Source organism: Acipenser ruthenus, chromosome 14, assembly GCF_902713425.1.
Source record: "Acipenser ruthenus chromosome 14, fAciRut3.2 maternal haplotype, whole genome shotgun sequence".
Classification (NCBI taxonomy): domain Eukaryota; kingdom Metazoa; phylum Chordata; class Actinopteri; order Acipenseriformes; family Acipenseridae; genus Acipenser; species Acipenser ruthenus.
In genome coordinates, this window is record NC_081202.1 from 26099972 (window position 1) to 26172060 (window position 72089).

Sequence of the window (72089 nt, forward strand, 5' to 3'; positions counted from 1 at the left end):
AAAGTGAGCGCCAAAAACATTGACAGCGCCATGTTGTTTGGAACGAGATAGCAACCATCTCTAAGGAAGCGAGTGTCAGTAACGAGTGAACTAAAGAGCCGTATTGGACGACACCTCTGATGTATTCTGGGAGACTGAGGCTAGACTTTTTTTTTTTTTTTTTACAATACATTTTAATTCTTTTTTTGTTAAAATGTTAACAGAAAGATAGTAGTTAAATATTTTATAAAAACCTTCTGTGATGTGTTTGTATTTATTGGAAGTTATAAATGTAGTATATTAGTAGTAATAGATGTATTTATTTTTATAAAATTATAACGCTTTTATTTGGAACATGATCAGAAACAGTAAAAGGTTCTCTCTCATACAGTAGGAGGCTGGTTTGTTCAGTGGAGTATTTTCTCTCTCAGTACTCCTCTCCCTCCATAGAGTCAACTCCCACCTCTTCTTAACCCTTCGTAGTAGTTGTAGTACACATAGACTTAAAACAGATCTAGATAATGGCTATGATGAGAAGGTAAAGTAGCCTATGCCAAATAGTATACGTGTACCTGTAAGGATATCTGTATTTATTTTAATGGATTACCAACTGAAGGACAGCCTTATCCCTTATGTGTTCACTCCCAAGCTTAACAGTTCTGTTTGCAGTTTCACCTGCCTTTCTTTTAACAACCTGTTGTTGTTTCAACCCAGACATCTTATTTGGATTTACCCGTAAACAAAACTGTGTTCCTTTCTGCTTGTTACAGTCCTGTCTTCTTTATATATTACTTTTTGCAGCAGTTTGTTGATATACCTCTGTTACTTTCATTGGGGAAGCAAAACATCAGTACTGTATGAACCATCTCTAAAGCACCCAGACTTAGTAAGGCTGTGAGTGTACATATCATCTAAAGACATGGGTTAGGGCTACTTTATTGATGGCTTTTTTTTTTTTACCACTCAAAGTTGTTGTTTATGAAACCAAGACCCCAATGAAATAAAAAATAAACAAACAAACTACTTTCAGATGTGTACAATATAGAAAACTCTTCTATCTTGCTCTGTAGGAGTCTCATCTAGAACTGTAGACTGAGTATGAGGGAATGTGTTGAAATTAAGGAGAAATGGCATTGCTGTGGCATGTTACAAGGTAATAACAGCACAGAGACATAAATGAGAGAGTTCCATTATCACTATTATACTACTACTTTTTGAAGTAATGTATTTATTTGCTTTTTGTATGAAATAATCATTCCAGTCCATTGAAAGAGTTAACGTTTTGAGAGCAGGGCTCAAGCAATCATTTCATCAGTAAGCAGTGGTTTTAGAACAGGCGTCATTAATTACTGCCATTATTTGCCATTCCGTTACTGAGTAATAACATAACGGCTGACCATAGAAAACAATGGGAGAGCAGTGTCTTGTTGTATAATTGAGAATAAAGCACAGTGTAAATTCACTACGGTATAGTTGATGGCATAAATTGAGGGTCTTTGTTCTTTGTGTTGTAGTATAGAGCAGGTGAAACGTGCGTGCCGATTGGCTGAAATATCCTCAGACAAGAAGCATGAAGACATTGTTAAAAACTACTTGTTGAATGAGTTGGCTACTTTTCATATTTCCTTAAATTCCAGAACTTCCATATAGTATAAAACACGAAAATATGCGATTAGGGTGGCAATATTCAAATACAAAATGACATATTACAAAAAAATCATCCTAATAACAATCAAGCACTCGTATATAAATCAGCTTATATTTAATAAGAATACTCCCCCAATGAAGACAGCAGTCAACAAACAGTATTACATGCAGTATTAAATGCAGTAAAGCAGCTATTAAACTTACAAAGCTGTATATGCGTGTTTATCCTAGATGAAACGACCATGCAAGAATAATCAAATACATTACAAAATACTTGGGTCACATAGGTGTGCTTCCTTAACTAGTTTGAGTACTGTACTTAGCTTGGTACTGACATGAGAACACGTTTAGAAGATTATAGTGCAAGTATGCAGTATCAGTGAATACTAGTATAACTTCCATAACACTTTTGGATATGGAATTTTTTTTTTTTTTTAAAACAGCTTCTTCAAAAGACAACCCAATACATTTTAAAAAATATTTTATATGCTGTATATACATAAAACTAAATAGCTACTCTATTGTTAGTTTCATAATTTACACTTGATATTTCTCCAAAATAAAAATAAAATAAAACAGAACAAGGACATAGTTTTTTTTCCCCCCTGCCAAAGAAATATATATTTGTGATTTGAATTATTGATTATCATACAGTTGTGTTAGACAGGAAGGAGACATGGTTATTTGACATAACCATTATCATACATTGTACAATTGATTTGAATCACAACTATTTCAAATAGCAAGAAAGTAATGCAATCACTTACAGAAGACAGAGATATATTATAAATTAACATGTCTTCAATTTATATCTAAAATTCAATAAGCACACCTTCCCTCTGCCAGTTTATTTGTTCATGAATTCTTTTTTGATATATACAAAAGAGAAATACATATTTTGTGTCATTTGTTTGCTATCTATACTTTAAAAATCGGGTTGTAATATTTGCAAAACAGGTTATCATAACAAAGTCAAGATCGATAAGGGGTTTCTAGTGTTAATATTAATAAAAACTGTAATTCCAATCCACCCGCTTCAAGATATATATGTTTTTGAAACAGCTTAAAATATGAATCTCAAATACACACAGCTATGTGCTTGATATTTCCACCACAAATTAAAAGTAACAGATGACCACGGTCACAAAAAAAAAAAATCCATACTTTATAGCAAGCATAAGGCTGCAATGTCAACATGCATTGCAAACATTTACAACCAACCTCTGTAATGTACACATACACCCACTGCTGTACAGAATAAAATAGAAATAATATTGTAATGCTAAAAGATGAAAGCAATACAAAAATCTCTAAGAAATTCTGAGTTGAGGTGTAACAGTTAAAAAAAGGTCACTTAAAATAATTTTGAAAACAAAAGTAAAATTACCATCCCAAATGCTAAAAGGCATGTTTTTTATAACACTCTACGTTTAAAATAAAATGAAAACATTTAAAAAGTGTAAGGTACAGTTAATATTCTACCTATATAAATCATATGTACAAGGCCTACAAAATATATAAAATCAATTCAAATATCAGACTCCAGACAACTGTCACAATACGGACCTGCAACTTCTGGACTGCAGGCTAGGTTAATTACTGAACAATGCATCGCCTTTTTATTATGATGATGATGATGATGATGATTATTACAATTTAACAATATTTTCAAATCAGCATTGTACTAATGAATTAATACATTTTAATACCTAGCCTTGATCAGTATTCCTGTCCAAGCTCTTCTCAAATATGATCAAAGATCACATGTTGGAAATGACCGTTAAGTATGTACTTTATCATCTGAATCTTTGGAAGATTTACAGGAACCAACTAATGCAGCATATTCTTACAAATTATTCTTTTATTACTGGATTTCTTCCACGTAGTTCGCTGGGTACAAGCCAATTTGGCCACTACTCAGCCGTCCTTTGCACCAGCCTTGTTCATCCTCATTTCCCATTTTGGTTAGACTATCACCTTAAAAGAATGAAGGAAGAGAAATAGAAAGTGACTCAATGTCTTATCTGTCAGATACAATAGCCACAACCTTAACCTTACCCATACAGAAACACTACAGATACTGTCCAAAAAAAATAGAGCAAGCTTCAACTGCAACTGAAATATACTGCTCTGAATATAATATTTAAATGCTTTAAAAAGGAGTAATCATTTTACATACGTGTAATAACAAACTGCAAAATTGCGTTGTGGTTTCTGGTGTTAACTAACATAAACTGGGGTCTAACCCCCCGCCCCCCCCACGACAAGAGTTCGGGAATAAAAGAAGAGCACCAACAAAAGTTACCTGCTTTGAAACTTAGCTCATCCTGCTCCTGTCCCTCGTAGTCATACAGCGCCCGCACCGACACCTCTATCCCCGGGGACGGCTCCTCATCAAAGGGGTTGCTGTTGCCGTTAGTATCGGTAGAGAAAGGGTTGGTAGTCTCCTCGTCAGACGAGTCTTTGTTTTTTTCACAGCTGCTAACATTGCAGAAAAGAAGAGAGAGAGATCCTTAGAAAGAAAACTGCAACACCATTCCACCAACTGCCGTTCAGCAAAGGAGTGTGATTGCAGCCTTGCTTATAACAACCCAGAGAAACAAAAACCACAGTACAATTAATGTTATAATTTGACAAAAAATGTGTTATTCAATTGAACGTACTGTATACAGCCCTTAAGACATGTTGGTAATTTTTTTTTATGAATACAAGGTATTTTGTTATGTTTTAGTATGGTGTACTTCAACAAAACGCATGGAGACATTTATTGGAGTATAAATAATTTAAAAAGTTATGTTTAAAAGCTAAAATGTTTTTTTTTGTAAACATGAAGCTGAATCCCATTCCATTTCCCCCCAGCAATTGTTAAAATCTAATAAAAGTGTGTGTGGCACAGTTGCTAAGAAAATGTATTCTAGAATTATAAATCATGTTTTATTCATGGACCATTTCTACTGTGGCATTGAATAAACTTAATAAACTAGCTAATCACTAGTTTTGTTCTTCAAAGCACTGCTTGAGTCGCAGGGCCACAGATCTAACAACATAAATCATAATTTTTATTGGGGCCTCTATGATAGAGGATATTCACAATATAAAATGACTTGAGTTTATTCCACCCAGACCTACCCCCACAGGAACCGAACGTTTAACAACAGTTGCAATGTATGGGTAAATGATTTCACCCGGTAGAACGGGATCATTGTCAGTATAAATATCTTGAACTGAGAGATGTGTTAATGAGCCCTACAACCACAAGAGAGCACCATGCTGCCAAAAACACTACAATAATATCATTCAGACACGGTTTTTGCAGACAGCCACTTAGAGATTGCACTCACAGATCAGACAAGGGACCCAACATGAACTAAAGCTGCATATACAATCAAACCTGAATAACATTTCTTTAGTATGCATATATCCTATGTTAAATCACCTGTAGAAAAAGACCACCCACCTCGAAAGACAACTTTGACAGTCTTTTTTTTTTTTTTTTTTTTTTATCAGGTTTGACTGTATATAAGCAGAAGACAAAAGTATTGAAAAAAAATCAAGGCAGGTTTATCAGTCAAAGTAAGTCCCATAATCAGAAAGACACGTTATTGTTCAGAAAAGTGTAAAGAAAGTAGTCCATATCCAGTGTCCATGCATTAGCAAACACAGCAACCTGAAACGCTCAAAGAGAATGTAAGAAGGGAAAAAAGACAGAATTAAAACAAATTAAAATATTCTTTCACCAACTTTTTGGTTTTAATTTCCTCCTTTTTTTCACTGACAGGACTGCTGTTTTTTTCTTCTTCCACTACTGCTTCTTCTTCAGCTTCATCTTCAAACGGGTTATAACTGGATTGTACCGAGCTATTCGGCACACTAAGGTAGCTATTTAGGAGATAGAAAGCATTATAACCAGAGCACCCTTGATTCCAACCATCATTAAGCAGACATGCAAAAAATATAAATTCATTTATTTTCCCTCCTTTTCTTTATGTTTCTTGTTTTCTCAGATAGCACCAATATAGGCGGTATTTCCATGCAGTTTAGAAGCTCAGTTCTCTCTATTATCGTGATAATGTGACACACACACACATATCAAGCACATTCGTCACGCTGTAGGCAGTGCTTGGCCAAAACATTGTACGACTTAAAAGGCTAGGTAACTCGCCTTCTCATGCTAAAAAGCAGCACGAATTTACCACATAGGAAAAAATAAGCATACAGTATGAGGGGTTTAGAGACCTCTTCATTCAGTGTTAAAAAAATAACATTTATGAGACGCACCATTTATTCAACGTTTCAAATTATTGCCATTTGACTCAAAATGATAATGCTTTATAGTTTAGTTGTTTTATAAGCAAGCTTAAAAAAATACAAATTAAAAAATGCCGCCACTTACAATAAATAAATAAATAAATAAATAAATAAACAAACAAAGCCCTTTGCAAAGCACAGAAAGATATTTTTTAATCCTTTACACTTGTGATCTTTGTGTGTGGTCAATGGATAGCTGATTGCTTTAAGCATAGACTTTTCGATTCCTTGGCAATAAGATGCAATTCATTGTACACTAGCATTAAGTAAAATTTATCATGTGTATCTACCAAGGCTGTGTGGGCCAGTGGTTAAAGAAACGGGCTTGTAACCAGGAGGTTCCCGGTTCAGCCACTGACTCATTGTGTGACCGTGAACAAGTCACTTAACCTCCTTGTGTTCTGTTTTTCACGTGAGACTGAATGAATTGTTAATGAATCTGCAGCTGATGCATAGTTCATACACAATAATAATAACAAATTAGCATAGCTGGGAATTCGTGGCAGTGGTTTCCTGTATTATTGCTGCAGGCTACTGACAGCACCATACTTGAGCGACCACCTATAGAGTTGAGTAAAATCCCTTAAACCTAATTCATTGAGCAAGATTTGTTTTAGTAGAAAACATGGGGGGGGGGGGGAATTGGTTCAAAAAGACAAATACAGGAATTAACATCAGCTGCAAGATCTACAGAAGTTCCAGAAAGTTACATAATGCCCAGCTGGATTAGCATGAGAAGTTTGCTGGAACTCGTATGGACTACCGGTATACTGGATCTCCAATAGCAAACAACAAAATATTTAAATATAACATTATATTGACGAGAGCCTTGCACTTTCCCTGCAGAATTTGGATTCAGGTATTTTTTATTATTATTATTATTATTATTATTATTATTATTATTATTATTATGTAGTGGGAAATGTGGGAGAGTAGGGTAGCCTATTGTAGATTTACTACCAGTATTTTGAAAATATATTTTGCACGAAACATTTTGACTAGATCATTTTTATAATATTACGCTTCTCTGTTCGTAGACTACCATAAGGATCAGAATTGCGTTATGGTTCTGTAGGAAAAATGTATATTATATACAGTATGTATATGTATAATAGGTTTATAATAAATATATATGCAGTCAAATATTCAGCAAATAGTACATGGATAGTACACAACGGTTTCTTACAGAATGTTTTTTTTGCAGAATATTATGTCTGTGTTTTTGTTTGGTTTCCCTTGCTTTTTTTATTATATTGTTTTGGTGGCCAAATGAGGCGAGCTGCACTTGCGGTTCTTCAACACAACCTAAAAACTTTGTGGAAACCCAGCTAAAGAAAGCTGTATGATATCAGTAGTTGTGAATGCAAAACTGGAACACAGACAGAAACATTTAAATATACCCTCCCTTATTTTAATATTAATGAGGTTGTTTGCATTTGGAAGGAGAATTTCTCTCCTTAAAATAAATCTACATGGAAATCAAAATTACCTGAAAGGTACTACCAAAATAGCGTGCAAAAAAGGCGAGACTTATTTTTATTTTTCCATGGAATCCCCTGCCATACATGATTTGTGATTTGTGTTGTTATACTGAACAACCCAAGAGAAATGTCCAGGCATTTGATTGCAGTTGTGACAAATACATACACAGTGCAGGTGGTTATTTTACCTTGCAGACATTGTGTACTAACATAATTAAAAAAAATTGTAATATACTGCAAGAGGTCTACAAGGCATTTAATAGTTATTTTTAAACTATCCAAGAATGCTGATATACACAATGAGTACTTTTCCAAGGCTTTTAGATTACCAGCCTCCTCTACTCACTCATACTGCATGTATTTGCATATCTGTCCACACAGCTCACATTACCTTCCTTATCTCACCACTGTTATCACTGCACAACTCAGTGGAGCACTGATGAATTTATTTTAAAAAGTTCAAACTAACCTTTACTGATTGTGGTCATTTCTAATCCAGTTGAAAAAAAACAGTTTGAAAGCAGTGTGTGCATTCAGATATTGTATAACGTATGTATCATTGCACTTAATGGCTAGAGCTGCAAAAGATCAGATCAAATACCATTATAGTTTGTGGCTGCATGTTAAATAGTTTAAACTCAACTTTTGCCAAATGTTACTTTCAAAGCACATATTTTTGCATTTATTTGTATTTTTCTCATTGTACATGCCCCTTACATTGGTTCCTGGCTGCTCTGATAAGGTGCCAATGTTTGGGGGGGCATTATTTTTGTCAATAAAAACACTTATTTGACTTACAGAACAAATGCAAATATTTTTTAGGAACTGTCAGTTTCTAACATGCTGTTTGTTTGCCTTACTTTACCTGCTGCTATGCTTGGTAACCTGGGCTGCCTGCTCGGAGGTCTGGTTCATCCCAGTCAGAGTTATACCATCTGTGTGCTTTTTCTTCTCTCTTTTACTGAGTGAACGGTTCAGATCTATAGACCAGTCCTAAAAAAATACAAATTAAAAAAAGCGAAAAACAAACAAATACATCATAATTTGTCCATAAAACTTAAAAATAGTGAAACTACATATGCATTTCAAATCGAAGCACAAGCACTCCTCCATACATTGACACAACCCACAGTGTGTTTAAGTTTTGAATTTTCAAAACTATTTCCTGCACTATTTCTGGGAAAGAGGGAAGGATGAAAGGTGCAGATCATATGTCTCATATGATCTATGTTGATTTCTGGTTCCTATTTGGTGGTTCTTATACTATTTTTAATGCCTGTACTTTGCTCTCCAGTGCCAATGATGTTCAGTTCCAGAGTTTACAAATGTCTGGTATCACAGAGCCTGATTAGCACTGATCATGGACCACCTTACCTTTGGTAACACTAGGTAGTCCAAGATTGGAGCTAATCAAAGGTCAGTGAAACAAGCCGACTTATACATTTAAAGATCAGTATATGGAGGAAACTGTTCAGAACAGATGCATCAGTTTTTCTAGTGCAAAACACTTGGCATCACACTTTTTCACATTTCGCAAATTTCTGTTAAGACTGGTGCTCATGACATCTGCTGAGTTGTTAAGACTGGAGTCCTCTCCATTTCGCCACAAAGCATGGATTGAATAGAACAAGAGCTGGCATCACACACAACAACTTATTTGTGCAAGAAATTCAAAGTTAATAATCTACCAGTGATATGTTACATAAATGGGGTGCAAAGCATCAATGCTGCCAGCATCTCAAGAACAAGCACCAACCATGGCTTCTGAGATACCAGTAAACACCACCATGGACTCTTTTCACTGACTGCCTTGGTGTGCATTTTGGCAAAATCATTCATGTTACTGCTGTGTATGGGAAATGTCACTAGAACTAGAGTAGAGTAAACAGGTTTATAGACTTACTGTAGAACAATCTACATATGGAAAATTCACTGCATTATCATACCGTCACAGCTGATACCTCTAGACTGCAAATGGAATTGCTCAAAGTTTATAAAAGGAAACACTGCATATCAAGATAGTTTTCGGTGGTTTCCCGTTTAAATCTCCAAAGTGCGGACTAGCCATGTGCTTTTGGTACATTTTCATGAACGTTTAAACGCTTTGCAGTGTCAGCGTTTAAACCATATCTACACACACACACTCTTTATATTACATTCTGATACTGACAGCCCTGGTTAGTATTTTCTACGCAAATAAATTAGCAAATAACGTTTTAACATCGCAAAGACATAACTACAAAGTAAAAAAAAACACAGAGACATAAAAGTATATATTTAAATGTTTATATGTATGGTTGTAATTAAAGTTGCTAGTGGAGATATAACTATATACATATTGAACACATTTTTGGATAGTATAATGTTCTTAGAATAGTGTTTTTCTTAAAGGTTCATTTAACAACAAACAGGAACTTATTCCGTTTTTTTGTTGTAGTTTTTTTTTTATAAGTAACTTTGCCCAAAATTATATGGTTTTAAAAAGAAAATAAAAAATTTTTAAAAAAAGAGACTAACATCACCCCACTGTACAGCGCTAATGCAAAATGGCTACAGGAAAGCAAAAAAAAAGAGAGTTGTGCTTACAATTGAAAAAAAGTTGGAAACACTTTCACTTCTGGAAAAGGTAATTACCAGGGATAAAATAGCACAATATTTTGGAATTGTAAAGAGCACTGTGACATATTAAAAAGTTTGCCTCAGAGATTTAAAAGTTTGCGGTCTTTGATAGTAAGGGTGGGATTTTTTAGATCTATTGTTGCTCGAGACTTGAGCATTACAATTTCCGAGTACTCGAATCAAACGCCACTCTCCTCTACATAAACCTCCCAAACATTACCACAAGTCCTGTTTTAAATGCCAAACTAACATACAATCAAGTAACATATTAAGTAATTAATATAATGTTTGCCTTCTTGTGCAGTTAATTGTATTGCAGGTAGCAGTACCTAACTATTTGTGGTTTGTGTAACCAATTGTGAGGACAGGGAATGTGTGATGTAAACTAACTCCACAACATTACTCCGGCAAGGAACCTTACAGTATGCATAAACTAATCAAACTATTTGTTGTTGTTACGCCTATGTTTGATGTCTATATGTGTACTTGTGTTTGTGTTATTGTGTTTTTTATTTTATGTTTCCAAACAAATAAAAAAAAATGTTCACAAAAAAAACAAAGCTATTTGTTGTAGTTAAGCATGCTGCAAGTTTTTCTTCCAATACATTGCTACATCTTGCCATCCTGTCTACTGGACAAATTATCAAACTGGGTACAATGTTGTGAAATTTTTTTTTTTTTTTTAATTAACACAGAAAATGATTGAAACAAACAATGGGTGTAATGAAAACAAAAGTATTCACTTACATATTTAGGTTTTGTATATGTTCTCAAAAATTAAGCAATCTGTGCATTCTCACCTCAAACTGTGGCCAGTTCATAGCCATTCCTGGCCCATTGTTAGATCGCCACCATTTCAGGTCCTCTTCAGCATCAGCCATTTGAATAGTCTGTTCCAGGTCATGATAAATACCAACATAGCTGAAAAGAAACACTAGACATCTTGAGTGGCCCAACATGAATGATGAATTAATAAAATATTACAAAAAAAAAAAAAAAAAAAAAGAAACTATCAAATCATCTGAAACTTGTGACTTGACCATCAGCCAACCAAATCCTATTTGCATAGCACGAGCATGGGAGTGGGGGTGGGGTGGTGTGTGTATCCAGACATGCTGTAGCTTATGTAGCTGACACAGAGTGGTGAATGTTGGTATTGATGCAGAACAATTTAATTATCAATGCCAATGTATGCCAGCCTGCATTTGGGAGGCTGTGGGGTGTGGAGTGGTTACAAATGTTGATTACAACAATCAGTATTAGTGTTGCAGTAAGTGGCAATTACAGTAGTTCAGACTCGGTTTTTACCTGGGGTTGGTTGACAGGTCTAAATGCTTTTTGACCTCTAGCAGAACCTCTTTGAAGAAGCCAAGTCTTTTCTCCTCAAACTGCTGGCATTGCTCAAACACCTGCTCCATATTTTCAATGTACTGAGGATTGCACTTATCCAGTTCTTCAAGTGATTTTTTATATTTTTCCTTTATCTTTGAGAAATAAAAAATAGACAGTTGAAAATATAAAGACTTTACAGCTCCATGAACTGCACTGAATTACCCCCTCAATTCCTGTATAAGCCATATAAACATAAGCTGGGGTTTGAAAGAACCCTACTATCAAGAATGGATTTGTTCCTCATGTGTATTCCAGAGAAACGGCTAGCAATATCAGTTATGCAAAAAGAAACATAATTACTGGAAAATGCCTGTGCTGATGTCTTTGTAACTTTCAGAATATTAAGCAAAATCAGCTGAAAAAGAAAAGTAAAATAATAATAATAATAATAATAATAATAATAATAATAATAATAGACAGAATCTTTATTCACCTTCTGAACTTCCTGGCTGGACTTTTCTACTCTGTCTTGTAGTTTCTTCATGGTCTCTGGGTTCATGTTTGGATCAAGTTTGCTGGCATTTTCTCTGGATATTGCTAGCTTCTCATCTTTGCAGGCAGCATGGTAGGCTTTCTTAATAGAGTCCATCTTAAACAAAATAATAAAATATTATTAGCTGCTTATGTCACCACATTTAATGAGAACACACACAATAAAAACATGTTTTAAACAAGGCTGTGGGAATTGACCTTGTGTTCCCTGCTTGGCAAGCTACAATAGATATTCCATGTGAGACAACAATTTCAAAACTTGAAAATCATAGACCGAGACAATTTTGTGCAATTACAATTACACAAAAAAATGAAAACCCCTATAAACAGTACTGTAGGTCTATCAAAGTGCCTTACTGGTACTGACAATGCTGGCATTTGAGACGTTTAAGGGACAGAGATGGTTCCTATACCGACGGTCAAAAAAGTGACATAAGAATATTCACAAGTAGACAATGTATGTAAATGTATGTGGTAACGTAATGTGTCTTGTTATTCATATGGGAGTTGTGCGAAACAACTGAACCTAACAGAGAATCACAGAATACATTTATTTATTTATTTTTATTTTTATTATTATTAGCTATGTACTGAGAATCTCTGAAGGAGTTGCCACAAGACTATGTATCCCCTCAAAAACAGTAAGTTCCATTAAACTCTCTGCACCACATACAATAAAGAGTTAAATAAAGGAAAAGCCCCTCAGCCAACAAGATATTAACATACCCAAAATGTTTCCATTGTAACTTAGATGTGACCTTTTAAACATGCCATGCTAATTCTGTGTGATTTGATTAAACTGTGACAAACTATTGACTAGTTGTGATTACAGAAAGTCGGTATAAATGTATTGTAACAGTTTGATTTCAATAACTTCATTCACAGCCAGTGCAATTTACAAAAAGAAAGCCAGCAGTGTAAATAGAAGCCATTTTTATGCAGACACAGGCGCACTGGTGCAGAGCCCACAGCTCTTTTTGATAGGTGTAAGCACACAACTAGCTGTAGGAAGGAACTGTGAAGGAAAAACAAAAACAAAACTGAAAAAAGTACAATCAGTTACACTCAGTTTACCAGACACTGTCTACAAGCTAAACTATGAATTCCTTCTTTTAAAAACTGTATGATTATACCACTACAATGCCATCTCTAACTTACAGTACATCGATCTCTGGAAGAGCTTGGTTTGTTTTAATTCCACATGTGAAAACTTTTTTTTGTTTTTTAAACTTTGTGGTGGTTCTCTTGCCAGCATCCTCAGTTATTACATGTTATGAATTTTGATTCACATTTGAAAAGGATTATTGCTGGAATTATTTGCACACTTCAAAACTGAATATTTCTTTAAGGGAACTATGAACACACACACGCAATGCATATAAACATGAATGCAATCTTAAATAAGGGGAAGAAAAAAAAAAAAATTGCCCACCATGCAACCTTCTATTAAAAAAATAACTAACCTCCTTGAGTTTCTTTGCCCATGGTTTCTGAGCCTTTCGAAATCCATCTTCAGCTTCCTTTGTTTCTTTAAACCCTCCTATCATTTGTTTATGAAAAGCCTCTTTTTGCCAGTTTTTGACCTTCTCAAAATCTTCACTCATTAGCAGCCCTTTTACTTCCAGGTGCAGCTCACTGACTTTCTCTGCTTCAGTCATTATGGCAGTCCAGGCTCGTTCTAAAGTCCCATACTGTGGTCCTATGTGACGCAATGCAAATTATATTAAATAAAAAAATTATATTTTATAATATATATATATATATATATATATATATATATATATATATATATATATATATATATATATATATATATTGTTTCTTCAAAAACTTAAAAAGGGTACATAAGGACCTTTTTATTTTATTGTTACATGTTCCCATGTGTTGCCAACTGTTAACGTAAGGTGTGTATTGTTTTACATTATTTTTATTTTTTACATTTTGACCACTTTTTTAAACTTTTAAATTGCAATCCCTGCCTCAAGATGGCTTCTCTTGTACCTGCATGGAGCTCTCAGAACTACATTTCCAATCAATCTCCTGCTCACTAGTAAATCCATCTCAGTTACATATGTGAGCAAGAGGATAATGGGAAATGTAGTTCGGAGAGGTCCATGTGGGTACATGGGAAGCCATCTTGAGGCAGGGAATGCAATTTAACCCTTAGCGGTCCATTTATTCAGCGCGTCTCAGGCGTGTCAGGTCCAATTTATTTTCACACGCGCAGTTTATTTTAGACGCGCTGTTTAAAAGAATTTTCTTCACAGTAAAAGACATTTAAAAGGCACAGCATATCAACAGGACACTCAGTACTGCATCTCCAGCCCCACCCCTTGTTCGTTGTATTTTTCACATACCTCTTCATAGTAGTGCATACCGATAAATCATCTCCTGATTACTTGTTTTATCACCAAACTCCTCAATAATGCGATCCGTCATTATTTTATTACTATAATATCTCAAAAAGCTCTACAAATGTCTGTGATATTCTGGATGTGGAAGCAGCTATCTTGTTTGTTTATGTCCGTGTTATCTCTGTGGTGCCAGGGCTAAGTGTATTGCTCAGATCCACCCCCCTTATTTATTTATTTTTATTATTATTTTTTTTCTTTTCTCGGCTCCTATCGGTCTCACTCGACCATTGAATGGTTTTCTCTGCTTTTTCTGGAGAAAAAACGATTAGAGACCTGTTTTTTTACGTCTTTTTGATGATGTCGGACAGGGTCCGACACTGGACCGGAAAGGGAAAATTGCAATGTCGGACCAGGTCCGGTATAGGACCGCAAGTGGTTAAAAGTTAAAAAAAAAAAAAAAAAAAAGTGGTCAAAATGTAACACACCCCCCTTACGTAAACAGTTGTAGCAACACATGGGAACATGTAACACATGTGCTTATGTACACTTTAACACAATGATAAGATATTTACTACTCAAAGGAGTATTACAGAATAATTCATCGAAGAGCATTTAAAATCTGACCAGCATGTTCCATCATGCGGTTTAACATTTTCCATTTGCACACGCCAACATAACTGCATTCAAAATGTTAAATGAAACAAATCTGGACTTAGAGATAAGAAGCACATTAAGATTTTAAATATTATCCCAATTGTATTTATTTTAAAATGTACCTTTTTCTGTATTTTGCTTCCATCGTTTAGCCCACTCTGTAAGCTGCTGGGCGTAAGACTTTTCTATACGTGCTCGTTCATGGATGCAGTTCATGAGGTCATTACACAGCCTGTTCCCATCGTCAATGCGTTTTACTGTACGCTTATAGTTTCCAATCTAGAGTATGGAAAGAAGGGAAATATGTGTATTACACAGAACGTACACCCTTTACTGATTTCAGTTCTTTTCTTTGAGAGTTTAAGAGGGGGAGGGGCCTTAGCAGAGCCTCACGCTCACATTCCATGCTGTACACAAGATTCTCGGGAGGGGTCAGGTGGGATCCTAATACCTGCAGCACAGGAAGTGAACAGACCCAGGAAGTAGAGGGCACCATTTTTAAGCAGGTTGGAGATTTGTAACCATTTTTTTCCTAGAGAATACTGCAATTTATCTTATGGGCAGCAGTGTGGAGTAGTGGTTAGGGCTCTGGGCTCCTGACCGGAGGGTCGTGGGTTCAATCCCAGGTGGGGAACACTGCTGCTGTACCCTAGAGCAAGGTGCTTTACCTAGATTGCTCCAGTAAAAACCCAACTGTATAAATGGGTAATTGTATGTAAAAATAATGTGTAAAAAATAATGTAATTGTATGTAAAAAATAATGTGATATCTTGTAACAATTGTAAGTCGCCCTGGATAAGGGCGTCTGCTAAGAAATAAATAATAATAATAAATAATAATAATAATAATAATAATAATAATAATAATAATAATAATAATAATAATACATACAACTGAAAATGAACAAAGACAAAGGTTTTTTTTCTTGATGGTTTTATTAAATGCATGATGTTTGATATTGATTTGAAAGTCTGGAAATTAAAAACAGTAGCAATATAAAAAAAGAAAGCATGTTTGTTAGCTGGAACCACTAAATCTAAAAAAACTTTACACGTTTGATGTGGTCATTTTTGTACTGTGAAAAAACAATATTTAAATAATAATTTTGTTGGTCTACAGCAGTGATGTTTGTATGAAACAGCTGCACTTAATTATATATTTTACAAGGCTTTTGCTGGGTTCAACTTTGGCACAGGTTTTAACACAGGGTGTGACATTAAATCAGCTTCTCAGTTTAAAAGTCATACCTCCCAAAAGCTGTCACTGGAAACCTCGAACATAACAGAAGCAGTGTCATCATAAGAGCCTGTCATTGCTGGGCTTTCTTCCCTCCAAGTTCAGGGTTCTTCAATAGCTGAAATAAATTTAAAACAAAAGACAAAAACTAGAATTAGATGGATTTTAAAAAGAATAAGTCTCAGTAGCTGGGTTTGGATTAAGTTTGAGGGGAAACATTAAATACTGCAAGGATTGTTATACATTACTTTGATCCATGAGTAACTTAAATTGAAATCCTACAGCAAAATACATTTAACTCAAGAAGTTAGAAACACTGCGCACAAAAAAAAATAAATAAATACAAAATTGCGTACCCAGTACTTCTTTTTAGTTCATATACAAACACTGGACTGCACAAATGCTCTGCAGGCAGGGTTGGCGATTTTTTAGATTATTAAAAAAAATAATCTGATTTTTTCTTATTTAAATCTGATTTTATTAATTTTTTTCAAATTACGGAAAAAATTGGATAGTATCGTAGTTGTAGTTCCAAATATTGTAAATGTAACGTTCTTAGGATGTTGCAAATGGTGGTTTGTGAATAGTTACATACCAAATTACTCAAAATCTTAAATGAATACATAAATAAAGCACATTATTTATCAGTGGTGGCTGGTGTGTTTGGGGCTGACCGCAGTTTAAGGGGATTTTCAAATATTCCCCCCTTTAACATGTTTTAAACTGCCAGATATACCTTCAAATGGGGAGGTACCGATTAAAAAGTTGTTATTACAAGACGAGATTCCCTGCTTTCACATTCACCTTCAATCCATGTATTGTTTTCAGTACCAGTCATTGATAATGGGAAAAGCGTCTTCCGATAATCTGAAATATTTAACTTCTCACGTTTGAAGGATGTAATTGCTGGATAGGGAACAAGCTATGCAATTAATTTAATCTCCATTATTATGTAACTTAAAAGCAAACTATTTATTTCAAATTAAAGGGAGTGGTTCCAAAGATGTAGTGTTCATTGACCCAAGCCAACCTATCAGTACATCTCAACTCATATTCTGAAACACTGAAAAACAGGTGCTAACGAATGTCCATTTAAGTTGTATCACAATTGGATGACTGATTTTCAAGGTATGTCTATACAAAATGAAGTTTTTGCATGAAGCAGAAGAAAAAGGTGCATTTTTTTTTTTTTAAAACTCTTTACACACACTATTACTGCCTGTTTTTCACTGTTTTCATTTATGTATGTAACTACTGGATAGTTTGTACTGCATGCATATAACATATCAAATAAAAGGCCACAAAATGCCCTTTCATATTATTTAAGTTGCAACAGGATACTATACGTGGTAGAGATGAGAATATATGTTAAAATAAATAACTAAAAAATAAAAAAACACTTTTCCAAAAAAATCATGTTTGGTCACTGCTATATATATTGTAATCATAGATGAATAAAAAAAAAAAAGCACCCATTGAACCTCAATATGAAATGAACATGGGGGGGGGGGGTTGAGCTTCTAAAGCTTTCCAACGACACCCCCCCTTTCAGTCTAGCTGCTTCAATGACGGAGTAATAGACTCAAAACTAAACCTAAGCTGTGAACTCTGTCACATGATGAGAGGCTTAACTTCAGGCAGTCATAGTTCCAGCTAGGAGTACCGCATGCACACACTGAATACGTCTTCGGAAAGCCTTGAATCTGTACTTTTAAACAAACCAGGTGGCTTTTATGGTGCCCGAGTAATATGTGCATAACCTTCGGTGCGCTGGCGCCCCAAAATTAATGGGGCTGAGTTTTAAGAGTTAAAGTGAAAGTCACCGCTTGCAAAACACCTAGATAGACTTAATCGTATTCTTTTTTTTCAGAACTGTTTACTTATACTGCAGTGTACTGAGTTTCTATAATGCTTAAAGATAGCATCCAGGAATCGCGTACAAGAGAATAAAGTCTCGTGGCACTTAATATCCAGCACTACATTTTTTTATTTATTTATTTTAACCAGAACTGCGTGATTCCCGCACTGAAATTCAAGCCCTGGTTTGTTTATTTTCTTTTACGTAACAGAAGTAAAATTAATTTAACCGATTGACTATAAAACAGCAATGACTGTAAAATCATTATCCAATTCAATTTAAACATGTAATACATGATATTAATAGAATAATAAGCCTCTAAGAATGATGAGGATTTTTTTTTTTTTTTTTTTTTTTTTTAATCTCATTATAGCAAACTACTTTTCCTTCCTCGGTTTGTGCTCTTGTTTGATGCACAACCCACCTTCCTGCAGTGGTTAAGTATGCTGCCCAGCTATTACTACGACTAACCTAATTTAACACAAAGCTTGTTTTTACAGCAAGTCATTCTTAAAGCTGTTGTGTCTCACAACCATGTTCAGTTGTTTTATAGTTAAATTTACTGTTGTCTTTTTACTATTCCTGTAATTTATCTTTCTGTAAAATTAACTTTTTCAGAAAGCAGACCTTGCTGACAAGTGTGTTTACACAACACAGACAGTTCTAGCTGTAGGGGTTTTGGTTGTAGGGAAAACATTCACCTATTGAGCTACAGTTTTCAAATACTCTTTGTACTACATAAACCTTGTTAAATATAAAACTATTGGGTGCTACACCTTTAATTCAAAGCCGTAGCATATATTATTTCGGTAGTTCTTAGCTTTACTCCTCTTTAGTAATTGCAGTTACAGTGTACCAGTAGATGACGTATGGCAAAAAGTTCTTGGCTAGCAAAAAGAAAGGCTTGTTTTCTACTGTAGCAAGTCTGCATATCAATATAAGGTCACGGTACATCTGTGCAGTTGAATTGTTTGCTCTTAAGCAAGGAAGAGAGGGAAGGAGAGTTTACCACAGTATTAAAGAATTAAAAGGTTTTGTGCCTGAGAGCGACATGCACCAGTAACAGTAAAGAGAAGCATTTCGGAGGAAGATTTTATTTTTTAGCTACATTAAGGACAGCAGCCAGACAACAATTTAATCAGAGGGCGAAGAGAAGCCAGATGGAGACTGGTACCATAACCAGTAAGCATGTCAATATAACACAAAAGTAAGTCATTCTAGTTAGTTATAATAGTTTAAAAAAAATGTACACTTAATTACTGCCGAGTCAACCATCAAAGCAGAAGTGCTTAAAAATAAACGAAGTGAAAAAAAAAAAAAAATCAAATATATCCATAACATGTCATCTTAAATGAAAATAAAAAACACACAATAATTAAGTGTAAAGCAGACATCAAAAAAGGACAGCAAAAGCTGAACAGCAGCATTTACATTTTGGCATGATGAGGTAACTACAGGGACTGAGACACAGAGGGCAATGCATTCATCGCTAGAGATGAAATTTAACTGGATAATGTCAAACTGTAGGCTTGTCAGCCAATTCCTGGCCAAGCTTTACATGTGTTTTCAATCATTTAAAAAGGATGGTTTACGACATGTATGGCTTTAACACTTTTGTTTTTACATTAAGACTGGGAAAGCGCCTATATAATTTGTTATTTAAGCTAAATATTCCCCATGCTACAGAAGGAGAACATTCACATATTGTACTAAACCCTATTTGTGAAAGGAATATTTCTGGACATTTAAAAAAAAGTCAGTTTAAAGTCATTATTTAATTCCTCTTTCAGAAAAAAAAAAAACTAACAGTGACAATATGTACATGTGTAAAAAATAAAATAAAATGGAAAAAATAATAATGTTAATGTTGACCTTATAAAGTAGCTCGCTACCGGCAATCACTTTGGTTACTTGAGAGCTGCTCACTTTACTGGTCATGGGTCAGTAAGGTACAGGCCCTCCAAGGAAACGCCCCGTAAAGTTTCTTCTTAAGTCAGTGTAAGGTCAGGCAATCACCGGCCTATACAGAGGTACTGTGCATTCTCTACTGCAGTGGTCCTCCATTTTTTTAACCACAGGCATATTTGTGTATTTCTAATAAGGTCGAGAGCATATTCACCTCTCTCTTTTGACATTTAACTACAGTACTGTACAGGAAGTACTTTACAGTGGATATTTATCAAACGGCATAAAAACAGATTGAGAGCACAATAGTAGACTGTCAATCTGGCAATCTGGAGGAAAAGCTTACATCACTGTCAGTGGTGTAGTCGAGCCGGAACAGCGGTATTTCAATAGGCAGAACCTTGACTTAAGCGTTAACTTAAGAATAATTTAGATGCATGCACACTGATGAAGCAATCTCTTTTCCGTGTGGAAATCAAAATAGTCTTTCTGTACCATGTCACTGAATAGGCATCAGGAACCAGATTCCCTACGCGCCACTACTGATGGTGCACAAATTGGAGTCTCTGTCTCCGATAACCGGCACGTATTTTAAATGTTTGCAGAGTCAAGTCACACACATCTCCTGATTCCTGCATAATTGTACGATTCAGTCAGTCGTCCTTGTGATGCAATGAAGAGAACATTAGGAACTTCTATTACAAACTACAATACTAAAGTTTAATAGGGCAAACAATGTTTTTAGTAAAAATGCTAATGAAGTAGCCAAATTGTGTTTTTTAAAGCAGCCAAAAACACACTTACATTTAAGATGTAATATATATTACAAAAGTATAAGTGCTACAGATTTATTAAAAAAAAAAATGAACACAGTAATGTTAAACTATGTATTTATTGATCTGCTTTGCTTGTTTTTTTCTCAATTTACAGTACCGGAACTGCAGGTTTAGTTTAGTTTTTTATCTGATGACATCAGACGCGGAAGGTCCAGGAAAAAACATGTATTTAGAATGTCGTGTAAAATTAAATTGTCCAGAACTGTCAGCGGATACATTCTTTAAAAATAAACTGAAAAACCATTATAAATTGTACAGTTCTTAAATTGGTGACGAATAAAAAATAACAGCGTTTGTGCGATTTGTAATTTTATTGGATGCAGAGCTCCAGGAAAAAAAAAGACAGGGGGAGGACGTGATATACCATACAGAATATTGTGGTGATTGAAATTCTGCACTGGTGATGACCTCATAATGCACGATAAAAATAACTAAACCACCAGAAACAGTATTTACCTGCACGATGCTTTCAGAACAAGACAAATTTGGCTGGAAAACTGCCAATCTGGCAGCACTGACTGAGGGAGTAGCCTATAAAAGTCGCATGCATTACCTATTAAACGTTACCTCAAGCTCAATGAACAAATAAAACAGGAATTTGTACAATTTTTGCTTAAGAAATCTATATTTTGTTGGCGTCCCAGTACTTTTGGATTTCGGACTACACCACTGATCACTGTACTGTACTGTATAGTACACCACTTTCTGGTGAGGATTAAATACCATACTGTGCAGTAATGTGGGGGGCTGAAGCACAGAACTGCTCTCAGGAGAGCAACATCACACCTGTTTTAGAAGTAGAGAAAAGGGTTTCAGATTACTGCAAATGCTTTCAACTACATTGTTGTTCAGAAGCACTTAGTGAATCAATAAATTACTGTATTTAAAGAGATACATAAAAGCATTCTTTGATGCTGTAGCAGTGATTCTTCTGGTGTCTGGTTGAAAAGAGATCTAAAGTTAACATTATCGTTCCACGTACTATACTGTTTGGGGACAAGGTTTTGATTTAATTTAAGTTGCATCATCAGAACTTTTCTCAGATGGAAGACAAGATGACATTAGGTGACTTGCAGGTCATCTTTTATTGGGAGTGCAGAAAAGTGTCAAGCGGTCACTCAAGCCAAGGAGAAAAGAGAGCACAGATTTCTTGGGTATGACGACATTCCTCTCCTGACCCTGCTTGCTGCTTGTGTTCTTTCTAACGCACCGAGGAGACAGTGTGATCATTCAAATGCAAGCTGACCTCATGCACTTTACAACAAACACTGCATTGAAATTTGTGGCACCCAGTGAACAGCATTTTTTTTTTTTTTTTTTACCCAAGCCTTTGTTTAAACTAAAGTACTGAAAATGTAGTTTATATATTGGCTAGAAAAGAATAACGAAACCGAATCCTTAAATGGAATTCAGAAAAAGTAAATTTGACAGTATACTTGGAATTCACATTGTCAGCAAGATTTTACCATTACTACAGCATGCAGCCACCGTATGCATGTACAGGTGTGATAGACCTCTGTGTTGCATCCCCAGATTCTGATAATATTTGTCTGATAATATAAGTCATACCTTGTGAGAATGAAGTTTGATCACAATTTGATAAGGGGTTGAAGTGGAAACGTAAATGAAATATTATGTACTTAAGACTTAAGACTCACAGGCACTTACTAAACTGTACTGTACTGTATGTACACTGCAAACGCACATTCTAATATTCTCAATAACTTGTGCGAAATAACATCCTACACAAATGTCATCCTAATTGGATAAGTTAGGTATTGCGTACAGGTATTTAAAACTATGGAGTGTGACATATAGTACTATACATATACATGCAGTACTGTAGGTGCCTCTACTACTGTACATCCCTGGCATACTGCATATTTATCTGTAAAGGTTAAAGATCACTATGTTCCTATAAAAACTAAATCCAGACAATTCAAATTACTGTAATTTTTAAAGCACTTATTTAGAGTTATACAGTAATTAATCCATTCAGTACCAAATTCATTTCTTAAATAAAAAGAAATCAGAACACAAGCTGTATGTATGTAATTTGATATATTACATTTAGACTTAACTTTTGCAGAACAAAATTAGAGTTACCATAACAGTATAGGTTGGAGAAAATTTACACAACAGGTAGATGCCAGTTAAAAATGCTCCAAAAAATTACAAAGTAGTCTGCCCTCACTAGAGGACAATGGCACTTAATGGGTTAATGGGATGGTGTGCTGTCAGAAATGTGTCTCTTTTTTGCTAGACCTTCCGGTACAGGACTTACTGTATCATGGAGAACTGCTGAAAATAATGGACTTGCCTAATTCAAAAATTAAACACACATTCCACAAACTTGAGATTACCCAGTTCCCAGGACATTTAAAAAGAAACATCTGCCTTCTGAGACTGTATATACAGCAACATAAATACAAACCGAGTTCAGGTTAATCTGTTGCAAGTCACATTTTACAACCAACTGTTTTGGAAAAATGTAGAAATATACAGCAAGTTGGATGTGCCATGTGTACTCAAAAAAAATTCAGACAAGTGTACAGCAGTTGAGAAAGCTAAATATTTAGATACAGTACAATTAATTGTAAAAGTTTTAACTAGACCACCTTCTGTTTCTTCTTTTTTCTTCCTTTAAAAAATACTCAACCAGTCCATTAACTGTTTATACCACTGCCACACCCAAACAGTCATGAGTTTCAGCAATTTGGAATAGAATCAAATGCCATCATGCACTCCTGCAGACTGACATCACTCTCTGTTTTAAGCCTTTCCAGAACATTCATTTTATTAAGCATTCAAAACAGCTGACAACAGCAATATTTACAGTATAAGAGTGCATCATTTAAACTACAGAACCTTCCAGAAAACTAAATTAGTACTGTACTTTTATGCATGACATTCACTCTATTGATGAACACAGACATATTATCAACACTTAATTAGCTGTTGCTGCAGTGCCTCAGACCACACATACCATATGCCTCAGGTTAGTACAAAACCCATTTATTTTTGTGGCTAGATGTGCACTGTTAGTAACCAAAAATCATACAATATAATTACTGATACATAGCATTCTCCACCTCTATGGGCAAGGTCAGAAAAGTAAAGCAGACCTGGATTTCCCTGACTCAGCTGTTTACATCGGGCTACTCCCTATTGCAGCATAACATTACAGTGCATTCAAAACAGCCCGGCAGTGCCACTGGCTCTGCACAGAACCTCTCTGCAGTAATAAAACAGAAACAATGGTAGTTTACAGCATTAATGTGTATGTGTGGCACGACAGAAAGTACAGTACCTGACAATCTTGTACTCCCTTCTGTTGGCTGTGACCTCAACATACACAAACTCAGAACTCACACAACATTTCATCACTTCCTGTCAGACACTAATTCTTGCAACTGCAGGAAAGGTAATTTCCAGCCTGCAATGCAAACATTTCGAAGCACATGCTATAAAACTATTTCTGATAATAAACTGCTACAACGTATTGCAGAATTGGCTTTAAGCAATACGCTGTGTATACTGTAGTTTGATTGGGGTGGAGGGGGTGGGGGTTCAAAATAGGACATTCATTATTTGTTTATTTGTGCTCAATCACAGGTGAAATTAGATAATTAAATTTAGTCTGGGTAGGCAGTGTAGTGGGTTAACCCTTCCAGGACCTGGCTTTCTGCCCTGTAAAAATACATGTCAGAGTAAACTGATGAGGAACATGCAAGGTCATGTGTGCATGCCTTTGGAGAGTATACAGTACATATCAGTGATCCTTAAGAGAGTATTGTACTTGAAAGCCTTCGCACCTCTAAAAGTCTGTGTTGTGAGGACTCAATAAGTGGGGCAGTCCTTCAGGTCAGGGCAATAGGCGGTACTTTGACAACATAACACCCACACCAACCTACTGCTTGCTACAAAGTATGCCATTAATCCCTTAGATTCATAAGTACAGATTCCAATTTGAAAGCAAGAAAGCAGTTTATAAAGTGGCAGTGTAGTCAAGCCAGGAGCTCCTGGAATTAATTCCAGCCAGCTCAGTACATTTTTAAATCTGTCAATCGATTGTTCAACATGCAGTAAAACTTAGCAGAAGCAGCGCCTCAGTGCTGACATGTTCTCACTTTTGAAATAGGAAATAGTTTCTGAAACTTTAAAGTGATTTTCATCAGTGGATACTGTATCACAACCACAAATGATTACCTTTGACCACTTACAGTACTGTATAACCACTAACCAGATCTCTGGCTTCATTAGTTTCTACAAAACAACAAATTGTTTGCATAGTAGCATACTGTCTGTGAACCTCACTACAGTAAGGAATGTTTTATTCATAGTTGCTACATTAACACATTAATCTTTACAATAGTGACTGTGTGTCAATGCATTGGTTTAAATACAGGTACTGTAGAAACCCATCTTTCAATGGTCAATTTTTAATATACTGCACGCGGTAGCTAGAGTATGGATCATACAAATACTGCGGTGTCTAATTGAAGCCTGTGTGGGAATTGCCAGAAAGATATGACCAATAAGTCCAGATTTTCAATTTTAATAAAAAAAATTAACTTACTTGCAGCGTGTATGTGACTGGTGAATAAGTGACTGGAATCTTCAGGATTTCTATACACTGTCTTTGGCCCCCTCAACTTAACCTACCAATTTACCCATCTGTAAACCAAATTTTTGGAAGGTAAATCTATATAATAAATACAATAGTATATATTTGGAAAGAGGCAGGATGCTTTATATTGCCATAGCAAGGTGATCAATTTTGCTTTTTTTTTTTTTTTTTTTTTTTTTAACGCAGTAGCTAACTACATCGAGAGTAGCAACTTCTCGGACTATAATATTATTAATATTATTATTATTAAGGCAGGACTAAATGAGACCAGTTAATGTAAGACTGTAGTTAATGCACACGCCATAAGTTAGCATTAAAGTATGTAAAGTATTTATTGGAAGTACTCATGACTCAAGGTCATTTTGCATTTTACTCACCCAAAACACAGTTTACACACCAACGGCTAGTTTCACAGAACCTGGTTAGCTGTAATCTTGGACTGCCTTACCTAAATTAACATTAAGTAGTAAATTACACAATGATCGAAAACCTTATCTGAAGCACCAACTGTAATCTTGAGGCACAGCATTTAATGCTACTTAAAAAGCAAATGGAAGTGGGCTTGTATTCTTTTCGTGTTTGGGTGTACAGCTGTTATGTCGTACAGCTGTTAGGTCCAGTCCTCTGAACAAAGAAACAAATCATCTGAATGTTTTCCAATCATAATACAGCGGGTTAGTGCATTGCTATTCTTAGTTCTGTGTAAGGAGAATAAGGTGCAAGACTGTCCTGAAGCCAATTCTTCCAATAACAAAAATGTTTTAATCCAACTTTGCAAACTGAACAGCAGCCGCAACATGAATAACTGTTCATTTGGTGTTTGGATGACTTGCTATAGCTCTCTTCCCAGTTCAATTACAGTACATTTCCCCCAGCTACAGCTATGCTAGGAACTAAACATTCATAATCAGGAGTGGTATGTCCTTGCTTAAGGTTATAATACATAACTAATTAGATACTGATTTACTAAGTTTTCTTTAGACTTAAAACACAAGGTACTGGTTTTTGGACCGTTCCTTGATCACAGACTACTTTTTATAGTGCAGATTATGGGCATGGTTTGAAAATGAAGCTGGAAGTTAAGGGTTCATTTTCATTCTGACTTGGGACATGCCGATAGTCATATTTAATAGGGAGACTGGTCAGCATTGCCTGAGGCAAACACCAAGGCTGGCTGCAATGTTTTACAGGAGTGGCTCAGCTTTGTTTTGACAACACACAGTTCAAGCAACTTTGCTGTATTTCCATACATTTTTTTTCAATATTGAACGGCTGTTACCAGCGTTGTTAGTACTACCAGAAGCAGTTCTTTGCAAGAAATGTTTTGGGGGTTTTTTGGGGTTTTTGTTTTTTTTTTATCCGCTGAACTAATTTTATTAAATTATTTGGAAGTGGTGATTTTCAAAATATCTAGCACTTATAAGACTTGTATTTCACTTGATGCCCATTTTTGATACCCCTGCAATTAACTGCTAATCACAGATTGAGCATCTTTAAAATTTGTTCGGGAACATTTACTCAAAACACATTTCGCAATTTGGGTATATCGCTTTACTGAAAGAAGGGAGAAGCTGGCTCTTCTTTTGCGTTTCGCTCTTTGCTTGTTTGATATTTTCCATTTCGCAATTGGAGCAAAATAATTTGCTTAAAACACTAAAATAACCTTTCATTTCGTTCTTTGATAATTTGTCAGTGCTCAAATCGCGAAATGGTTATTTTTATCGGTCACTGACCAAATCCTGACTTTGAGCGTAACATATATATATACAGTCTGCATCAGTTAACTCGACTGGAGGATAGCACATGCATCCTACCTCTAAATTCGACACCGCCCTTTCAGGTAACTCGACACTTATTACTGGTACTGAAGGGATAAAAACTATTAAAAAGGCTAGTGGATAACTGGACACCTGTACTCCCAGCGCCTCCTATCAAACTGGATAAAGCCATCACCGCACTGGACACGGTTCAGATGTTTTTGGCTCAAGAGGGCATTGAAGTCTCAGATCCTTGTCAGCAGATCTTTCAAAGCACATGTTTTTGCATGTGAAACAATCGACAGTGCTTGATTTCTGTGTGAAACTGTAAGTTGTTTATTATTGTTTTTGTTCACAGTATAACTTTTGCTATTCAATATATAATTAGACAGTACAAGCCAATAACTAAAAGTATAGTCAACAGTTTGTGCAGTTTGTGGTTGGATTGTTTTCTTAAAAGTTATTTTATTAATTCTTTATTAAACTGTTTTTTTGTATTCAGCCAATGAAGGACTTGTAGTCCGAAATGTCCTGATAATTGATTTGTAATCAATTATTCTACCTTTTTAAGTACCTGAAATATCCTTTTCTTTTTTCATATATATATATATATATATATATATATATATATATATATATATATATATATATATATAAAACAGCAAACATTCCACGGTGCTGTACCATTATTAACTGTGTATTAGCCTCTTATGCACTTTGTACTTGCAAAAAAAAGAATTTGGCAGCCAGTTAACACATAATGGACATAAAATCCAAAGTATCTTGATAGTATATCATATCATGATACTGTGCACTGTACCGTATCGAGGCTCCCTAAATGAGGAATTGCAGAACACTACCTCCAAGAATGGCATAAGGTTTAGACACATTCACTGCCTTGTTAACACTGATTGTCAATTAATAAACTATACTTCTATAATTACTTCACCTGCCTGCAACAAAATGTCTTCTTGTGGTTGCATTTATCTGAAAAAAGTCTGTTCAAGTTAAGTTTTAGTAGGCAGAAATGTAAATGCACTTTATGTTATATTAATGAAAAGCACCAAAATACACTTTTCAATACTACTTCATAAAAAAATAAATAAGTGTGTTTTTATATAAAACCACATATTATGTGCATATACTAGCAGCTGTGTTGTATACTTAACAGCCCGAGGCTGTAGGAAACCATATGACACATACAGTAGGCCCTATGTCACAATTATGCTTAAGGTCAAATTCCTTAGGTTGATAACACAGTAAGCAGTATACAATGCTGTATAATTAATTAACAAAAGTAGTACTGTCAGGTCAGGTCTTTACATAACACTATTTACAGGTCCACAGATTTAGCCTTACCCTCTGCGTTCCAATAGCATAGCGTCAGTAAAATAGTGAAACTCTTTCACCTTGGCTCTTCAGGTTAGCTTTGGATTACAGTTAGAGAACAGCGCGACCTTTGCAAAAACAAACATTGTAACAGACATTTACTAACACCTGTGATCAGCAAGTAGTTAACATCGAGTTGTTATAAAAATATTCAACATATACGGAAACTTGACGATACATGTCGTTATGACTCGCTTCCCAGTCCACACATCCTGCTTCAACATTACTCAACGCTATTCTGACTTAATCTAACCGTGTCCATTAGGTTTCCACTTTGGAAAATTCCAAGAGATAAAACTACACATAATAAACACGGTAGGTTGGAGAGTTCACTGTAAAGTGCATGGTATTTATGATTAAAAAAAAATAACAGGATAAACTTTGAAAACGCACCCGAATAAGGCGACATTGATTGATAAGACACATTATTATATTTCAAACATATTAAATTCACTTTCCGGTGTTATATACAAAAAATAAGCGTAGCGCTTAAGTGTATTTACTTGATATTTCTCCCTCGAGTAAGCAGACCAAGCCCACTGACTCAGTCAAGCAAGCCAGAAGAAGTTAGCCTGAGTTAACTTTATTTGCTCATGACAGAACACGTATTGTTTTAAAGACAATACTATATTAATTTTGTCACCCTTCGCAAGCACATGTTGGTTAAAATAGCACACACGTTTTTATATTTACCTTAATAATGACAAGCTGCAGACAGATACGTGTTAGTTCGCTGAGTTGCCCTCTCTCTCAAATTCGAGACTTCCTCCTTTCCACTTCTCCGCCAGCCAGCTACACACTCACTCAGATCAGTGGGAGCGGCGCGCCTCTCTAACGTCACATCCCAAACGAGAAAAAGTTGTCCAAGTTTTTGTGACGTAATGTTTATCAGTCGATATTTGAACATTTGGACATTACGCTGTTATATAGAATGTAGTTTTTTGTTGTTGTTGTTGTTAATTGCAAAACACAAACCATGAATAGGTCATCATGAGTGTATTTAAAGTATTTAAAAATGTGGTATTCATGAAGCCTTTCTAGGCTACTTAAACTATTTAATTAATAGGCTTGTGTATTTTGGATGTATTTTAAGAAGCGCTTAACTTGTTTTTGTTTGAATGTGCAATGTATGCTTTCAGTTTCAAGGGAAGGTACTTGGTGCTTCATGTAGTATTTGTAATGTTGTTATAGTGTTCACAGAACGAGCGAGATGACCAGAACAATCTGGTGTTCAAGCAGTTTTCACAATTATTATTATTATTATTATTTATTTCTTAGCAGACGCCCTTATCCAGGGCGACTTACAATTGTTACAAGATATCACATTGTACATATTATACATTTTTTCACATTATACAGCTATCACATTATTTTTTACATATAATTACCCATTTATACAGTTGGGTTTTTACTGGAGCAATCTAGGTAAAGTACCTTGCTCAAGGGTACAGCAGCAGTGTCCCCCACTAGGGATTGATCCCACGAACCTCCGGTCAGGAGTCCAGAGCCCTAACCACTACTCCACACTGCTGCCCTGCAAATTGTGTTTCATTCACCGTGGAAATATGCAGATAACGGTTACATTCATCAGGTTACATTCATCTCTCCTGCGATGATTACAAAAACAAAACACAAATAAACGACGAAAATCATTACCCGAACTTAGGTTAGCAGGCTGCTGGTGCAGCAATAGATCTGATTAATTAATCCTAGGTAATATGTTAAACTATGTACTGTATGTTGGTCAGTTGTATGTAGACATTAATATACAAAACAGCACGATACCCTGTGTGTAGTTTAATAACATATTTTTAGAGGGAAATATGTCCTAGGATTTTTCAATGTCTGGTCAGGCTGGTCCATTTGTTCTTATCCTCACACCCAGACTGCTTATCAAATATTGATGATACTGTGTATGTATTTCCACAAGTATGTTTGTAATACAATGTTTTAATATGCCTATTCAATCCTGTATGGAATTAAGAATTGTATTATAAACAGGAGTCACGTACAGTAAACGTGGGACGTTCCAAAGTTACGCTCAGAGTGCTGTATGGCAAACAAGTTTTTGAGAATTTTCAATTGCAACAGGTTTCTTAAATTACATTGTCATTTTTTTTTTTTTACTGTCAGAATGAAATGCAGGAAAGCCAAATACAGTACTTTTTCAATTGCAAGCTCTTTTTTTTAATGCTTCCTTATTTTCAAGTTTCAAAGGCAGACATGTAATATTGCACTGTTTTTCTTCTAGCAGCCTTAATTTGTAATAACCAAGATATAATTCTAGCTAGTTTGCCTTTTTGTTTGTTTTTAATTGTCTTGAAAGGTTTAAAAGCCACAATGTCAACACGGTGTTCTTGTGTAACTTGGTGGTTATTTTGTGAAATAAAATAAATAGTCATGAACACTTTCATTTTTAACTTGATTGCAATCCATACAGAACAAATGGGTGTCAATGACACAATACATTAAAACTGTACAAATTAGTAGCGTTCATTTTCATTTTTAATCATTCACTGGGCACACAGGCAACAGTTTTAGCTCAAATGAAAACATGATCAGTGTATTTAAGTGTTTGTTTCGAGTCATCAAGTGTCAGTAGTTCAGTAACCAGAAATATTGCTGTAGAATTGTAATAATATTCAGTGTTAATATGTGAAAAGTTTACACTTTAAAAAGGTGCTGTATCAATTGCTGGAATCAAATTAAACATATAGAATGCAAGTGAGAATAGCATAATTTCCTTTTATCAATTTACCAACTTTTTAACTTCCTCACATCTGGTGTGGCATATGAACTGATCTTCCTCAAACAATTATGCAAGAGTTGCAACAGTTATATTACAGTAAATATTATTAAATTCTTTTCTTTTGACATTTGCAGAATCAGTTTACGTAGCCGACACATTGGGGCAGATTTACAGAGTAATCAGATTTGTTTTTTTACTGTATTCATTTTTAAGCAGTTTAGTAAAATCAGTGCCGTTGATGCTTAGTGTATTGTTTTTTTCTTTACACAAAAAACTACTGAGATGAGTCTTGTTCTTAATATGATAATACAATTACAGTATGGTTTTACTAGCTCAACATTACTCTTAGGGAACTATCTGCAGTGTAGATGTTGTTTTTAATATTTTACAAAATAAAAAAAAACGTATATACCGAGAGCTTGAGGATAGTAATACCTGAAAAATGTGTGCAAGGTCAATTAAATTACTGTCATACCCAGCCCCTACAGAAAATACAGAAACTGCACATACTGTATGAGAGATTTTTATTTTTGTATAATTCTAAAATACTTGGTGTTTAAAACATACAGGTTAATATTCAAGTTAAACAGAATATATTGCATTGTTAAACATTACTGGAAGTTAGTGTTAAATACAGAACAAATTCAGTATTTATTGCCTATCGGCATATGTTCTCAAACCAGCTAAATGTATGGTCCTGGTCTTCTTTTTCGTATACTGGTGATTTCTGATGTTGTCCTGAATATTAGCCCTTAGGAATGTAAGCACAATGCTTATTTATATACAGAAAATAAATAATACAAATGTTCACCCATTACAACCTTATGTCATACAGGCAATAACTGATACTGGTAAATACAGAATGTTACAGTGTATCATGCAATTTATCCATATAGTATAATGTAAGATTGGTCATCATGAGTGGTTAAATATTTAAAGCCTAGTACTGTTAGATGGTTCACAGTATGCAACTTAAAATGCAATTAAAAAATATGAACCCTTTACCGTAAATATACAAAATGGTAACAATATGGCATTTTACATTCTTGTACTATTCTTTATAAATCCTGAAAAATGAAACTGTATTCAACGTATTTAAATACTGAAATAACCTCAAAGTATTCCTGTGCTCATCATGCATTTACCAGCAGTGAATCATACTTCAGGTTTGGAATCTACATTGCTTTTCAGTGCACAAAATTATCATTACAAGATCATTATGGCAAAGTCAATTACAAAGACCTTGTTTTGCATATCAGAGTTACCACCAGCTGCATTCCCTTTCCGGTTCTCTCATCTAAAGAACTTTCTCTTTCGAAAGCAATCAGTCACTTCCATGTGGCAGGCATAGGTTTTCCAGAATTGTTCATCCTTCCTCCCTTTGATCCAACAGACTGCCCTGACCGGCTCCTCAGATCACGATCAGCATTTTCACTCTGAGCCACTTCTTCATCATACCTGTGTGTAATAATTGGAGGGATTTCAACAATTCAGTTATTCTTTCATTTCAGTTAAAGAACAACAAAAAGCTCACAAACTACTGTACCTAAATGATATTCTATAGGTCAACCTATATATTGTAGGTGTTGTCAACACCTGTGTCTGTAAAGCTACAGTCCCACAATACATTACACTGAAACAGAATTTCTTGATTTCTATTTACCACAATATATCCTTCCAAAGTTCATCCTTTGGAGAACAATGCGGTCTCTGTTTTCCAAAGATACTGTGTAGTTTTGAGTGCTGGGAGACTAACTTCCTGCCCTTTTGAAAGTGATTGCCACTACGTCACCCTGGGAGACAAATAGGCAGGCACTTTAAGCAATGATACGGCTCAGGAAGTAAAACAGAAATGCTCTTTATGTCATACTGCTATTATGTTTACAGAACAATGTACCTCTAGAACGTTAAGCACTGCCTTTTAAGGTAATTAGTCTCTCTAAAATATGTACTTTTTTTTTTTTTTTCAAGCACTGCAAAACGGAAAAAAAAAACAAAAAAACCCTGTGTGGCTGTATAAAACCCCTGTGCTTCATATCACAAATGTATTGGGATCTCCAGTTTGAGAATAAGATTTCCAGAAGAAACGGAAATGCTGAAACCTGGTACACCTACAAAAGTTCATAGTTTCCAAAAGAGTCCTTTTGAGGACTCCGATTCCATCTGCAGTCTGGAATTTCGCCATTTGGAGTCACAATATTAAGAGTGTCATTAATAAGATTATACTTCAGTATCCGGTCATTGGCTGTGCTTGAAGTGAGGGACGGGGAAGCATTCACCTAAAATCAAGATTGTACAGTAAGTAATATTTTAAAAGGCAATAAACATGATCTCACTGCTTTTACACCCAAAGTTAGCACATCCAAAATGCTGATTTATATACTGTATAATTATCTGCAGTTCAATTCATTTTAAAAGAACTGACTCATTATTAATGTTTTTGAATTTAAACTTTTATTTAAAAAAAAAAGACTGGTTTAATTTAGCACATAAACACAGAGAAATTGGGTCATATTTTGTTAAATAAAACATCAGAAGCTTAACATTTTAATAAACTTCCATTTAACACACACATTAAAAAAGTGTGTTATTCTGATCATTAAAAAAGTAGGCTAGATTTATAACCTGTAAAAGAAAAGTATGATTTAACTAAACAACAACAAACAAACAAAAAACACCAGGATTTTATGAAAACATGAAAGGTTAATTATAATCTTTTTACAACCATAGGAAATCTGATAATTACCTCAATAAGCCATGGCTTGAGTTTATCATCAATAATGATGTCATAACCGTAGCATTCAAAGCAGTGTTTGTCATTGTTCATTACAGACTGTAAATTAAAAACAAATAAACAAAAACATTGGCAAAAGCAAGCAGTTTTCCAAAAAATTCAGGTAAATTGAGCTCGACCCTAGATTACAGAACAACTGGACCCTGCTCTCCTGTAGTTATCGCGGGGGTTAGCCTTTCAGTTATTATTCAATAATGGAACAGCAAATAAAGTACAGCGGACAGATGACACTAATTAATAACACCTGTGCTAAAACCGCCATTGAAACGTGTCTCACGGATGATCAGGCCTTGCTCTGAAAAAGTTAACTGCCATTATTGAGTGGACTACAATTGAGTGGATTATTTCATACAAACACCTTTAAAAAGCTGTTACATAATATCAATAATAGCATTCCTGAGGCGTGTTCCTCAGTAATGATGGAACTCCCTCATTCAAATAATCCTCTCAACCACTGGTCTCAGGCTTCATTGACTGAGAAGTTCCATTATTACCTCGTAACACGCCACAGCAATGCCATTATCCCTTAGATAAGCCATGGGTAAACTTAATCACCACTTTTCACATGCTAAACCTAAGCAACTGATGTTACCATGCTACTCTGCCCTACAACAGCCCAGTTTGGGAAACCTCTACCTGTATTTTCATTTTACAAAATGATGCCTGGTACAATAACAGGTTAAATGAAGCTCTCAGTTTGCATGCTTTACTTCATCATATATATATATATATATATATATATTTTTTTTTTTTTATTAAAACACACATTTGCTATTATATGAGCTTCTTTCAAAACGCATGTTTGACCTACATAGTGAATAGAAGCTCCAATCCATGGCTTCTGTGGATCTGTTTCACTAGTGTTTGTCTTTGAAATACAGTATAAAAGAAAAGCCTACACTCACCGCAACTGCTTTGAGTGACTGCACAATGATCCAGTGCATTTCATCAAATAACTTGTTTGTGACCTCCTTGCCCCGCGTGCTCTCCAAATACAATCGCAAATTGCTCACTGTCCACTTCCCTCCATGGATGTGATTATAGTCATTCTGGAATCAAGATACATCTTACTAATTATCTAACCTCTGTAGCAGATCATATTTCCTGATTATTGTTTTCTATATTTGCTTTTATGTCTACATGTTCACCACCATGCTCTGACAGAACTGTTTTCTTTACTTGATAGTTTTGTTTGACCTCAACCTGTATTTTACTTAAAGGAGTGCTGACCAATGTTTTTACATAGTAGCATTATCATTTTGGTTCTTTGCACGTACTACCTAGGTTACTTCATTTTAGGATAGATATTTCAAAGAATGCTATGTAAGTAAAAGCTAATGATGCATCCTAGTGCTAAATTACATCCTGTGTTGTTGTCCAATTGCAATTCTAATATAACAACTGTTTTTACAGTTACCAGGTTTCATTGAAGCCCACCATATGCTAAAGGCTGTGAACCATTATTAGTCCATGTAGGCAATCTGATCCTGTTGCAAGAAAGGCCATGTTATTACATGCAGCATCTCAACAGAGCATGTGTAATATGCTACCTCTGACTGCCATTCAAGTGTCTAAAATATAAAAATTGGTGTCCCTGTGTAAGTCAAAGTCATCTTTAAGAATGACCTTTAATACAGTTTACATTGTACAGGCATGACTTCATAGTGACTATGTAGGCACAGCAATTATTCTCTTAATTATACTTCAACTTACCCCATGTTTCTGTATTGCTACATTTGTAAGATGCACAAACATATTATCCAGCTCACTTGTACTTGGAGTATATTTCACTGTACAAAACCGACAAAATCCCAGTTTATACCTAGAGAAACACAATATGATAAAAAAAACACATAAAAAACTAACACCAAAGACACCACAAAGTTATTGCCTATACCTTCACCTAAACAAATTCACACAAAAACATTACTTTCACAAAAAATAAATAAAAGGCATTTGAAAGTAACCAAGAGCGATTTACTTCCTTATGAACTGCATATTGTATCATGTTTCTGAAATTTCACACCTTATACATGACTTTCTGTTCCTCACCACTGGAATAAAAATTTGCCTCTGATGAGAAGAAGGATGACAATATTATGTTACTGGATACTTCCAATATTATAAGACTTTTAGGTGCATTGACTTATCTTACTTTGATGTACACTATTATACCAAAAGTGATGTATACGCCAGTATGCGCCTGGTGAGGCTGGTATGAAAACATATAAATTAGCACTGCTTCTAACTGTTTCACAGTGTAACTCTTGATAGAGGCCCAATGTTTGGTTCACTTTTTTCACCTTTAACTATAACAATTTGACAGCAAGATACATGAATAGCTGATTCAAATGAATATACAGTATTTAAACAGGTAAATACTCACATGTAACACTTCAGAGGACGGTATGTTGTCACCAAAACATACAAACGCAGGTCGAATTTCTTTCCACCAATAAGCAAGGGATTGTCAATGTATAGAGAAATGACGTATGCTTCTTTTCCACTGGATGCAGCTAAAAAACTAACAAGAGAAATCAACAGTAAAACCCCTGATACAGAACAGATGTTGCACAAACATTCAAATTTTGGTCAAACTTTGGTTGACTAAGATAGAACTCATCAAATGAAGTAATCTTCCAAACAAACACTAAAAACTGGTTAATCTGCATGTAACACTTTAATAGTATAAACAATTACAGTATCTTTTTCATGATGGCAGTTGCCCCCTACCAAATGATCACATCAATGCAGTGGCACTACCGTGGAAATACAATGGTTCTGTATGAAGGAGAAATGATATTGTAGCACAAGCCAGTGGCCGAAAAGTGGTAACAATTTAGTATTTTGATAAAACAATGGATTCACTGTTATATGAACCTATACACACAATGTTTTAAATCATCTGTATCTTAACTGTAATACAGCTTTAAAACTCGCTAACAAGCCTCCATTCCTGAGTGTAATCTCGTTTTAAATCTCGCAAGTGGAGTCTCCAATAGAAATGTAGGAATGTGCTGTCATTCAGTAGTTGGGGCTGGTTTAAAGCATTCAAAACGAATCAATGATAGATACAAGTCAGGAAGGCGGGACATTGCCCAGCAGCGCTGGGAAATGTATTTATTATTATTTTTGTAGTAGGTTTTATTTTTTAATGGGAAAAGGGTAAAGTCAATGTGAATTCATTTACCATTTCCACAGTTTTTCCGGTGTTTATTGGCTATCCACCGATTTCATTTTTCTTTTGTATCTGGGGTGTTTTATCGGGTTCTATTGGTGAAAACCAAAATCAGAAGTCCTAATTATAATATTAACAGTGTTTTCAATAAGGGGGTCAGGAAGTATTGGACAGATTCCAAAAATGACATCAAGAGATCTGAGTCACCTGTTCTGCATTCTACAACCATTGCCTGTCAGACGAAAAACAAATGTATGAGTCATAAAATAATATGAATTGTATTAGCTAATTCCTACATGCATGCTGTTCATTCTACAACTCAGATGGACAATGATCCTATTGTTTTGTTCAAACACAACTTTTGAAATAGTTCTCTTGTCTTGCAAAACACTTCAGCAGATGACTGATTGCTACAGTTGGCTAGTGGCTAATCCCAATTTCACAGAGCTCTTTTGAAGTGCATTAGTTTGGTAGTGCAATGTTTAAATTGTAAAATAATATCTGCAGAGACTTGATAGTCATAGAACTTCAAAGACTCAATCAAAGTGCTCCTTCATTATACAACAAAATACAGGACAGGTGCCAAGCTGGCACTAAAGCGAGAGTGGAATATAAAGTGATCATTAAAGTTAGCATGAAAATGTTTTATTTTGCAGTACAACCATGACACAAATATGTTCACTACACTAAACATGCAGGATAATGTGTCAAAGGTGAAGCTGGTTATAATCATTTGTATTGCAGTAGAGTGAGGAAGACTTGGGCCCATTTACTGGTTGAAAAGATGTGGGCACATTTACTGGTTGAATTCTGGATACCCAGCTGGAATATTTTACAGATTTGCAGTAATCCTATTATTCTGTAGTCAACAAAAAGGTGACAAAGAATTTTACAGCAAAGGGATTTTAAATTGACTGCTCATTTCTTAAATCAGCTCTTTAACCAACATTATAGTCTCTTGAACCCTTATGACCAGTTAAAGAACAGCACTACAATCAGTTCGAAACCAGTGATGGTGGCTGCTGGAATTTATAACAAGCACGACTTCCAAAATACAAGAAAAACAGCAGAAGAGTACATAGCTTCATTTTATGTCATGTTATTTGCTTTTTAACACTGCAACACTCCTGCCAGACCCACCTCCTCCTTGAATAAACATATAACTCCATACTGGAGCAACAGAAACCAGAACCACCAAGACTAATTGCAAACATCATAAAATAATGAAGCTACTAAAACTTGAACCCCTACAGCAGGAATATGAGCTCCAAACTGCTTATTCATCTATTTGAAGCAGCAGTACCTGCCCTGTTCCATTACAAATTACACACAATAAACAAGAAAAAATTAGAAAACATTCTCAGCCGTTTGTAACAAAGTACCTTAGCATCATAATACAGTACTTACGTGGAGGTTCTGCTGTCTCTTGACCATTTCTTGATTTGAGAGAGCTTGTTTATGAGAAATATTCCTTTACCCTGGGCCTTCCCACAAGGTTTCATTATCCAGGTACTAGACGGATTTTTCCGAAACTCTTCAACAAACAGGTTATAGTCAGCTGGAAGCATGAATGTCACTGGCACAAAATCTAATCAAAGACAAGTTATTAAATAATTGTGAGAATATTTTATTTTTTCTTACAAAGCTAATCTAACAATAAATACTGAGGTAGAATTCAATAAAGCCTGGACTTTCACATGTGGCCAAGTTATTTACTTGGCCTTTTATGATTTATAAGTCAAGAAAGTGTTCAGTAATTGGTATTTTATCCCATTAGTGTATACTAACTAAAGTGAACAGTACATGTACATGTCCTCTCATCTGTTTTAAATCTTATTACAATCACTGTTTCTGCACATAACAAATGTTGATGCATTTTGAAAACATGCCCAATTGTTTAAAGATTAATGTGCTTTGTTTAAAATGTTTTGAAAGTATTATTATTTATTTATTAGCAGATGCCCTTATCCAGGGTGACTTACAATTGTTACAAGATATCACATTATTTTTACATACAATTACCCATTTATACAGTTGGGTTTTTACTGGAGCAATCTAGGTAAAGTACCTTGCTCAAGGGTACAGCAGCAGTGTCCTCCACCTGGGATTGAACCCACGACCCTCTGGTCAAGAGTCCAGAGCCCTAACCACTACTCCACACTGCTGCCGTAGAATAAATAGGGTTAGTGATCTACTAAATTATATACTGCGTTATTTATATAATGTGAGCCTACCTAAATAAATGTATTTGCCATTTTCATCCTTTTCTGCCAGAGGACTGCCTTCTTTTTCAAGTTCTCTCCTAAACCTCTTTATGTTTTTAATCATCATGTCTTTTCTGGTTAACTCATAGTGATTGGGAAAATGATTGACAATCTGGTCATCAGAGAGACGATACCCATTGTCAACACTGAAAGCATTTCGGATAGTCTGCACGCTCATCCTGGAATGAAAGAAAGAAGTGACAACTCTGATAGTTATTACAAAAGCAGGTTATATCTCTGTCTATTGCATTAAAAGGTCAAGCAATGGTTCTCTCAGTTTCTTGTAGTTGTACCACAGTAAGGACACACAGCATTGGTGTTAGTACTGGGGAATTAATATCATACAGTACAAGTTCTTGCCAGTACACTACATTGTTTCTGAAACTTTTACCACATTATGAGAACTGAAACAGAACAATGTTATGAAACTTAAAAAATAATTGAATTAAATTACACGCAACTGCTCTGTACATTTAAATACTGTATTCAAAAAACAAAACCTCAGCCTTGCATTGTTTTTTTGATTCCTCAAATTCGGTACGTCCTTAACTAACATTTCAGATAATGGGAGGTGAAGCATACTAAGCATCACTGAACCACTCACTTGACACACACGACATATAAAACACATCCTGTGATGTTGTTCTCCTATAAATTCACTCATCATGTCCTGTGAGTTTTGGTGTTTCATATGACTTTTTTTCAGCTGAATATCAAACTGCATAGAATATGTGATTGAAATAATCCGTAAATATAAAATATACTACTTAATATCAGACAGCTGCTAAATCTTTTAGAACATGTAATACCCACTAACAGATCAATGATTTACTGTCTTATTACAAGCAGAGTGCAATTATCACCCAGCCCTCAGAGAGGAAGTAAGACTGTGTTTAAAATGAGACAACCACATTTCAGTTACCACATTTAAAACCAAGGTTTGTTTTTATCATACCTTTTAATAGTATCAGATGACTATGTATATAAATACATTAGTTTTCGAGACCACAAAAGTCTTCTATGTGGACCAGCACAGCTTATTACATTCTACTGTTACAAGATTTCCGTCACTCCCAGATGTGTATATCAGGTTTACCCTGCTTGCATTTCAGCCAAGTGAAGATGACATTTCAGAACAATATAAGTAATTATAATGTATTTATTTGCTCATGACCCTGTTCTATTGCATTAAATATACAGTCTTTCCTACCCACCAGTAAAAGTTCCAATCTTCACTTTCGGACACTTGAATCCACCCTCTCTTTTCAAAGTTGTTAACAAGCACAGATTTCTCTATATCAGTCATCCATTTCACTTTTCCAGCCATGATCCTTCCCAGAGCTTAACACTGAAAAGGAATTAAAAGAGAGGACACAGTACACAAGCAATAGTCAGTGGCTTGCATATTAATATACTGTAAAATACTCAAAAATATCTTTCTGGTCATTTGGCATTCAGTGTCCTCTCTACTCCTTTTTATTCCCAATACCATGACCATAATCCTCAACACAAGTCTCTCATTCCTCAGGTCTCTCAACTGGTCCGAACCTGATAAAATAAAGGGGTTTTCTCAGACATGCTGAACACTAAAGAAAACGTTGTACATTCCTACATTTCTAGCAGTTATTAATTATGACACAAACAGAGTCACTGATTTGTGATATAACTGTGTGATTTACTGACAACTCTCTTTTTTGTGGAATGTAAGTTTAAGGATTTGTATTTCTTGATCATGGTTTATCACAGAAGTTCGGTTTACAAAAACGCTAAACAGTATTTGAATAACAAATGCTTGTAAACTAGATCTGTGTGTCTGCAGCTACATAATATACAATATTTATCTGTATCCTTCACTGGCTGAAGTAGACGATGCAATTTACTTCTGTCTGGACACTCCAACTTGTAACTTGATACAGCTAAAATAGAAAATGCAAAATTACCTGTTTTTCTCGCGTGTGGGTAATTTTGAACACCATTCATTGACCGCTGTATGTATTCCTTACTATGAATGATCTGAACACCGCCTAGCAACTGTTGATGAATTCATTCGGGTGGTTTACATTTCCAGGAAGCAGTTTGTTGCAATCTATCTAATCCAACCGAGCTGTCAACCTGTTCAAAGGTAATATGCTCTTGTTTCACGATGGGTGTCTGGTATTCTGCATTTATTCAAAGATTGGTCCTGTCAAACCCATCGTTCATATTCAATGTGCATTTGTATACAGCCTACAGATATTTGATCCACTTCCGGTTCAATAACCTAGCAACCGGAGACGCTAAACATCACCAGACAGTAGGCCTTGCATGGGGCAAAATGTTTAAAGGTGGAACTACGATACAAGAAAATAATTCCTTCGAGGGGTGACATCATAAAATCGTTTGTTTCATAAAATGCCATTTGCTCCTGCATGAAAAAAAAACAAAAAACTAATGCATTCCAGTGTTTAAATAATATATTAAACTGGAAAAGAAGATTTGAGAAATCTCAGAATTTAATAAAAATGTAAATTAAAATTAATTGTAAACATTTTATCAGAACAGAAGACTTGAGAACAACAATCAAAGAGATTTAGAGTATCTTTGGTACAGTACCTCCGATGTTCCTCGTACTGATCTGACTGCTGTTACTCAGCAGAGTTCACAGGAGGCGCTGATGACATAAGGATTCTGGAACATGTAGTTTTGTGTAAATGTCTGTACAGCTTGTTGTTGACCACCTGGTCTGACACAGTGCTACGACAGTAAATCGAAACTACACCGTTGTTTTTGTATATTCCTGGACACAATTAAATAGTCATATCTTTGCAGTACATTGCTGTGCAAAATAAAGACAATAAATGTTTGCATTGAAGGCACTATCTTTAGAATACTGCCGTTTGTATTAAAATGTATTGTAGTATAAATAAAGAACATATTTACTATGTTCAACATATCAAAAAGTACTGCTTTAATGGTTTACAGTTGCCCTATATATATATATATATATATATATATATATATATATATATATATATATATATATATATATATATATATAAAAACTGCAATATGCCCTCTAGCGTTTCTGTTGTTGAAGGTGGGAGCTACAGACAATACTGTTTTTGTTAATCATAACAACTCCCATAGGCGGGACCAAATGATATGGGACGTATTCAGGTGATTGCAGCTTACAACGAGAAAGGGTTAAAGGACGCTGCTGTAAGTAATCAACGTTTATAATAATAATAATAATAATAATAATAATAATAATAATAATAATAATAATAATTTAAAATGATTAGTCGAAACCAATACTGTTTTACACATTGTATTTTGCAGGGCGGCGTTCGCTTTAATCTTTATCAGGAACAAAAACCAGGTAAGCTTGTATTTTGTTTGGTTTGTTTATTACACCTGCTGACTTCTTGGTCAATAACACATTTAAAACGGCATTGGTTGTGTGTATAACTGCATATAAATACAAAGCATCTCTATGTATGTCGTATTTAAAATTAAGAAATTCTGATGTTTGTTCATAGTTTACATATTTTGACTTAATTTAACCAGGTAATGGTGTCCATTTACAGCAATTGTTTGTCGGTGATGATCTCACCTCTGTGTGACAGGCTATTACACGGAAAAGAAAATGGCGTTTTTATCTTTGTACCTGGTTGTATTACAATGTAACCCGACTGACCAGTATCGAATATATATATATTGAATTGAATTAAAAAAAATATTAAAATAATACTGATAGTTCAACTAAAAATGAAATATTTAATTTATATTGACAAACATATTTTGCATTTTCTACAAACACTAGCATATTTTAATGCAATTTAATATATATATATATATATATATATATATATATATATATATATATATATATATATATATATATATATATATATGTGATCCCTTGTTTTGTTCGTCGACAGCTCTTGATATTCTAATTAGGGAATTACATTGGCAGACCTCTCCCAGCTGTCTAATATGCATTAATTAAAATAACCTGTATTGTTTATGCCTATATGGTGGATTGGTCAACCGTTTTTGTTCATTTGGATAAAATAAATTCAACCAGTTTAGACGTATTCTTTTTAAATATAATTCACACTGACAAATGCTTTTTTTTGCCTGTTTGCCTGTGCTATTAAATGTTGCATATAAATAACAAAAATAACAAAATAGACAATGACAAATGTCTATATGAAATCTTTTTTTTCTTTACTGTTCCAATGAAAAGCAAATATTAACTCTAACAAGCTTAAAAAAAAGCTTTCATTCTTAAGACTATTTAAGGACTTATTTTTCAAAGTCTGTTTAATAGAATATAGTTTAATGATTACGACTGTTTGGCATGGATGTGAAAAGTGCCTAGTAACATAAAAATGAACGAAGAAATAATGAATCGCGCATCTTTCCTATAGAACGCAAGTAAGATAAGTCCACACAAATAAACTTGCTTACTAAATACGTTTTAGCTTAATTACTTTTTTAATGCACACATTTAATTAAATAATACAATTAATTAAAACATTGTTTTTACCATGGTAAATAAATGTATTAGATTGCACGCAATTCATATAAATGACTGAAGGTATGATACCAACATGCAAAGAGAATAAATACACTTTTCAGTTTACCATATGTATGTAATGCAGATACATAATTGCTAGCTATGTATATGTGAAAACGATCAAATAATCACATCATATGTTAGCAATACAGTGCAATCAAAATATGAATTCTTAGGGAACTGTGGCACTTTTAATGGAGAAGAAACTATCAGTGTCGCATATCTAAAATCTCAGAAGCTGTGAGTGCTGTTTTTATGAGCTGTGCTGAAAATACAGGTTTTTAAGGAAGGTGGGGTCGGTAAACAGTGCACTAAAGTCTTTCTTTTAGCAAAAAGTTGTTAACATGTGACATGTATCTAAAGGTTTCCATCCGTGTCATACAGTCAGTGTCGTTTTTTTTTTTTTTTTTGTTTTTTTTTCAAAAGTTGTATACTTATATTGACTTGCATTATAAAAAAAAAATGTTTGTCTATGAGGTGTGTCAACACTCTGTAAAACCTTCTAGGTAAACACCAGCGTGTTATTGTATAAGCTTACTGAACATACAAATGAAAGTGATACCTGCTCAAGCTTTGTTCCCTTATTGTTCATTAGAAACCGGTTTAGAAGGGATCTAAAATCTTTCTATGTGTAAACCGTGCACCAATAGGAGTGTTCTTTTAAGGAGGTCTGATAAAGATTTTGTTTATGTAAATGTTATGTTTGCATATTCACAAAGGCAGGTATATAGCACATTCATGTGTATTATCTGCTGCCTGTGTAGCTGAATACTAGACTATTACAGTGCCTTGCATAAGTATTCACACCCCTTGGACTTTTCCACATTTTGTAGTGTTACAACCTGGAATTAAAATGGATTTAATTAGGACTTTTTGTCACTGATATACACAAAATAGTCCATAATGTCGAAGTGGGGAAAAAAATCTACATATTTTTCAAAATTATTTACAAATAAAAAACTGAAAAGTCTTGATTGCATAAGTATTCACCCCCTTTGCTGTGACACCCCTAAATAAGCTCAGGTGCAACCAAATGCCTTCAGAAATCACATAATTAAAGTGTCACATGATCTCATATTAAATACACCTGTTTCTGGAAGGCCCCAGAGTTTGTTAGAGAGCATATCTAAACAAACAGCATCATGAATACCAAGGATCTATCAAAACAAGTCAGGGATAAAGTTCTGGAGAAGCACCAATCAGGGTTGGTTTATAAAAAAATATCCCAAACTTTGAACATCCCCCGGAGCACCGTTAAATCTATTATTAAAAAATGGAAAGAATATGGCACAACCGCGACTCTGCCTAGAGAAGGCCGTCCACCAAAACTCAGTGACCAGGTAAGGAGGGCATTAGTCAGAGAAGCAAGCAAGAGGCCAATGGTAACTCTGAAGGAGCTGGAAAGATCCACAGCTGAGATGGGAGAAACCGTCCATGGGACAGCTATAACCCGGACACTTCACAAAGCTGGGCTTTATGGAAGAGTGGCGAGAAGAAAGCCATTGCTGAAAAAAACCCCATATCAAATCCCGTTTGGATTTTGCCAAAAGGCATGTGGGAGACACAGCAAACGTGGAAAAAGGTTCTCTGGTCTGATGAGACCAAAATTGAACTTTTTGGCCTTAGCGCAAAACGCTATGTGTGGCGCAAAGCCAACACCATCCCCACTGTGATGCATGGTGGTGGCAGCATCATGTTATGGGGATGCTTTTCATCAGCAGGGACTGGGAAACTGGTCAGGATTGAGGGCAAGATGGATGGAGCCAAATACAGGGAAATTCTAGAGGAAAACCTGTTTCAGTCTGCAAGAGACCTGGGACTGGGGCAGAGGTTCACCTTCCAGCAGGACAATGACCCTAAACACACAGCCAAAGCTATACTGGAGTGGTTTAAAAACAAGAACCTGAATGTCTTAGAATGGCCCAGTCAAAGCCCAGACCTCAATCCAATTGAGAATCTGTGGCAAGACTTGAAAATTGTTGTTCACCAACGATCCCCATCCAGCTTGACAGAGCTTGAGCAATTTTGCCAAGAAGAATGGGCAAAAATTGCAGGATCCAGATGTACAAAGCTGGTAGAGACTTACCCAAAAAGACTCACAGCTGTAATTGCTGCCAAAGGTGCTTCTACCAAGTATTGACTCAGGGGGGTGAATACTTATGCAACCAACAAATGTCTTTTTTTTGTTTAATTAACTTTTGTGTCACAATAAAAAAAATATATTTTGCACCTTCAAAGTGTTAAGTATGTTGTGTAAATCAAATGGTAAAAATCCCAATTAAGTCCATTTTAATTCCAGGTTGTAACACTACAAAATGTGGAAAAGTCCAAGGGGGGTGAATACTTATGCAAGGCACTGTATTGTGTTACTATACGTGTATTTACCTGAGATTCTTCAGGACTGATCAGTGATGGCTAAAGAGGAGAATGCAGGTCTAAGGCTAAAAACACCATTACAGTTGTTGATTCTTTGAGAGTAACAGCACATCTTAAATCCTAACTTGCATATTAATACACAAATACTGAAACCAATTGCCTTACATATTACTGTACAGTACATTTCACACATCAGTGTTGAACATCTCCTATTTTGCATTTCAGACATATGTATACCACATAAATCCCTGTACTCCATATATTTCCTCATGTTAAATGTTAAACGATCACCTGTACATACTTACAGTGTTTAGATGGTCTCCTGAGTGGTCATTATCAGGCAGTTTGACTGCGTGTGGTTTCTTAAGAGGAGATGGAATCCTGCTATGATCACAACAGTTGTTTGCATTTCAAAATAACAGTAGCCATATGTCTGTCAATAATTGACTTTCCATTGGCAACGTCCTCTTGTCTTCCCACACATTACATCCTGGTATTAACCCTTTTCTTGTAGCAGAACTTTTCCTTCTTTGCTTGCTTTTATATAGATTCTTTTTTTCTCCTCTGCACCATTTAAATTCCAAATGGCAGTACCTGTAGTTATGATGTTTGCAGTATTGGTTTTCTAGTAGCTCATTATTCTGGCAGCTGTTCAATTGTATTGTATTTTTTCAGGTTCAGGGCATTTGGTGATCGTTTTATTACAAGAAAAGTGTGGACAGTGCATTTTGACGGTAAAGTACCACTCTCTTTTATTTTTTTCCATGTTAAACTGGAGAGATTATTTGCTTTCGTAGCATTGCACTTAAAGCTATACGTTCAGTTACAATGGTCCCACCTCATAGAGCTCCCATCTTATAAAAGAAGCTGTCTACTCAACAGCTTTGTGTGCAACTTAGAGGTGCATTCAATCAAAAATATACAATGCCTCTGCAGACATTCAGTGTGTTTTCAATCATTAGATTATGGTAATTTTGTTAATGCGGTGTCTTACTCTGTCAGGAAGTTTGCGCCATGAATAGTGCTTTTAAAATCCAAGAATAATGCAGGTCCTAAAGCAACGCTGTCAGGAAGGGAATTAAATCACACAATGGAGCTCAAACTTGTCAGAAACATGGTAGAAAGGAGTTTCTTTTGTTAATTAAGTTTTTTGACACATTTACTGCAGTGGTTTGCCTCCTTTGTCTGGAAGTTCAAATAGCTCTATAATCTACTCCTGAAATGTAGAATACATTTCATTTGCTGCAATACAACATTGTAAAAACAGTAACAACTTCCTTTTTTTCTTTTTATAAGTTTGTTCAAATTAATTTAAAACATATATTTAATTTCCTTTATTGTTTTGTGCAGAGGACAGAATGGCTCAACTAACAAAAAGCAACATTGGCCAATCTCCCCAAAACAAGCCAGGAGAAGCTTCTCTCACAGAGACGGATATAAGGTATATGATATTGTTATAAAAAAAAAATGTTAAATGCTCATGATGAGTAATGGCATATGTTGTAGCACTTAAAAAGAAATGCAACATTTAAGGCCCATATTGATTTTAAGAGTAGTTTTGTGAGTTATTACAAATAAGTAATATATATCTATATTTCATAGATTGGCTGGTCAAATTGGACGTCAGCTGGCAGTGATAGGAGATGAAATTAATCAGCATTACCATGAAACTTTCCAAAGTATTCGGCTGCACAGGACACATACAGCTACACGCGTATATGGGTCGTCCAGCATCATTGCACAACGGTAAGCAATTGAAGTTTATCCTGAACATCCATGCCTAGCAGCTCACGTTACTTAACAATAACTATATTAAATTTAATCAACAGCACTCATAAAATACAGTGCATTTTTAATTTCCTCCTCTTTTTCCAGTGTTATTTATACTTCTTACAAATACAATTTTTTGCTAATGTTGAAGTAGTTATTGTTTACTTCAGAATCCTTTAATAAGTTTAATAATACATTTCTGATTTTTTTATAGGAGACCTTTTTTCTTCCACAAGGGAATTAAAGCCATGTTTGGGACGATCAAAAGATATCTGATGAATTCAGTTCAGTATCCAATAATCCAGAGATCCAGAGTCTGGGTAAGATAATTTTTTTTAAATTGATACATTATAGCCTTTTCTAAGTCTATTCCATTATAAAATTCTGCCTTTGAGCAAAAGTCCATCTGCTCCGTGTTCTATATTATCATAACATTGTATTACATTTAAAGGTTGCAGTACTTGCTTTACAACTTAGTTAATGCTAACCGAATATTTACATATTGTTTCTCGCACACAGGTAGCTCATGTTTGTCCATCAAACGTCTATATCAAGTGGACTGCTGGTTTTCTCGCTGTGTTTTTGCTTGGAGTGGCTATTGGTATTGATTTTTAAGCCAAAGAATATGTCCATAATTGCACTGAAAGGTCACAAGCAGGTCTTTGGCCAATACCATTTAATGAACTCCTCACCCAGGAGGTGAACTGTTTTATCTTTCTTTCTGTCTTTGTTTGGCCTTTAGATACACTGAGTGCTGGGTCACTTCTAAAATTTAAGGTAATAAATGCACGGCTGTTACGGGTTAACAACCAAAATTCTGTGCTTTTTAATATTTTTGGCTGTTACTGGATAACTGTCTAATAGCTTTTATACTTGCCGATATCTGTGTGATCTTTGTAATGTATGCAAGGTGTCACTGTTGTAAAACAACTAATTAAGGAATGCTGGCCTTCCTTCTTTTAACTTAAATCTGAATTTTCTATTGACAATATTAAATAAAAAGAATCTTTAAAACAAAAAAGTGCATTTTTTGTATTTATCCTATGTAGATGATATTATGTAGGTTTAATAAAACTCAATGACTCAGATTAGCACCTAATTTATTTTCTTCAGTTTAACCCCCATATAAGTTACAGCCAAAACACTGGCCTAGAAAAAATGGTTTGCTAGCACAGAGCCAAATCTTTTAATTTCCAACATCCCTTTATATACAAAAACAGGTAAACAGTGGAGAGATTACTTCTAGGGGTGACGGAGGAAAATACAAACGTTTGTACGGTATTTGCATGTACAAATTCTTATATGAATTTTAGAACATTTTTGTCATTAAATACATGTAAACCAGTTTGTTTAAATATTCAAATATGTTTCCTAGTACTTTTATTTACGCAACTGAAAGAACATTTTTAAAAAAATCTTGAGGCAAGAATATATCTTTTTTTTTATATTTGTACATCTATATGCTTATAGAACCGCCATGCCTTTAAGTTGCATTTTTGCAGCATAGACCCTAGCTGGGTTCCTGGTCCCACTTCATATGTCTCTGGAAACTCAACCCCTTGTACTCTTTCATAAACTGCATGCATTGCCTGTTCCCATTTCACAGGGGAAACAAGCTGCTTCAGTAGCAATCGCTTAATGTGTCCACTGTACATATACTTCTTTGCATCAACATTGGAATAGACTGATATGTTTGGTTTCTGTATGTCCAGTTTCTTTAAGACACTGGTCAAGGACTCAACTGCAGGTTCCATCAAAGCAGTGTGAAATGCACCACTGACAGGTAGCCTCTTGGTCCGCCGGAAGTTAAACTTACGTGAATTCTTCTGTAAAAATTCCAAAGCCTGAAGAAAAATAATGGTTTTGTTACAAACAGTCAACAAGGGCAATTTTCACTAAATGCAAATTAACAGACAATGTTTTACATTAGAATATTTTATATTTTAGAATAGAATATTTTATATCTGAAAGGACATTAATCAAATTGATGGTGTGTCTCAAAAGATACAGAAAACAAAACCTGTATATCTGTATAAGATAAATACTTTCAATAGCAGTAAAATTGAGTACCTGTAAATGTCCTGCAATAACTCTCCCATCTGGGAAGAGGTAGTTGGCCACAACACACACAGGGTTTTCAACTCCCAGTGTTTTGCAGTGGTTTCGTGCTTCCAAACAAGCATAGTTGTATTTAGACTCTGGTCGTCCGACCACTGACAACATTCCACTTGGAACAACATCTGATGCATTCTGCATGGCCTCTGCACGCACTTTCACTGCATATAATGCTGGAATGAAATGCAAAAGATGAATTAATAATAGAAACCCACTATTCACTTTCACATGGCATTGATACAGGTACTGCATGACTTCAATGAATGATATAGGCCTAATCACGTTTCAGATAAACTGGGTTAAAACATACAATACTGACATATGAACCTTACACTTCAACACAAGCTTAAATAAACTGTTTTAAAACTGAACAACGGACTGCTGTGTTTGATCAACAAGATATATATTAAGATTTATATTGGAAGGTGTACCAACTGCACATATATCTAAAACACATCAATATAAAATCCCTTTTGGATGGATGTATTACATGTATGTTACAGACAGTTTCAAAATCTTTGAGAATACTGATTTTGTGGTGCCATTGTTGTGCAGTTCCTATGCAATACTACCCTCTGCAAAATCCAATGCTCCTGCAAACACCAGCGCTGCAAACTCTCCCACACTGAAACCAGCAGCAGCAACACACTTCTCAATGGCCTGGAAAAACAAACAACCACTTAGGATTAAAACCTAAAAAAATGAAATTTATGACAAACTATGTAGTAGATAACAATAACCTGTATAAATTACAATTATCAATTAAGTACACTAAACAAAGTACAGTTTGATCAGCTAACTTACTTCTGGGGCTTCATGATTTAACCTTTCCACCGCAGCCAATGAAGTGACGAATACTGCAGGTTGGCAGTGGACAGTTTTACTGAGTTCTTCTTCGGGTCCATTCAGGCACAGCGATAACAAATCATAACCAAGTATTTTCTCAGCCACACTGAACATTTGTTTGACATTCCCGTATTTCTCAAGCCCTTTGCCCATCCCCACAAACTGACTACCCTGCCCCGGGAAGAGAAGCACAGAGCACTCGCTAGGTTTTCTTTTCTCACGTCGGGGTTCCGATGAGTCGCTTTCTAGTTCAGGATTTACAGACTGTCTCGTGTTGTTAGTCTTGCTATACTGTAAAACTTTAGACAATGCAAGTCCCCTGGTACAAGTCAAACCCTTCCCACCAGCAGCCTTTCTTGTTTTCCACAAAATATTAACATAGCGACTCATCGTGTCTGCAGAGTCTTCAGATTATAATGTTTTATTTTAAAACAAACAAAAAAAATAGTATATTGAATATTATTACTTTTAAAATATGCTGTAAACATACGTGACCGCTGCCGTTCTGAACCTAACATAAAATAAGCACAGTTAATACGTTAATTTCAAAGTACCTGTTGTTCAACACACACACACTTTAGTGTAACCTAAGTAATTGGCTATACAGGTTTGAAATACTACACAATAGTAAAATTATATTTTCTACGCGACAATTTGAACACGACTCCACGGGACAATCATAGGACGCCGCCATATTGGTTGTGTTACGCATGCTCTGTCTGATAAGGGGTGGTGTGTTGCATTTAAAGTGATAAGCGCAAGTAAAATAAAAAGGTAACAATGTTTATTTTTTTATTTTTTTTATATAACAAGACGTTTTGGTTAAATTAAATACATAATATTGTAAAAACAAAACAAAAACAAAAACAAAAAAACACATAAAACGTTTTCACAATGTTGTATATATTTTTAGATATAAGTAAAAACGTGTGAGACATTCATACAGATAATAATAGTTTCATCCCATGATGTTTAATAAAATCAAAATAAATACAGCACTGGAATGGGGAACGCTTCAATTTACCCAATAATGTTCGTTAAAACCGGAAACATCTTACGTTACATCTTAATTACTGAACTTTCCATATATATATATATACACTACCGGTCAAAGGTTTTAGAACACCTCAATTTTTCCAGTTTTTATTGAAATTTACACAGTTTAATGTCTCAATGTACTCTGAAATTAAAGCATAGAACAAATAAACAATTGGAGATAAAAAAGAAATCATGGAATCATTTTGTTTAACAAAATTTAATCTAAATTTTTGACTCATCAAAGCAGTCACCTTTTGCAGATATAACAGCCGAACACACTCGTGGCATTCTTTCTACAATGGAAATCAAATATTGTTCGGAAAGTTCTTCCCAACACTGCAACACAGTTCCCACAAATGTGTTGCACTTGTAGGTTGCTTTGCTTTCACCCTTCTGTCCAGTTCATCCCAAACCAGCTCGATGGGGTTTAAGTCTGGAGACTGTGCTGGCCATTCCATGATTTGAAGCCTATCGTCTTGTTCTTTTCTTCTGAGGTAGTTCTGACATAGCCTGGAGGTATGTTTTGGGTCATTATCTTGCTGTAGGATGAACCCCTGACCAACTAGGCGTATACCAGAGGGTATTGCATGGTGCTGCAAAATGCTGTGGTAGCAGTTTTGGTTCAGGGTGCCACTCACTCTGTGCAAGTCGCCGACTCTGGATCCAGCAAAAGAGCCCCAGACCATCACGCTTCCTCCTCCATGTTTGACAGTTGGTGTCACACACCGAGGAACCATCCTTTCGCCTACTCGACAGCGTACAAAAACCCTGCGTGATGAACCGAAGATTTCAAATTTTGATTCATCGGTCCATAAGACCTTCTTCCAGTCTTCAGTAGTCCACTGGCGGTGCTTCATGGCCCAGGCAAGCCTCTTTTTCTTATTTTGCCATCTTAGCAATGGCTTTCTTACTGCCACTCGACCTGTCAAACCTGCAGCTCGAAGTCTTCTCTTCACAGTTGAAACTGAGACTTGCTTACTTCGACCAGTGTTAAGCTGTGCTTGAAGCTGTTGTCCTGTGAGCCGCCTATCACGCAAGCTGTTGACTCTCAGAAACTTGTCTTCTGATTCTGTTGTGGCTTTGGGTCTGCCAGACCTCTTCCTGTCAGAGTTTCCTCCAGTTTCCAAGTGCCTTTTGATGGTGTAGGAAACTGTACTCGCTGATACCTTGGCTTTCTTTGCAATTTCTCTAAAGGAAAGACCTACACTTTTAAGGGTTATAATGGTCTGTCTGTCTTCCTTTGTTAATTGCCTTTTTCTCGCCATTATGAGAGCAATATACTACTTCCTGCAGTACAATACTGTCCAAATAATGCTTAAGAGGGTGTAGTAACACAGTCTGTTCCAACACTGCTTTTATACAGACAGAGGGTTTGTAAGTAATCAACAAAAGTTGGGACACCTGTAGGAATTGTTAGCATCAACTTTCAAGGCTTAATTTACTTCCATTGCTGCAGAACAGCTATAAGTTGTTAACCCATTACTTGTTCCCTGAAAAAGGTCTTTTTGTATAACTCTGAAATGTACATTATTTTTCAGTTTTTGGTAACCTAAACTTTTTTTTTAACCTCTGGCAGTTTACCGCTTACCTTTGTACCATTTCAGGTTATTCACTGGACTTGAACTGCTTAAATTTCAATAAAAACTGGAAAAATGGGGGTATTCTAAAATTTTTGACCGGTAGTGTATGTGTATATGTATATATATATATATATATATATATATATATATATATATATATAATTTTCCCAATTGTCACAAAACTTGCTAAGAATCTTTTTTAACAGTAGTATTATGTGTCATGACCTAGGGGTATTGGCGGTTTGTCTGACTGCCCGACTATCTGTATGTAATTGTAGAGTTTTTCATACAAAAGTTTACATACCCCAATGGAAATTTATAATTTCTAGAAATTTCTCGAAAGCAAATAATTATAGGAATCTTTTATAGCAAAAGTTTTGCTTTTGTGGATGAGGAAAAAAAAGTTACAAGATATTGATGTTTACAATGATTTATTTCTGCAATGTTTTTGCAAAACTATTTCAAAAGTATTCATAGCTAGTTGCGGCACCTTTAGCAATAATAACCTAATTTAAACAATTAGGATATTTGTCAATGAGCTTTTGGCATGATTCTTTAGTGATTTTTACTTCAACGCAAAATTGTTCCAGTTCATTCAAATTCCAAGGACTTCTCTTGTGCACAGCCTTGTTCAACTCATACCAAAGATTCTCAATCGGATTTAGATCGGGCTTTGACTAGGCCAGAACCTTGATTTTATTCTTCTTTAACTATTCTGAAGTAGATTTTGGTGTGTGCTTTGGATTGTTGTTGTGTTGGAATGTCCAGTTGTGCTTTAAACCTAGTTTTGTAGCGGAGGGTTTCAGATGATTGGCCAACAACTTTTGGTATGCTATGGAATCAATTATACCATGTATTGGAACTACATTTCCTGTGCCATTAGAGGAAAAACAGCCCCATAGAAGGATATTACCACCTCCATGCTTGACAGAAGGTATGGTGTTCTTTTCTTTGTATGCCTCACCACACTTTCCCCAAACGAAATGACTTGACCAAATAGTTTGATTTTTGTTTCATCACTCCACAAAACCTTTTACCAGAACTCATATCCATCATTCAAATGCCGTTTTGCAAACTTTAAGCGATTTTCCTTGTGATGTCTTCCTAAGAGTGGCTTTTTCCTTGGCCTGAGACCATTGAGACCTTCACCATGCAATACTCGACCTATGGTTGAAATGGAAACCCCAGTCCCACTTGCAGCCAATTCACTTTGAATATCTTTGGCAGTCAATCTCGGATTGTTATTAACCTTCCTCACAATTCTTCTACTTATTCTTGGTGAAAGAACCTTCTTTCTTCCAGACCGAGGAAGCGTTGTGACAGTACCATGAATCTTGTCTTCTTGATAATAGAAACAATAGTTGAAATTTGAATACTTAAATGCTTGTAAATAATTTTGAATGATGAAATGCACACTGGAATGTAGGTAATTCAAATTGATAAGCAAAAATACCAATTCAGGTTCAAGCGCTTTAAACATGTTAACGTAATTAAAATAAACTTTGTGACAATATGTTAGTTCAAATAAACAAATTGTGTACTATATATATATATATATATATATATATATATATATATATATATATATATATATATATATATATACACACACAGTATAAAAAACAAGCCAACAGGGCAGCTCATTTTATTTATTAAAAAAACAGAAACAACATTACCAAATACATCAGTCCATGTAAACCGTTTACCAAATGCCACAGTAACTTTCCATGCTAAAAATAAATCAATAAAAAGTGTCTGTCTTATTTTTTAAACCAGCAGAAGCTGTGATTCTGCTGGTTCTGCTCTTATCAATAGGCCAGAGGGAAGAAATAGATTGCATTTCATTTTGAGAGAGGAGGGGGAACTTAGACAAAAATGAGGGCAATGACTGATAAGCAAATACACCTTTGATAAAAGCCTTTGAAGCCAGTATTTAGAAATACAAAATACAACGCGCATTTATACCAAACACTTTGCAGCAGTGTTTATTGAATGCTTAACCATCACTAGGTAAAAGAAAATGTTCAATAAATCTGGGCAGTGAAAATATAGCTGGCCTTATATTATTGGGATGTTTTAATCCAATGTAGGAGGGATATGTAAACAAATGATATTATTGCTGACATTATTCCACTTTAATATACATTTTTAGAGTGACCCCTGTAGGTCAAATACAGTTACTGTGGCACTGGTCTTGAAGAAATCACTCTACAGATCTGCTTCTGCAGTGTCTCTTGCTATCTAGTCTTGTACACAAGTCCGAATTTCCTCCTGTCTAATGACTGGGCCTGTTGGTTTCACATCTTGTGCTGTCAGTTTCTGTGAGAGAGACCTTCCTCAGCTGGTCCTGAACCTCCTCCTCCTCCTCTTCCTCCTCCTCAGAATACAGCCGGGACGGCCACACTGAATGGCTGTTTGGACTGTACGCTCCAGACAGCCTGCGATCAGTATTACAGAGTTGCTTCTTGACAATGAACTCGTTGCTAGTGAACGCCCCTCTTTGGTGGACTGGCACCTCTGTGTTCAATGCAGGCTGACCTAAAAGCAAGAAGAAAAGGCAGGAGTGTGTATTGTTGTACTGTGCACATTATTATTACTTATTTCTTAGCAGACACCCTTATCCAGGGCAACTTACAATTGTTACAAGATACCACATTATTTTTTACATACAATTACCCATTTATACAGTTGGGTTTTTACTGGAGCAATCTAGGTAAAGTACCTTGCTCATTGATTGAACCCACAACCCTCTGGTCAAGAGTCTAGAGCCCTAACCACTACTCCACACTACTTACATAGTTATTATTATCATTATCAAATATTTGGTGTTATTTATTACCAAACTGAAATCATTTTAATATTTAATCCTATTCTTGAACAGTAATGTTCACATTTTTGACATTGTGGTTAGGATATAATGCATTGCACAACAGTAATCAACTCGCAACACTAAGATTATTGGGAAACTACAGTCAGCATGGGAATAAGGGGTTGTGATTATTATTATTATTATTATTATTATTATTATTATTATTATTATTATTATTATTATTATTATAGCACAGTATGCAAATTCTGCATGTAAACAACCCCACCTATTTTGCCTAAACAAAAAAAATTCAAAAGCCGTTTCCTGTGACAGCATTCATGTCTATAATTAACATTGGCCCCTATTTATCAAAGCTGTTAACTCCATGGTGCAATTAAAAAAACAAACAAGACACTATTAGCTAACAAAATCATTTCAACGTGTTCACAGTGCTGTGTTTAAACACAGTGTACCTTGTCCCACAGGACCTCCTGGAGAGATGGGCTTCATTATACGGTTCAGCTGCACGTTCCAGTGTTTCACATGGCAGCTGGCTCTGCACAACTTCTTCTTTGCTTCCTGCAGACAGACAAAAAGAAGGAGTTAAAAAACTGATTGATCTAGCTACCCAGCATGTAGCCATATGTCACCATCTCCAATCAGTAAGCTCAGTAGCTCAGCCACTGACTATGTAATCTTGGGTAAGTCACCCACTAAGCACGTGGTCGGATTTCAAGCAGTGGCTATAAACTGTTTGGGGCCCCCAGTGCCTCACTTAATAAAAAGCATGTGGTTTGAATCCCTCTCGTGCCCATCTTGGCTGGCGACCCACAGGAAGCACTGCACTGGTCTTAGTTAGGGTGGTAAAATTCAGGTAAGTGCCCAACGAATCCAAATGGAGACATGCCAGCCTCAGTGCTTACCTCAACGGGTGAAAAAAGGATAAAATGGATTGGATGAAGAAGGAACAGAGGTCGCCTGCTTGGTAAGTGGGTTGCAGTGAAAAGGCTACATTCAAATTGGGCAAAAAATAAATAAATAAATAAAACAGGGCTAATTTTTTTTTTTTTAAATACTAAAGCTAACATAAAGGTAATGGTTTTCAAATTGTTAAACTACATCTTTAAGGCAGGTATATGTACTGTAGTATTAATTTCAGTTTGTCTGTCGGGAGTGGTGAATACAATGTGAATAGAAAAGGCTACTGCACAGCTGCTTAAACAAAGGACAGTTAATCCACACTGGCTCAGTTCAAACCCCAAGATAAACTAACAAGCTCCACAGCATGTTCTACTGCTTTTATAAATATACACAACTATATCATATTGGCTGCTAAATGGAGGGAATGTTGTCTAATTGGATAGGAAAGTGGTATAAGATGTATTTTTGTTGTATATATTTGACAAATAATTCAGTACTGGGAAATCCCTGTGGTGGTGTCTTTGTTACACAAGATTTAGTATTTTGTGGCCCCAAATCATTGTGTTTATTGTTCTTCTGGTGTTGTGTCTAATTGTACAAAAGAAGCAATAAACTGAAAAATAACTTAATTGAACTCCGCCACTCGTTCCCATTGCCATCTCTGCCCCTCACACTCATTTGCAGTTGCAGTCATGTACCTCCAGGAACTGGTTGCTCTTCTGCCTGGACTCCTGCAGCTTCTCCAGCTCTTGGCTGGCCACCTTTAAGGCCTGGGCCTTCTCTGTCATGTCCTGCAGTATCTCATGCTTCTCCCGCTGGGTCTGCTGTAACAGAGCCTCCTGCTCCTCCTTCAGACATCTCAGTTGCTTCAGCTTTTCTTCCTCCTCCTCCAGCAAACTGTAGTAAAGGGAAGGAGTAAACAGGTGCCACAGTGCAGAGCTTGACACACTGAAGGCACTACACAGCATGATTGTGTCAATCGGTGCGCTGTGAACCCACCTGGCCTGGTTGACTGTGGCCAGCTCCTCCACCACTCTCGCCTGGATCTCTGCCTCCAGCGCTTTCTCCAAGGCCTGCTGGGTTAATTCCAGCTCCCGGATTCGCAGTCGCTGCTTCTCTGATTCAGCCTCCTTCTGAGCAATCTCTGTTGCCATGTTAGCTCGTGCCTTCATGGTCCAGAAGCAGAAAAACAATAGGGAACAAATACATTTCCATTAGTTATTCCCACTCTATTACACTTAAAGATTTTCTTGCCACAGTTAAATCGCCCTGCTTTGTATCATTCTTTTGTTATTGCCATTTATTATGTACAGTATCAATTGTATTGTGCTGTACCATGTTGCACCATAACCTGGAAGTTAAAACTTTAAACCAAATTCCCTTTTTACCTTGAGGTGTCAGTGATGTATATGTTTGCATTATATGTTTGTAGCGCTGTAGATAATTAATATTAGAAACTTTCTGTCTTTTGAAGGTAGCTTCCAGCTTATACGTACATATACAGTATAACATCGCAAAAATAATTTGAAGGGCCCCAGCTCATTAAAAAAATAATATTGAAAGAAAATATAGCAAACAGAGGAAAACATCACATAGACAAAATTAGGTGTGGCAGTTGCCAGTTTTGAAATTGCTAACATGATGGAAGTTTGTTTGTATTGCCTAGACTTGAGTTAAGTAAAACCACAGAGTAATATTAACTAATATTAACTGTGTTTGTGTGTGTGTGTGTGTGTGTGTTGCTGGATCTTTGTCTTGACATAATTGAGAAGGCAAGCAGTTGTTTTCAGAAATTATTAAAATGCCAGTAAATGCACTGCATCCTGCAAGTTGTTTGAAATAAAAATCCATGGAAAATAGGAATGTAAGCTCTGGTGCTCGGAGTATATAAAACCTGTTCGCTTCAGGCCTCTGACTTGTTTTTGAGAGGCCTTCCCGCTGCCTCACCTTCTCTGCCTCTCTGAGCTGCCTCTCCAGGGCTCGCTGCATGTGCTGCTGCTTCTCCCACTCCCTCTCCTCCTCCTCTTTTTGGAGAGCCTCAGCCTCCAGCTGCTCCTGGAAAAAAGACACACCACTTGTTTTATTGAAGAGTTAATTTGAATATTTTTTAACCTTTCCTTTACCTATTAAGGGATTTGCAATCAATTTTAGTCACCAGTTTGTTTTTCAAGTTTGAAGCAAGCACAGCAAATTTTTGTGAAATTGGCCCTTTGAGTTTTGATCACTTTTTCCCTCTTGTTGTGTCTTAATGCACCACTGGCAACTCTATGTGATGCTGTGCTCCAAGCTGACACCCAATAATTCTAATTTAATGCAAGACTTTAAATGATTTTGAGACGCTGTGCGGGTGCAAGTTCGTCAAAACACTCCATTACCAACATTCCAAGACATAATTTTTCCAGAACAGTGTTTTTTCCTCACATGAACCTGCACTCTTGCTCTCACCCTCTCCTGGATCTGCCTCTCCTTCTCCTCCTGCAGGCCCTGGAGTGTCTGCTGCTCCTCTTTCTGCTTCGAGCTCTGCTCTCTGTTCTCCCGCCGGCGCAGCTTCAGCTCCTTGTGTAGAGACCTCTTGCCCTCGGCTAGGAGACGAATGGCTGTTTGGATCGCTGTGGGCAGGGAGCAGGGGGGAAAAAAACTGTCACTTGCAAACGGAGGGATCATTTCGGCCGAGTCAGCATTTAAGGAAGTGATCCTTACCTTGCATCCACTCCAGACGGTGCTTCAGGTCGGACGCACTAATCTCGAATGTCCTGTTTGCTGTTTTTATGCAGAAAAGGCAGCGTCGGCCATCCTTATCCTGAATAGCCTGGTTAGGAGAAGATCAATTTTTTTTAGTCAGTCAGTAGATTCTCCTCATAGTCTTTTTTGGATATGAGAAACTGACAACAGCAACATTCTTTCTGGATGTTCCACTGTCATTAGCTCTCAACCAGCTATACAGAGAAATCTGCTGAAAACCCTGCTGTACAGGGCATAGCGTCCAATACTAGGGCTGCCCAACCCATGTAAGGCTCTGTGCTTTACCTCTGTAATGCATCTCTTATCCAGCAGGATCTCTCCCTTCTTCTCCTTCAGGTCCTCGCTGACGTAGTACTGGATGACTGAGGGCTTCAGCACGAACCAGCGCTCATTCCAGTTCCTGCGCACCAGCCCCTTCTTCCACATGTAGCCCTGAGGAGAGAGGAGAAACACAGTTGGGGGTACTGCTACTTCTTTGTGCTGTGGTTGACAACCATTATACAGATTTCTCATTTAATTGACTCTTTTCATGCAACATACATGCTGAAATTACATTACTGAATATGCAGTACAATTCTGGCACCCCTGGTAATACTTGATGCCAGGGTGATAGCCTACCTTCTTCAGCACATCATGGTACATTTCCTGGAAGACTTCATCCACAGCCAGGCTCACTGCCCCTGTGCTCTCACTTTTGAGGAGCCTCCCAGAGCCCATTAGTTCCAGGAACGTCCAGACCGTCATTCCATCCAGTAGCGTTGGGTCCTGGCAGTAACAGTCATCCAGACCATTCTGCTCCCACTCCAAGCTCATGGCTGAAGCGATCTTCTTCAGCAAGTACTCAACCTGCGGAGCACAGTGAGAGACACACATCACTGAGGCAGGGTGCAGTGACTCTAGTACTCAAATATGATTTCACTTCAGATCTGATAGGAATAACTGATTTACTTTAGAACCTGGGTTGAATTGGTTCTATTAAATTAACCAAATTAACTTCCATAAGATGGCACTGGTTACTCACACCTGCTAACACCTCTGCAGCAAGTCCTAGTTACAGTTCAGTGATTTTTCAAAGTTATTGTATTGTCTTCTTTATTATGTTTGCAAATATTCACAGTAGTTCTTATTTTAATAATTCTTATTGCTGAAGAACTGTTCTCAAGATGGCACTGGCTCTTACTTCTATAAAGACACAGTGGCTGAGCTAGCCTGAGTTACATCTTGTATGTCTATGGCAGGCAACAAGAACAGGAGTGCAGCGCCCAAACTCAGTTCAAAGCACCTTAACACACACACACAAAAAAAACACCACACACACACACACACACACACACACACACACACACACAATATTTTAGGAATTGCAATACAAACCAGCATTGGAAACATCATAAATGGGGCAGTAAACTCAAAACTGAAAATATAAACTGAAAATATAATTTAAAAATTAGATAACATACTCTATGGAATACATATGTACTGTATAACCAGAAAACTCTTGTTTGAAGTTTGCTGTCAACAGATAGAGGTGTATTGAATACACTTTGATAATACAGTTTTTTTTTCCATAAAAGTGTCTTGCTGGACTATACTTGACCACATGGCAGTTTGGATAACATATTTACCAAATGTTTCATTCAAGCATTCAAGTTATTGTATTGTCTTCTTTATTATGTTTGCAAATATTCACAGTAGTTCTTATTTTAATAATTCTTATTGCTGAAGAACTGTTCTCAAGATGGCACTGGCTCTTACTTCTATAAAGACACAGTGGCTGAGCTAGCCTGAGTTACATCTTGTATGTCTATGGCAGGCAACAAGAACAGGAGTGCAGCGCCCAAACTCAGTTCAAAGCACCTTAACACACACACACAAAAAAAACACCACACACACACACACACACACACACACACACACACACACACACACACACACACACACACACACACACACACACAATATTTTAGGAATTGCAATACAAACCAGCATTGGAAACATCATAAATGGGGCAGTAAACTCAAAACTGAAAATATAAACTGAAAATATAATTTAAAAATTAGATAACATACTCTATGGAATACATATGTACTGTATAACCAGAAAACTCTTGTTTGAAGTTTGCTGTCAACAGATAGAGGTGTATTGAATACACTTTGATAATACAGTTTTTTTTTCCATAAAAGTGTCTTGCTGGACTATACTTGACCACATGGCAGTTTGGATAACATATTTACCAAATGTTTCATTCAAGCTTTTAAAGCATACTATTTTTGAATATATAAAAAAGTACTATCAATATTATGGTACTTATTCACAAAGCTTTAAACTGACAGGTTATTAAAATACTTTGGTAAATGTATCCATTAAACTGTTCAAGACAGTTTCTTCATAAATATAAACATATTTTTAACTAATTAAGTTAGACATTAAAGTTAAAGCTTTGTGTATGGGGCCTTTACTATGTGAAATCTTTAAAAAGCTATTTTGCTCACAGCAGCCTGCATGTTTTTGTAGCAACCAGAGATGATATCTTCTGTCAGTGACTTAAACAGGAAACCATCATTGCTGAACAGGAAGTCAGAGGAAGCAAGAGCGAATGAAGCCTCTCTGCCCACGTTATGGCGAGAAAGTCTTCTCTCTGACAGTGTGTAACTTGAGGGGGTTAAAGCTGCTGTCTTAGTAACGAGAAACCCTGCAGTCTCAGGAAATACTCTGCTATGTGCAATTTGCTTAAGTTCTTACAGGTATGTGGGTGATTCACTACTGAATTTCTCTAACCTCAATTCCCTGTTTACTGCTCACAGTTAGTATAACTACAGATATGAGATATGGATCATTCTCTGCTATAGGGGTACAAATATTAGCTGCTCAATGTTATAAAGTCCAAACATACTGTAATCTAAATGTTTCTAAGTGTAGTTTTCTTAATAAACATCTATATGACCATTACTTTGGACAAACATTTAGTCACTGTTTTGGTACCCCAATAGCAAAGAAATTCATACCAGTATGGCACATGATCCATAGATTTCTCTAGTGCTAGCATGTAGAATGCTGTGGGAGGCGGAACAAAATTTGGCACACAGTTTTCATTGGCTTATACTTACAAAAGCAAGTGACAACACTGGTTAAGTAAATCTCAATGCAAGTGTCTCTTACCTTTGGGTTAAGACCCAGATAAATGCTCTAAACTACTTATGTTAGCCTTGCTCCAGGACTTTTATCAGGGCTTAAATGCACAACCTCCCAATTCAAATATTCATATGATGTAAATAAACAAAACAGAAAGGATTGGTATAATGTAGAACAGTTCTGTTTATTTCAATTCTTACCTCTTCAGGTATCATGACAAGGGGATATCTGTCTTCTGATAACATGTTAAAAAGACACCACAGTTTAAAAGCATCTTTCCGGGAGCACAGGCCAGCCTCCATGCCTGGCTTGTAGTTCTTCTTAGCTGTCATCATCCAGCACAGGTCATCGAATGTCTCTTTATCGAAGGTCCCATCATTTGCCTGAACAGGAGAAGATTCTTTGTCACACAAACAATTAATCTCTAAAACTGACATACAAATTCCCATTTGGACACATGGATCAGTTTTACACCAAAAAGCTGCAATCAGCACATTTTTATGAAAGGAAAATAAAACTGTTAATGTTACAAGATAATAAATCTCCCTGTTACTTATTTAGTAGCATTCACAGATTTATTTTACAGTCATAAACAATGGTGCAAATTAAACATTTCAGTGTAAATACATTGATAATTCTGACACAAGGTCATATGTCTTCATGGAGGTAATCAGATATAATAATGATGCTAGAATATGGTTGAGGTTCTAGTTACTATAGTGGTATAGGAAAGATCACTTCACAGGTCCTGTTGTGACAGAGCAGAGGCTTTGCACACTGAGAAATTTGTGTTGTGTGGCTGTCTTTGTACAACCACACAAGGTAAATGGGTAATTGTTATTGTTTTATGTCAAAGTTGATGAAAGATCTATGTAAACTCCTGAAAATAAAACGGTGCCCTGTCACACCGTATTTAACATTTGCATTATTATTCTAGTAAGATCAGAAACCTTTACATTTTCTGACAGTTACTTAGCGTTGAGAGATACAGTTACAATGTCATTTTTATTTTTTTGCTGTTACTGCACATTTTCTTAAATCTGGCAGCATGCAACATTACTTTCAACAGTAAACCACAAAAACCACCTCGCCTTCATTCTCACTGCACAGACAAACACATTTTGTGCATGCCCCCACACACCTATAGACCCATATTCATACTATATTAAAATCCTCGACAGAAATTAGGAGCTTTAACCCTGAACCTTACAGTAGGCAATGTGAACCTAAGTTAAACAACATGATTTGGCCACAGGTTGAAATGATAATCCCATTTTATTATTAACCCTTGTTCCCGCTGATGGAAAATTCTTAATACTGCAGATGCAGAAGTGTACAATTCCCACTCACCTTCGCCAGGATGTATTTGTTGAGATAGGGCATGTATCCCTGGTTGGAGACTGGCCCATCGTCATTATCCTGGAAGTGTTCCTCCAGCGCCACAGGATCGTGGGGGATATGCAGGGCTGTGTACAGATTGTGGGATAACACCTGGGGGATAAAGGTAAACATGCCTGTCACAAACAAAGGAGCCATCATGCCAGTCATAAACCACAACTTGAATGCTTTGGTTTTGATACATTAAAGTACAGCCCACATGTTTTTTTTCTTTTATTGGTCTACAGTTGTTGCTGAGGAAAACATCTACGGCCTTGCTTTCTTTCAGTTCCCATCTGAAAAATAAAGAGTATAGTGTAGACCTGTAGTGGAGACGATTTTATCCCGACTGTTTCTAGTCCATCTGGAATTCAATACTGGTTGTCATTATCAATTTTTGTATGGCACTTGTAGCACAAGAAAAAAGCTAATTGTATGAGCCATTTATTACAGTGGATTTGACCACCCCCTTATTGTACTTCAATAGGGATTCCAAGTTGGTCCATCCCACCAACTTAGTACATCATAAAGGTTTACAGTAAACCTCAGCACAGCTCAGACAACAACTTCCACTGAATGAAACTGACACTGGCCTGTTTATATAATTTTGAAATATTAAAAAAGATCATCTGTGCATGTTAAAAAAAGTCTTTCTTTTAAACATGACATATATCCAACACAATATAGTCTTGACCAATATTGTTTTACTTTCATCTCACTCAGATATTCAGCTGTTCACTGAATAATTACATCCTGTGTCCTGTGTTATTGTGATAATTGTTATAACTTTAGGGCAGGTGTAACTTGAAAAATAATGTTTCCCTTGCTAGTATACACAGTTTAATGTGGGAGAAGTCAAGTACTGTCTGCAGTCAAGAACAACACTGAGGCTTACAACGCAATGGTCCCAATTTTCTCCTGTGGGTAAATTGACCATGAAATACAGTACATTTGATTTGCCCATATGGGAAAATCTAGGCCTATTTGTTCTAGTTTGGTCATAATAGCATTTGTCTACCACAACCAACAGGCTACAACATGGCACCAGGCAAGTCTAATCAATTAAAGAAAGGAAGAGAATGTAAAAGATTTCCAGCCCTCCCTTTCACAAAGTATCCTCAAAGTGCTGTCTGTAAATGCCACTTCATTCATGTATTAAGTTATTTGAACCTTTGAAATATTTGAGCAATAGAACTTTGTGCCTTGCAAACATCGAAGCAGGAACAAGAATTATTTAAAAAAAAAAAGAAACATTAAAATGCTATTTTCAGTTATTTACTCTTTAATAAAACCACGTATACACTATCCCCGGAATGACTAACCAAATAATCGACAGTGATGAAAAAACACTGACACCCCCTGCATAACCAGCGATGATATCATGGTCAGAAATATGTGAGAGGGTATCAACATAAAATAGGTGCTCTCCAAATGGCAAAAAGTAAAAACACTTCATAAAGAACAGCATTTAGCTGTAAGTAGCTGTCAGCAAACCACATTCCACACACTAAACTTATGCCTGTATTTTATATATTGTATCACTTTAACACAGGCTTAATAGTTCACTGTTGTTGCATAATCACATTGCCAGTATGGAATCATGTTTAATTATATTAAGTAAACAGGATGCTCAGTAATATGTATATTTATATAGTAGAAGCTACCATGAAAAAGCGAGCAGCTTGTTGGAATCTGGTAAACGAAGATGAGGCTGGGTTTTCTACCTCCACTTAATATGTTTTGTTGAAAACATCCATTTACTTAAGTTCAATATCCTAGTTTAAGGGGCAAGCAATATAGACTACAGGTCATAGTTCTACCTCCATAGCTGAGATGGAAAGGTATACTTTAGTCTAAAGAGGTTCAATGCTTGCAGACATCAGTTTGTACAGGGTACCTCGAAGGCAGTGGACTATAAATAGATCCTGCTATTTCTAAGCCTAGTCATTTTGGTAGCGTTTTGAGATAAGAACATAAGAACATAAGAACGTTTACAAACGAGAGGAGGCCATTCGGCCCATCTTGCTCGTTTGGTTGTTAGTAGCTTATTGATCCCAGAATCTCATCAAGCAGCTTCTTGAAGGATCCCAAGTTGTCAGCTTCAACAACATTACTGGGGAGTTGGTTCCAGACCCTCACAATTCTCTGTGTAAAAAAGTGCCTCCTAATTTTGTGTTCTGAATGCCCCTTTATCTGATCTCCATTTGTGACCTTGTTTCTTTTTTCAGGTCAAAAAAGTCCCCTGTGTCGACATTGTCTATATCTTTTATGATTTTGAATGCTTGAATCAGATCACCGCGTAGTCTTCTTTGTTCAAGACTGAATAGATTCAATTCTTTTAGCCTCTTTTAGTCTGCATAAGACATGCCTTTTAAACCCGGGATAATTCTGGTTGCTTTTCTTTGCACTCTTTCTAAAGCAGCAATATCCTTTTTGTAACGAGGTGACCAGAACTGAACACAATATTCTAGGTGAGGTCTTACTGATGCATTGTAAAGTTTTAACATTACTTTCCTTGATTTAAATTCAAAACTTTTCACTATATATCCGAGCATCTTGTTGGCCTTTTTTATAGCTTCCCCACATTGTCTAGATGAAGATATTTCTGAGTCAACATAAACTCCTAGGTCTTTTTCATAGATTCCTTCTTCAATTTCAGTATCTCCCATATGATATTTATAATGCACATTTTTATTGCCTGTGTGCAGTACCTTACCGACAAATACCGACAAATCAGCACAGGTTTTTCATTTTTTTGGTCGGCCAGTTTATAAAACTGCAGTAACACACGTGCAAATAGAGATGGTCCAGCTTCCAAGACCATCAGTTTATTGCAGTATGAGTACATGCTGCTGTACTGCAGACAAGCCTATACCACTCATACTGGAAGCTGGCAGTAATACAGTACATGACATGAAGCATGCTACAAAATTGATTATTGGGTTGTATTTAGGACATGTACTGCGTCTTTGCCCAATCTAACCCTTTATATAATGTGACCCTAGGGAACAGCTCAATGAATGACAACACCCAAGTGTGCATTCTGTAAATATTATTTATCTGATTGACAAACAGCTAATAATCTCTGTTTATACATTTAACTAGAACACAGTGCTCCAAGAACATCCATGAGAAACTGATAACAAGTTTTAGGGTTAGATTGGGAGTCTGTGCTGTTTGTATATGAAGGGGCATCGTTAGTAACAAGTTACAAAAAAAATCCAGAAAGAAATAACTGATCTAGAAAGATCAGAATTATTGCTGTTAAATCTATTTGTGATAAAAACTAGTAGAAAGCTACTTTGGAACCTATGAATTTTCTTGTTTCTGATGTCTTCTCTATTTGGAACACTTTTGATATTGGTCCACAGCAGCTGCTTCACAAATCTGGTCATTTAAATAGAAATTTGTTGTATATACAGTATTAATGCACACGAATGCACACCTCACGGCAAACCATTGCTGTTCTGATTTACTTTACTCCAACATATTCTTTTTCATATTCAGGATTTTCATCATTTTATTAAAAAAATGTTGTTCTGGCCATTCTGCCTGCTACATCCAGCCAATGTGGACAGCGTTTTGTTATGCATAGATATTATGAGTCTCTGTTGGAGAGATGTGAGATAATCTCAAGTTCCAACCTGTTTTTAAATCCCTGTTTTAAGGTAATTTCATCACCTACTGATTACAATTCAAGGACAAAATAAAACTGACTGCTAAGAAACTACTACAGTATTTAGTTTTGTTGAAAAGCTTGTTATTGAATTCACAAGTAACAGCAGCATGAATTCTGACTGTGATAAGAAGCATTTCATGGATAATCTTTTAAAGGGCCACTTCAACGTCCATTGCTGAGGAAGCATATTGCATTTGACCAATGCCAGTGTCAGGAGATTTCTGGATAATAAACTGCTGGTACCAGTGAACACAGTGCAGCCTTCAACAGAAAGCATGTGATATGGAGGTTTTTTTTTTTTTTTTTTTTGGTAATGGCATCAATTTTCTATTAATAACACTGTGTAACAATTTTTTTTTTTTTTTTTTTTTGGTTCCTGGGTAGTAAGTGTTATTTCCTAATTGCTTATGCCTCAAAAGTATAGAAAATGGCTATTATTCCCCACAAACTTTGCTTTTGTGACCAGGACAGTGATATTTTGAAATTTACCTATTTTCCAGAACATTCCAGATAGAATCAGTGCTGGGTAAACTTGGAGTAACTTCTAGAACTTTCTAGAACTTTCCAGTAATATAAATAGTAGTATAAATACAGGGGCCTTAAGCCCACCAGTTCAGTTTATTTCCAGCTGCCTAAGTGGATACATATCTGCATTTTTCTGAGATGGCATCAAGAGGCTGCAATGGTGGCATTCCTGATGGGTCTCCAAGGCGGTTTTACCAAGTTTCCCTGCTATCTTTGCCTTTGGGACAGCAGGGACACCAAGGCGCACTACCACAGGCGGGACTGGCCACAGCGGACCGAGTTCTCTGTGGGGAGGAACAACGTCAAGTGGGAGCCACTGGTGGACCCCCGGAAGGTGTTGATGCCACCACTGCACATCAAATTGGGCCTTATGAAACAATTTGTCAGAGCTCTAGATAAGGAGTCGGCAGCCTTCAAGTACCTTCAAGACTTCTTCCCTAAGCTGTCTGAGGCAAAGGTCAAAGCCGGTGTCTTCGTCGGACCACAGATAAAGAAGATCCTGGAGTGCTATGAATTCCCCAAGAAGCTCACTAGTAAGGAGAAAGTGGCTTGGAACAGCTTTGTCGCAGTGGTTCGGGGCTTCCTGGGCAATCACAAGGCCGAAAACTATGTGGAGCTGGTTGAGACTCTGGTGAAGAACTACGGCACAATGGGCTGTAGGATGTCCCTCAAAGTCCATATCCTTGATGCTCATCTTGATAAATTCAAGGAGAACATGGGAGCGTACTCGGAGGAGCAAGACGAGCGCTTCCACCAGGATATACTGGACTTTGAACGCCGCTACCAAGGACAGTATAACGAGAACATGAGGGGAGACTACATTTGGGGGCTGATTCGTGAAAGTGATTTACAGTATAATCGTAAATCTCGAAAAACTACTCACTTCTAAATCTTTTGTAGTCATTTTTGTATTACTTTAGTATAAATACATGTTAATTTGGATTCATATGTTGTTTTTTTCTGACTTTATGTGAACGAAAAGACACAAATTCGCCTGTTTTCTCATTGGAAATAGGTAAATTCCAAAATATCACTGTCTGGTCACAAAATCAAAGTTTGTGGGGAATAATAGCCATTTTCTATACTTTTGAGGCATAAGCAATTAGGAATTAACACTTACTACCCAGGAACAAAAATTGTGTTACATAGTGTAATCATAATCCCCATATACAGAACACAGTTCTAGAACACTGTGTAGGTCTCCTCAAAACATAATAAAGTTACATAAATAAAACTGGGTTATAGTTTTAAGAAATGGCTGCAAATTTACATTATTATTTATTTCTTAGCAGGCACCCTTATCCAGGGCGACTTACAATTGTTACAAGATATCACATTATTTTTACATACAATTACATTTCTTTTTTTACACGTTATTTTTACATACAATTACCCATTTATACAGTTGAGTTTTTACTGGAGCAATCTAGGTAAAGTACCTTGCTCAAGGGTACAGCAGCAGTGCCCCCCACCTGGGATTGACCCCACGACCCTCCGGTCAAGAGTCCAGAGCCCTAACCACTGCTCCACACTGCTGCTCTACATGCATTTCATTGGAATGTTATTTCTGTGGTTATTCTATTATTGCAACAAAGTTATCCAGAATTAAAGTGACACTGTAACCATTATTTTACTGTAGGTTTCATTTTCTACAGCCGATGTCAACATTGCTAGTTCACTGTTATTTTACAGCATACCAGTACTGTAGGTTTCATTTTCTACAGCCTCTGTAAACATTGCTAGTTCACTGTTATTTTACAGCATACCAGTACTGTAGGTTTCATTTTCTACAGCCTCTGTAAACATTGCTAGTTCATTGTTATTTTACAGCATACCAGTACTGTAGGTTTCATTTTCTACAGTCTCTGTCAACATTGCTAGTTCACTGTTATTTTACAGCATACCAGTACTGTAGGTTTCATTTTCTACAGCCGATATCAACATTGCTAGTTCACTATAGGAGCCACTCAGATGTGAAAGCTTTAACCTTTGGTGGGGAGTCACACCTCACACACACAGGCCTTTTCTGACAAAGCAAATTACATTCAGACAGTGAAGAAGTAAACAGAACAAACCGAGCAGAACAGGAGAGGTGTGAATGCATACATGACAGGATGTGCACTTCTACGATTTGTAGTCAAGGGGGGGTTCTAGCCGGAACTGCCTCTCAAGGGGAAGTCTGCAAATGTCAAGCGTGACCAATAAGAGTGAAGGATTATTCACAGACTTTTCTACAAATTCACAAACAAAAAGGGTTCAGTCGCATTACTGTTTTTACAACCCTCAGTGCAAATACATGGCTCTTATTGTTTTTGCACCCCACATGCAGAAAAGTGGTACCCCTGAAAACCCAAGAGTTTATACAGCACTACCGTACCCTTATGCTACTGCAGATAGTGATGGCTACTTAAAGTGACAGTGACTAGGAAGTTTTGCCACTCTGGTAAATGGCTTGCTATGTATTGGAGACCAGGATGGGCAATAACAAAATGTACTGGGCTGTAATCAGTATTATTTTATTTTATTTGGAAAAGGAGAGCTTGCGATTTCAATAAAGGCAAACCCTTAATAAATGTTGTCAAACACTCTCTTTCACCAAAAGCCTGTACTTGTTAAAACTTGTTCTTGTGAAGCCAAGTGTGAATAAAATAAAGCCTGTATTTAGAACTTTACATGCTACACCATTTCACAGCCACAATCTTTAGAAAATAACTCCTTTGTATGGTTTATTATACCTAAGTCAAGACTTTTCCAGAGTGGTGTAAGAATCCCTAGTGCTTTAAAACAAAACAATTCCTTTATAACATAACATGTCTGCAAATTATTCTAACGTTCACCAGCTTCAAAGTCCAAAAGTTAATCCTGTTACATTTACTATTTAATAGTAAGACGTCACTGCTCACGTTCTACATTTTATTTTTTTTATCTGTGTAACATCAACCTAGAAGCCGATTTCCCAAATATAACTTCTTATTCCTACTTAGTACAAAATAAACTGAGCACGCGTTCACCAATCTGTTACATGGGTTGTGTTTCTGACCAAACAATATTTATTGTAACCCAGTAGTATATTAAATATAGACAGCCCCTTCTAAG

The 72089-nt window shown here is 36.0% G+C and overlaps 4 protein-coding genes across 9 annotated transcripts in view; all 4 read right to left on the reverse strand.

The window, feature by feature from the left end:
* Nucleotides 1-1726: 1726 nt before the first annotated feature.
* On the reverse strand, nucleotides 1727-29393 carry LOC117419912 (protein kinase C and casein kinase substrate in neurons protein 2-like). 4 transcript variants are annotated; one of them, XM_034033284.3, is made up of 11 exons: nucleotides 29231-29393; nucleotides 16174-16280; nucleotides 15049-15205; nucleotides 13382-13617; nucleotides 11860-12015; nucleotides 11343-11518; nucleotides 10835-10955; nucleotides 8281-8408; nucleotides 5368-5505; nucleotides 3932-4104; nucleotides 1727-3603 (listed from the first exon to the last, which is right to left on the reverse strand). In XM_034033284.3, the coding sequence occupies exons 2-11, from the start codon at nucleotides 16237-16239 to the stop codon at nucleotides 3491-3493; spliced, it is 1464 nt and encodes a 487-aa protein (XP_033889175.3). In that variant the 5' UTR covers nucleotides 16240-16280; nucleotides 29231-29393; the 3' UTR covers nucleotides 1727-3490. The 4 variants fall into 4 exon arrangements, with proteins under 4 accessions (XP_033889175.3, XP_033889174.3, XP_033889176.3 ...); XM_034033283.3 differs by having other exon boundaries at nucleotides 3932-4107; XM_034033285.3 differs by lacking the exon at nucleotides 5368-5505 and having other exon boundaries at nucleotides 3932-4107.
* Nucleotides 29394-31793: 2400 nt separating this feature from the next.
* LOC117420114 (polyglutamylase complex subunit TTLL1) lies at nucleotides 31794-42260 on the reverse strand. 2 transcript variants are annotated; one of them, XM_058986236.1, is made up of 10 exons: nucleotides 42115-42260; nucleotides 40737-40870; nucleotides 39493-39701; nucleotides 38666-38846; nucleotides 36467-36604; nucleotides 35794-35902; nucleotides 34986-35129; nucleotides 34033-34119; nucleotides 33402-33565; nucleotides 31794-32744 (listed from the first exon to the last, which is right to left on the reverse strand). In XM_058986236.1, exons 2-10 carry the CDS (start codon nucleotides 40847-40849, stop codon nucleotides 32615-32617), a joined length of 1275 nt encoding a protein of 424 aa, XP_058842219.1. In that variant the 5' UTR covers nucleotides 40850-40870; nucleotides 42115-42260; the 3' UTR covers nucleotides 31794-32614. The 2 variants fall into 2 exon arrangements, with proteins under 2 accessions (XP_058842219.1, XP_033889540.1); XM_034033649.3 differs by lacking the exon at nucleotides 42115-42260 and adding an exon at nucleotides 41463-41955.
* A 7052-nt stretch (nucleotides 42261-49312) lies between these two features.
* mcat (malonyl CoA:ACP acyltransferase (mitochondrial)) lies at nucleotides 49313-51894 on the reverse strand. Its single transcript, XM_034033650.3, has 4 exons — nucleotides 51149-51894; nucleotides 50917-51004; nucleotides 50300-50517; nucleotides 49313-50073 (listed from the first exon to the last, which is right to left on the reverse strand). Exons 1-4 carry the CDS (start codon nucleotides 51578-51580, stop codon nucleotides 49672-49674), a joined length of 1140 nt encoding a protein of 379 aa, XP_033889541.3. The 5' UTR covers nucleotides 51581-51894; the 3' UTR covers nucleotides 49313-49671.
* Nucleotides 51895-55436: 3542 nt separating this feature from the next.
* LOC117419570 (differentially expressed in FDCP 6 homolog) overlaps nucleotides 55437-72089 on the reverse strand; it is a 17182-nt gene continuing 529 nt past the window's right edge. Inside the window, exons 1-12 of one of the 2 annotated variants that reach the window (XM_034032442.3) lie at nucleotides 71069-71466; nucleotides 64763-64903; nucleotides 63613-63795; nucleotides 60899-61126; nucleotides 60566-60712; nucleotides 60239-60347; nucleotides 59984-60147; nucleotides 59486-59593; nucleotides 58538-58704; nucleotides 58237-58435; nucleotides 57091-57196; nucleotides 55437-56346 (exon numbers count right to left, since the gene is read on the reverse strand). In XM_034032442.3, the coding sequence (XP_033888333.3) occupies nucleotides 56084-56346; nucleotides 57091-57196; nucleotides 58237-58435; nucleotides 58538-58704; nucleotides 59486-59593; nucleotides 59984-60147; nucleotides 60239-60347; nucleotides 60566-60712; nucleotides 60899-61126; nucleotides 63613-63795; nucleotides 64763-64903; nucleotides 71069-71101 (1848 nt within the window). In that variant the 5' untranslated portion in view covers nucleotides 71102-71466 and the 3' untranslated portion in view covers nucleotides 55437-56083. Of the gene's footprint in view, nucleotides 56347-57090; nucleotides 57197-58236; nucleotides 58436-58537; nucleotides 58705-59485; nucleotides 59594-59983; nucleotides 60148-60238; nucleotides 60348-60565; nucleotides 60713-60898; nucleotides 61127-63612; nucleotides 63796-64762; nucleotides 64904-71068; nucleotides 71467-72089 lie in introns of those variants that run through there. The other variant, XM_034032441.3, reaches the window with a different exon arrangement.

Excerpts from the sequence above, each read along its gene's own strand:
- mcat (XM_034033650.3), bottom strand. The coding sequence starts at position 51,580 with ATGAGTCGCTATGTTAATATTTTGTGGAAAACAAGAAAGGCTGCTGGT. Across the intron at positions 51,005-51,148 it reads TAAATCATGAAGCCCCAGAA|GCCATTGAGAAGTGTGTTGC; the intron begins GTAAGTTAGCTG and ends TTGTTTTTCCAG. Across the intron at positions 50,074-50,299 it reads TTATTGCAGGACATTTACAG|GCTTTGGAATTTTTACAGAA; the intron begins GTACTCAATTTT and ends ATTTTTCTTCAG.
- LOC117420114 (XM_058986236.1), bottom strand. The coding sequence starts at position 40,849 with ATGGCTGGAAAAGTGAAATGGATGACTGATATAGAGAAATCTGTGCTT. Across the intron at positions 36,605-38,665 it reads AGAGACAGCAGAACCTCCAC|TTTTTTAGCTGCATCCAGTG; the intron begins GTAAGTACTGTA and ends TTCTCTTGTTAG. Across the intron at positions 34,120-34,985 it reads AGTCACTCAAAGCAGTTGCG|TCTGTAATGAACAATGACAA; the intron begins GTGAGTGTAGGC and ends TTTAATTTACAG.
- LOC117419912 (XM_034033283.3), bottom strand. The coding sequence starts at position 16,239 with ATGACAGGCTCTTATGATGACACTGCTTCTGTTATGTTCGAGGTTTCC. Across the intron at positions 8,409-10,834 it reads TGAACTGGCCACAGTTTGAG|GACTGGTCTATAGATCTGAA; the intron begins GTGAGAATGCAC and ends GTATTTTTTTAG. Across the intron at positions 5,506-8,280 it reads GTTACCAAGCATAGCAGCAG|CTACCTTAGTGTGCCGAATA; the intron begins GTAAAGTAAGGC and ends TCTCCTAAATAG.